Raw genomic sequence first — 69,850 nt, 5'->3', positions numbered from 1 at the left:
AGAAGCCAAAATTTGTGTTTCCGTAACATGAATCCTCCCCATCTCCATGTAGCTCTCCAAACTCCAGAGATACCCAGGACACTGATGACTACCAGTAGGCAGGAAGTCTTGGGGGATCTCTGGGAAGAGGCTAACAAACATGGTGGCCAGAGGGGGTCCTGGAGGTGTTAGCTACCCCTCCCCTGGGAACTTGCTGAAAAGTTGGGAGGGCTTTGGTTTTCTCTGGTCCATGGAACAGGGCATCCCAGGGAGGGCTTTGCCCCCTTCCCCAGACCCTTGAGGTCCAGTGGAGCCCATCTCATCTAGACCTCATGGGATGGTGAAAGTCTAGTAGACTTCTAGATCTCACAACTAAAGCCAGGCTGTACCTGTTAATTGTATGTTCTTGAAGGCATGGGGATAACAGGAGGGCATTCCAATTGAAACACCAAAGGTGGTCAGCAGGTTTTCAGCTCCTGGCACTGAAGCTGCTCTCCCCCAGGTTTCCCCCTCTCTGTAGGCCTACTGCCCCATAGAGGACTCACCTTTGACCCTTTCGTCTCTATCTGAAGTCCAATAACCCCCTCTGTCCCCAAATTAATCTTCTCAGGGCCCAAAGAAAGGGGGAAACGTTCTTTCTAACTCTCACTTCTTAGTTTCCAAGCCATTCCAAGCTGCATATGCCACAAAGTGGAACCAATGGACATTTATGTTCCTTGGGGTCAAAGTGTAGGCTGTTTTTAAGGTTTCTGATACATGTTGCCAAGCCGCCTTCCAGAAAGCTGAGAAAGTCCTTCTCCCTCAACGTTTGCCAGCACCAAGAATTGCCATTTAATAAATTTCTGCCAATATAACATGAAAAAAACACCTCATTTTCAGTTCTTTGATTACATGTGAAAGATGCGTTTTTAAAATATACACATTACCTCTTCAAATGGAAGGAGTAATAATGAAAAGCCCATTTTAAATGTCGTTAAATCTCTATTTAGATATGAGAAAATTTCAATTCATATGAAGAAGGGAAGGTATTGTTATCTGTGCCACTTTTGTTATGAGAGTTTTGGCTAGAGAAGGGGAAAGGAGAAAAACCAGAGAAAAGTAAGGAAGAGGAATGGAAAGAGCAGAAGAAATAAAAGAGGGAAAGAAGAGATAAAAAGGACAAAACTCAGAATTGGGGGGAAAAGGGAGGTTTTCTCTCTTAAATGGAGTACAAGAAAGGGAGAACAGAAAAAAACAGTATGAATTGATCCTTCCATGAGACTCTTCAAATAAACTGTAAATAGTACCATGAACTAAAAAAAACCCAAACAAAAAAACCCTAAAGACATCAAATCCAGCAACAGACTCCATGTGAGTGGGAAAAGGGGAGGGAATGTGGAATGGTCCCAGTTCTCTGTGAACTGAAAGTACAAGGAAATCCCTAATGACACCTTGCAACTTAGATGCACTCTTCCAGGATTGTGCTCGAGCGTTGGGATTGGGTTCTTGTCCTTCACACCGGGGCACGCTTGGCTCACGTCCCCAGCACGGCTGGCTGAGGTCCAAGGTTGGCTGCTTCTGCACATCTCATGACTCCCCTCTCCCTGCATTATGGTTTCCTACCCTGGTGTCAATGCTTTCCCTTTTCCATTCACAGTCATAAACCAATAAAGGCAAACCTCAGTGTGATAGTCCCAAAATATGGCAGCGCAGACCAAGGGGGCAGATGCACCATTGGCTACTGGCCACTAGGCAGGGGTTCCAGGTGACAGTTCAAAATACCCATTGGACAGCAAATGGCTTTCTCTGGTTGGAGGGTGTGAGAGGACCAGAGGGTGTTGGTTTGTCTGGTAGCCAAGGGTGATGAGGCTATTGGAAAGTTGAATATACCAAAATCAGCCATGGAAAAGTTGACAGTAGATGAGGTCAACCCTACTTAAGTATGAACCTACCTCGGTTCTGATCTACTTTGTGAGAGTCACTAACATAGGTGACTAAGGTGTTCAGCCTGGGAGCATGTCTCAAGGAGCTCAAGTAGAGTCCTAAAGAACCACACTGAATACCCACCTGCCATGCCCCTGACTGGTCCAGGAGGTCCCCAAGGGACTAGGGGGCCAGTCCTGTTTGCTTGCATTGCCGCCAGAGCAGAAAGTGCCCCCCACCCCACCGGCTGCAGCCTGGTCCAGGTGTGGACAGCAGCCGGCCCTTACCCCACCTCCCTGGGGACAGTGTGTCCAGCTACCACCACAGTCAACCCCCACCAAACTTTTCCATGGATTTCTTCCCTTCATCCACTCCCAGTGACCTCATGACATCTCAGCTCAGTACTTTAGGGTGCGTCTTTTAAGGACATTTTTTTTTAAGATTTTATTTTTCAGAGAGAGAGCAGAAGCAGGGGGAGGGGCAGAGGGAGAAGCAGGCTCCCTGCTGAACAAGGAGCCTGATGTGGAGCTTGATCGTAGGACCCTGGGGTCATGACCTGAGCTGAAGGCAGATGCCCAACAGACTGAGCCACCCAGGTGCCCCAGTTAAGGACACTTTTTAATGCAACCACCATGTTCCATCATCATGGGAAATAAAATTAAAAGTCAGTTCATACTCGGATTTCCCCCCAGTTGTCTAAAAGGTGTCTTTATACATCTGGCTTATTGGAACCAGGTCAGGACTCAAATGAGGGCATCTTTGGAGGGAAGTGCGTTGCGTTTTCTTAACAGTCTTCTGTCCTTTCCTTTCTTTCCATGTCCTTGGTTTATTAAGGATACTGAGTCACTGGTCTGGGAGGACCTGCTCCTTGCACAGCAAATAACTGGGATCCTCTCCCCACTTGGCCCCCTGGAAATGCTCCACACTCAGGCGCCTGCCTCCCCGACCCTCCTCCCCCTCTGGGTCTCCCTCTCAAATCCCAGCCTCCCAACCACAGTCCCCCCACCATGGTTCGGCCAGGCCCTTTTCTCCTCTGCTGTGTTTTGCACGGATCACCCGAGCCTCCCTCTTCTTTAGGGTTCTCTCCACTTGCCATGACCAGGATCAGTGACCACAAAGGAGAGCTGGAGCGCTGAGTCAGCAGGCACCCTCCCGCTGGAGGAAGCCGGGGCAGGCTCCAGCAGTGCAGTGAGAACGCAGGGGAGGATATGGGGGCATCTTATCTGTGCGGGTATCTGCCTTCTGCACCAGGTAGCGCCTGTGGGGGGGCTGCGTCTGAAGGCCGAGCACAGAGCATCTAGAAGGAGCCCCCGTGTGACCGCAGGCAGTGGGTCTTCTGTATTGCCTTTGGGCCAGTGGCCTGTGCCTGAGGAGTCGTGATGGGCAAGCCCGACGTAAATGTGTGACAGAGCCTTCAGGTACATTCTTCCCACTCCTGAGAGAGAGTCAACCTCTTGGCTGATGTCATGCGGCGCTGAGTCATTCTCGGGGGGGATCCCCACTCATGCTCGGCATGCTCACTCTCGCTCTGAGGAGTAACTCTCGTGCCGAGGCCCAGTCATCTCGGCTGTGGGCTGTGGATGTTTCCCCCCCTGAGCTAACCGCAGTGGTTATGGGAACCGTGTCCCCTCTAGTCCCCTCTGCAAACTTTCTTCCCTTCGCCTCCAAACTTGTAGGGTACCCCTCCAACCCCAGGGATCCAAGTCTTCACGCTCATGAGGCCGGGACACATCCCTGCTCACAAACTCAGGCATGAGGGGACCACAACGTCTTCATTGTTTTCCAGGACTTAACTTCTGTTTTGAGGACCCCCAACCTCCGTTAACTCGGGATTCTCCTCTGTCCCCAGGATTGCATGAGTGCAGGGGTGAGGCTGTGTAGGGAGTGTGGGGTTTGTCAGCCTCGGGTCCTTGGGACATCTCCCATCCATGCTGAGTGACATCCGCCGCGATGCTCTGGCCCCACGTGGCCCGGGCCATCAGCTCCCACGGGCGGCTGTTAACCTGTCCCCATTTCTTCTAACTTGGATGATCAGTGACTTCCTCCCCCCTCACGAGATCAAGGTTCTGCTGTGGTCCCTGAAATAGAAACCCCTGGGGTGATAGGATGAGGCACTTCTTAGTTTCCCACTGCCTCCCCCCTTTGGTGTGCGGGGCTCAGACAAGTGCTCCCATGCCCGGCTGGGCCGCTGGGGGCTCAGACAAGTGCTCCCATGCCTGGCTGGGCCGCTGGGATCTCTGTGACGCTCAGCAGGCTGCCCCTGTCTCTACCTGGGTAGGGGGAGCAATCCCTCCATCTTCACTCTGAGATCTCCACAGCTTACTGGGGGCTCTGTCATACCCTCCCCTTGGGGCACTGCTTCCTCTGAGGGCTCCCTCTCAATGACCTGCCAGCATCTTGGGGTGTTTGCAAGGAGCCCCTTTAATGAGGTCAGTGGAGTCATAGGGGCAGGGAGGTCGGTGAAGAGCCGGCAGAGGAAAGATAGTGGCCCTGGGACCTTGAGATTGTTGGACCGCAGGAGCTCAGAGCCATGGGGGGGAGCGCGGTGGAGGAGTGCATGACCCCGGGGGAGCCTGGAGGGGTTCAGGATTCCTCGGGCATTTGCTAAGAGACAAAAAGATCTAGAGGAGAGACTTGAGGGTCAGCGGCTCCTGCAAGGGGAGTCCACTAGCTTCCCCAAAACAAGGTTCTCTAGTCCTGATTGTTAAGCTTGCAGAAGTTGAGGAAAACCCATTCGGTCACAGGTGGGAGAGAAGTTGATTCCCCCTTTGCCCATCAGGTTCGTCGCGGGCCGGTGTCCAGTCTCCGGTAATTTCCATCACTGTCCTGGGAAGGTTTCTTGAGGTCTGTCTTGGAACCCCAAGTGAGTGAGTGACAAATGACAGAAGGGGTCCTCTCGGAGAAGTTTCTTCTCATTTGTTCTCACTACTGCGCCGGAGGAGGAAGGCGGGGAGATGGGGGGCAGTCTGGGGCACCCCCTGCCTGGCCACCACGTCCCAGCACAAAACCCGGGGGGTGCTCACCTCTCCAGGCTCTTGCTTCTTGATTCCACTGTTGTCTCTGTTGCCAGGACCCCTGCCTCCCCGGGCCGGGGATGCCCAGAGACAGACATGGGTCCCCTGTCCTTGCAGGGAATTGCTGAGTCCAGAAATCTTACAGGCACCCAAGCTCGGGGACTGGCTGAGCTTCTTAATTCCCCCATGGCGGGGGGTTCCCGGGGGCACGGAAGGGGGTGTACAGGAAGGTGGGGCCGTGATCTCAGGGAGCATCCCTGGAGGGAAGCAGCCAGGATGCTGTCTCCGGTGTCCTGTACGGAGCCTCACATGGGCTGGCTCAGGTTGTAGAGTGGATTTGCCCTGGGATGAGCATACCTGGTTTCAGCCCAAGCACTGCCGGCGGGACCCCACAGAGCCTCACTTTCCTCATCTCTGCAATGGGCACAGCTGTGTTGCAGGCAAGGCTTCTAGGTCTCTCTCTCCAGAATTCTCTGCCTCCGAGGTCCGAAGGACCTCAGCAATCCTAAAGGCAGACTCCAGAACCCTGGGTCATGCTCTCCCCTGTTCCCTGGCAGTAAGGGAGAAGAATAGCATTACTATTATCCCGCTGTGCCTAGCCCACACCCTTCCCTTTCCCTTGTCCTTCCCTTGTCCCTTTCCCCCTTTCCGCTGCCCTCCAGCCCTGTCCTCTGCAGGGCCCCACTTTGGGCCCTGGGCCTGGCCCTCCCCCTGCTGGCCCAGCTCACACAGTCAAGCTCCTACCTCTCACCCGCTGGCCCTCTCCTCCCTGGGAAGCCCACAGGGCCCGCTGTCCTCACGGGTTCCCTGGAGCCCCCTGCAGCCCCCACTCTGCCGACTTCCCTTCCCCACCCTGCCTCCCCACTTTCTGCCTGGCCTCCCTCTCTGCTCTTCACTCTGCCTTTAGCCTGGACCTCCCTTCTGGTCCTACTCTGGCCTCCATCCACCTGGCCAGACTGGTCAGCTGCCCCTACTACCCCCCCCCCCCACACCGAGTCACCACCTCACACCATCTCCCCACCTTTGAGCCATCCTGCAAACAGGCCCAGAGGCTTGGCATCCCCGCCAGGGGCCCCCTTCCTCTCTGGGAGCCCCGGGGGTCCCTCACCTGCTGGGCACAGGGAGCAGCACCTGCCTGGCCACTGTGGGGCAGCTCTGTGGCACTCCCCATGTCCCCAGTGAGTTCTCAGCCACATGAGGGTCTTGCCTGGATCACCCAGTGAGGTGCCCCTCCTCGGGATCGGTCCACAGGCCAAGAAAACATGACGAACTGCTCTGTGTCCACACTCGTCCCCCGCTCCAGGCTCTCAGAGATCTCACTGGGAGGGGGTGACTGGGCTCAGTGGACTTAGGGTACCTTTTCCTGCAGGGCTGTTCCCCTCCCTGAGGCCAAGCACAGCTCCCCTCGTTCAGAAGGAGCAATGGTGCCTGGTACGTACCCCATTCCCTGAAGCCAGCCTCTCCAGGAGACAGGGACATGGGCTCCTTTGGCAGAGGAAGTCTGTGGCAGCGGGAGGTGGGGTGAAGCTCTGGTGCAAGGGGCTGGGCCCACAGAGCCCCGGAAGGTGGGGCTGGGACCCTTCACTGAACATGGCACCCTGCTCCCTGTGGGTCCTGGGCCCTCAGAGGGCAGCCGCTCGGCTCTGCGGCTGTAGCTGGCCCTCATCTTCCTGCTGGGTGAGGACTGAGTTCCCACAGTCCTCCCGGAGGCTGCAAGAGAGAGTTCTAGCAAGAGGGAAAGTCTGTCTGGAGGGACTTTTCTGAGCCTCCTGGGCCTCATGGCCTCATAGCCTCCACACTCTCCATGACTCTCTTCCCTGCAGGGCCCCGTGCAGCCAGAGCTGCTCCTGTTTCCCACCCAGGACAGAAGCAAGAAAAGGCTGGACCAGACAGATATGGGGGGCACCCATGTTTATACTCTCCTGTCTGACCAAATGGGCCAGACACCCTGGACTAGGGTGGCTCCAAAGCAGCAGCACACCCCCCTAGGAGGGTGAGTATTGGCTAAGTATGGGGAGCACTGACCCCCAAGAACTTGCAGAACACAAGCTCCCTGCCCTCCCCAAGGTGGGGCATGACCTGGCGTGGCCAGCCTCCAGAATTACACTTCCTTTTGGTCCCTAGACTTCTTAGTCTTGATAATGGCCTTCCTGTGGGGTGAAAGTTCATGGTCTAAAGATAGACCCTCTGACTGGTGCCTCTTTTCTAGGATTTACAGATTCCTCTAGCTGATGGCCTTGAGTTTGCAGATGATTGTAAAGTGAATGCGGTCTGCCAGGAAACCCCAACCTTGAGCTCTACGTTCTAACGCCAGGGGCCAGTGCAGAGACGGGCAGAGTGGGAGGACTCCCTCCATAAGACCCTTCCTGAGCCCAGCAACTTCTCTGGGGGTTGGTCCTACCCTGAGTGGAACCTCTGCTGGGCCCTGGTCCAGGCACAGGTCAAGGAACATGGTCCTGGGAGGCCCCATCTTCCCCAAGGCATCTGCATCCTCTAGGCCCAGTGTGGCAGGAATCCGAGGTGCCGGCTAGATCAAGGGTAGGGAGACTGGCTCTTTCTGGAGCCCAGAAGGACCCTTTGACCCTGGTTCTGCTGGACATAGCTCTGAGCGCTGCTGGGTGGGGTTGGCAATCCAGGGAGTTGTCTGGGAGTGGGGTGGTATCCTCTTTATTTATTTGGGGTGGGAGTGGTAACCTCTCCCCAGATGTACCTCCCCCCACCAAAGTCCGGATTTCTGGGGCTCTGGAGAGCTGGGTTGCCTGGAGGTGAAGTCTTCATAGGACAACAGAAGTGGGCCACTTCTGTGCAGATCACCCTGGAGCACTCGTGCTCTTTTCGGTTTGGGAACTTCTCTGGGATATATCTAGTGCTTGGCATTCCCAGGCTCCAAATCACCTCCCACCTGTGGACCCTCCCCTCTCGCTATGACCTTTGTGATAACTTCTCCTCCCCTGGGCACCAGCATCTCAGACAGGGCTGACTGAGGACAGAGCTGTGCAATGTCCTCCCAAGTAAGGAAACCAATGACCCAACTAGTTGGATCCATGGGAGAGGAACTTTCTCACCCAGGGCACCCCAGGCTCCTGCCCGGGGCAGTGTAAGCACTGGGTTCTCAGAGGCTCAGCCAAGACCCACAACTAAGAAGGGCTCATTGGTAGCTGGTCCATCGCTATCCATCTTACACCTTGTCCCCTTAAGACAAGCTTCCAAGATGCGTGATGCTTCCAACCTCAGGTGGTGAGATGGAAGTCATGTCGTAGCTGATTTTCCTTCCCAAGTGCTATTTGGGGGCAACGTTTAATGAGCTCTAAAGGAAGGTCAGGCCCTCCTGCTTTAACTGGGATCTATTTACTGAGACCCGGAAGAGATACACCTGCAATCAAGGTTCTCATGAGCAAATGATTAGACTTGGAGGTCTATTTCCTTCCACCCAAAATGGTGTCTTTTAATGGCTCAAGGGGAATGAAAAGAAACAAGGTCCTGAGAGTCTATGGAGAGCTTATGGCTGCCCCAGTGCCATGGGCCTCCTCCAAGGCCTGCCCTTGGCCTGCTGCTTGGGATTCTGTAGAGTTTCATAGTTTCCAGAGCTGGTAGAATTAAGCCATAGGAGTACCTGAAATCTTCACCTACTCTCCTCCTGATTCCAGTATCCCCAGCACCAGCTAAGCTGCCCTGCCTTTCCTTCCTTCAGATGAGATGCTCTCAGGAAATAGCAAGGATTTTCCAAAGCAATATAAAATACTTGTTCAAACCATTTCATAAAAGAACAGGGCAAAATGTTAAGGTATGGAGGGCTGGCTTAACCGTCTTTTGGTCATCTGGTTATAGAAAGAGAACTTCGTACTTCTTACGTATTTTAGAAGGAGTAAACAGCATTACATGGTCTATGGTAAAGAAAACTGATCCCATGTGAAGCCCATCTGGACAGCCTCACTCCCTCAGGTGGCTGTTTAGAAGGTCCTTGCCTGGCCAGCTTTGTACGTGATGTCTTACATGACCTCCGGCCCCCAATTTTTTTTTTTTAAGGATTTTATTTATTTATTTGACAGACAGAGATCACACGTAGGCACAGAGGCAGGCAGAGAGAGAGAGGGGGAAAGCAGGCTCCCTGCTCAGCAGAGAGCCTGATGCGGGGCTGGATCCCAGGACCCTGGGATCATGACCTGAGCCAAAACAGAGGCTTAACCCATTGAGCACCCCAGGCGCCCCCCGCCCCCAATTATTTATTTTTGTTGTTGTTGAAATCAAGTATTTAATGCTGTCAGGATCAATAATTTGGAATATGGTAAGCTTTCTGGGGCACATTTCCCATTCATACATCCACAGATGTTAGAGCTGGAAGGAACCTCATAGATCAGCCGGTTCCACAATTCTCAAACTTGAGCACGCATCGACATCCCCTGAAGGCCTCTTTACAACAGAGATTGCTGGTCCGTCTCCAGGAATTTCTGATTCAGTAGGTCTGAAGGGACACTGATAATCTGCATTTCTAATTTCTGAAGTGATGCTGATGCTTCCTCACTTTTGAGAACTACTGATTTAGTCTAACTAACCAGAAAGTTTAAGTGACTTGTTCCTACGATCCTGTGTAATTACCATTCATTTTTTTAAAAGATTTTACTTTTTATTTGAGAGATAGCACAAGCTGGGGGAGCAGCAGAGGGAGAGGAAAAAGCAGACTCCCCGTTGAGGAGGGAGCTCCATGCGGGGCTGGATCCCAAGACCCTGACATCATGACCTGAGCCAAATGCAGAGGCTTAACTGACTGAGCCACCCAGGTGCCCACTGCCGTTCATTTTTATACTGTGGTTCTTAAGGTAGGTTTAAATTAAATAAATTCCGAGGTCTTTTACAATTTCTTTAAGTACCTAAGATATAAACTTAAGATTTCAGTACCTTGTGATTATAGGTCAAACTTAAAGCCGCTTAGACAAAATACCACATAAAGGGCTAATTATTTACTGTGAGAAATTGTTGTAGTGAGGTCAGTTCTCTATTTAAATTCCTTTTACAGTCTGCATTGTTTAAATTTAGTTTTATTATCCGTGAACAGATCCTTTCTTATAATAGCAGCTAATATTTTTGGAGTAATGTGTGCCAGGCATTGTGTTATACTCTTTATGTCTGCCCCCAATTATTAAGACGAGAATGACTCACCAAATTCTAAAGGATTCAAGCATCTTGCTCTCCTTGGTCAATTCTCTATTTTATTTGGTCATTTCTTTCTTTTTTTTTTTTTTTAAAGATTTTATTTATTTATTTATTTGGCAGAGAGAGATCACAAGTTGGCAGAGAGGCAGGCAGAGAGAGAGAGAGAGAGGGAAGCAGGCTCCCTGCTGAGCAGAGAGCCCGATGCGGGACTCGATCCCAGGACCTGAGATCATGACCTGAGCCGAAGGCAGCGGCTTAACCCACTGAGCCACCCAGGCGCCCTACTTGGTCATTTCAACAGCATCCACACTGCATCATTTACAGGTTTTGAGACATTAGCATTAATGTTCTAGATGAGGACTTTTGCCACATAATGTTCTTTTTTTTTTTTTTGACAACCCAGAGCAAGACTTTTCAATGGCTCACATTTTTACCCAGAACCCACACACAAAAATTTACAAATTATTATATACTATCTTTTTATTTAATGTTTCTGGTCTGTGTCGTAAGGCCCAACCTAGAATCAGGGCCATCTTTTTCAATGAAGCCAATTTGAAATTTTTTAAATTTGTGTTTAATTTGTTAAAATGTGTTTTAAAATTTATTAATAAACTTGAGAGCCTAGAGAGGCAAAAGGAAAACCAGGGAAACCTTTTCTTTTTTTGGCATAGGAGATCTGGCTCAGTTTAGAACAAAGAGTTAACTACCTATATGAGGGAATCATCATAAATATTGATTGCTTACCACTTGGTCTCCAGCCAAACCACCTAATAAGTCCAGGGTAGCTTGGCTGATAAGGAAGATTCTAGCAATTCATTTTTATATTATGATAAGCTTTGGCCAACTTATCTTTCGGGATCATGCTGGACTCAAAGTGTTTATAGACAGTTGATTTCCATAAGCTGAAACCTATTTCTTGATGCTCTCCTTGGTGCTCTGGATGGGTAGGACCTCTAAAGGCATCACTGTCAATAAATGTTCTTGATGTCCCCTCCCAAGACTTTGCACCGATCCCATCTCACCTTTAAGACTCTTTTGCATGTTGGCTAGCCCTTTGCGTTGACCCTTCCTTTGCATTTTGTGACAGGTAGTTCTACCTCTGACCAGCTCCTTTCTGTCTTCATGGGTTCCAATCTTTCCACCAACCCCTTTACTAGCTCTCTTCCCTGGAGTTAGCTCCTTGATTTTCTTACGCTGTGAATTATTTTCTACAAACCTGCAAGCTTCCTCCACTATCTTTACCCTGATCACTCTCCCTTCTATAGCTCCATGGAGAGTGGATGGCATTTTGGGGTACTCCAAACCCTTGGGTCCAAAGTGGAACCGCTTTCCCCCAGCCCCATCCTGAAGCCCCATGCTGCCTCTCCTTATGAATCCTCCCATGACCCATCTAGTCCTGGTGTAAGAAGCCTCAGAGCCACTGTTGGCTTCACAAGCCCCCTCCTTGCTTCATTTTGTCCCCCGGTCTCCTACCCACTGCTGGAATCCACACATCCTTCTACGTCTCTTCCAACCTCAGTTCTGGCACCATCTCCTCCAAGAAGCTTTAGAGTTTAAAGAAAGTTTTATTCATCTGTGTGTCCCCAATGACATGCACATGGCAGGTCCTCATTAATGCTTTATCCGTGAACTGCCACATCCCACATAAAGCTGGGTCTTTCCAAATTGGCAAATTAGCAAGAGGGTGTGTTCTCAGCATCAGACTCGCTAAACCAGACTCCCTCTGCTTCTACAAAGAAGGTGTCTCTAAACGCTGGAGATGGTGACCTTATTCTCTGTGGCTAGCTAGATTTAATTTTTATTTGCCCATTTTGCAGAAGTCTAGGAAAAGGGAATTTCCTCCCATCACTTGCATTTTCTTTCCTATTTCCCGTTGTCAACTGCTGTTTACTGGCATCCTTGTAATCCTCGTAAAAAATTCCATCCAAGTTTATTTCCTTAAAGCTATGATATAACTTACATATTGTTCCGTGTCGCTAAAAATCAAATACAATTTTTTTTTTTGTGCAAGATACATCCTAATTAGCCAAATGTTTCACTTTCATAAGCACTGTGTTGTTCATTTCTCATATGTAATTCTCCACAGGGTTCATTCTTTAGTTGTTTTGATTGGGTTGGGGGCTCTTTGAGAACCAAAAGACTTTTGAAATGCAGCCTGCAGACATTTTCAAATTCTCCAGCTGCATCCTGAGGCAGTGGGAGGTGTGCAGGCTTTCCCCTGGCCCGTGGGCCGCCATGAGTAAGTTGGATTCAGCCATATGGCAGGAAGGTGACTCTTTATGTCACTGTCACCGGCTCAGGCCAAATTTGCCCCCTGGCTCTGAACTCTCTGGGAGCCTCTTGAATGATCTGCCACCTTTTCTTCTGCTGAGGGCTCTGGCACTGGGGTGCTTGGGACACCGGGACCGTGGTCATGGGCAGGGACAGGAGGCCGTGGGTCAGCTGTACGGTTGGACAGAGCTGCGTAGAATCTGTGTGTGATTCGGGTCTGGTCATCTGAGAGTGTTAGGTCTGTGTGTGTGTGTGTGTGTGCATGTGGTTTTCTGACTTTAGGTCTCTTTACACACTTGCATGATTGGTCTGCGGATTTTGTGTGATTAGCCAAATAGGTGTATTTGAATGTGAGTGTGTGTATGGAGAGTTAATGTGTGTGTGTGTCCTTGGGGGCATGTGGAGGGGATTGGTCTTTATGTCTCTACACATGTATCTTTGGATGAGTTTGTGGTGTGTGTGTGTGTGTTTCTAGGTTAGGGTGTGTCTCTGCGTCTGCACGCAGTTTCCCCGTCTGTAAATGAGGCTAATGATAGTCTATACCTCATAGGCGGTTTGGAGAATGAACTGATTTTATTTGTCAAGTGTGTTGCCCTCTGACTGATCCTTAGGACTCTTGATATAAATGGTGGAAGGTGCTGTCGCTGTCATTAATGAAGTCTCCTTGTGGGGGTTGGGGTGATGGCGTTGGATTCTGAACCTGGCTGGGCAGGAAGGGCCGGTATTCAATGGCAATGAGTCAGCAGAGGTGGGGGACTCCCAGTCTGGGGGCAGGATCCACCCCCCCCCACAAAGGGCTTTTTAGAATGGCTTTTAGAATGACTCCCATTAGAATGGGAATGTTGCCTTCACCCTTAGAGAGGAGTTGAGGGGTACCTGGGACCCCACCCCCAGCTCTGACCTGCCTGGTATTGGAGAGGATTTTTTTTTTAATCCTCCAACCTAGGATTAAAAAAAAATCAATTCAAAGATTTCCAGGAACAAAATGAATACCGTACTTTAACTGTGGCAGAAGGAAAATACACACCTTATTAGAGTGCCCAAGACAGTTCGTGGGGAAAAAAAAGACGTACTCTTACACCCAAATGGACAATTTCCATGCAGCAAAACAAGTATAAATATGTGTGCACAAGGGGTAGGGGTGGGAAGGTGGCGTGGGGAGAAAACGCTCACAAATCATCCGGTAACATTTAATAACGGAAGTGGGAAGGCGATTATTAACCCCACGATAGACACGTGGGCTAGAGCTTTGTACTTTATGCAAAAGCAAACATGAAGAACAAAATATTTCAAAAGCATCCACCCTTCCCAACCCCCAACAGTCCCTAGGAAACATACTAGTGGCCTCTGACAGGTGCCATGGAGCCCAGGGCCCAGGCAGGGGGCCTGAGTTGCCAGGTGAGCAGAAGAACATCCTGGGAGATCCTCCGATGCCCCTCGCAAGGGATCAGTGAGCCCAGACCAGGGAAGCCATTGTGTTAACCTGGGCGGGGAGGGGTCTCTGCTTAGAGTTCTGAGATGTTGGGCTGCTCCCTGGTAGTGGGACTTCTTTCTGATATAAATAACAAAACCTCTCCTCTCTAGTTCAGCAGAGAGGAAGCTTTGCATATCTGTCTTTTCCAGAGCCCCGGGATCTTTATAACCCCATCAGGACCCTACCTGGCTACAGGCAGGATGATGTGGGGAGCGGGAAGCTCAGAAAACCATTTTCTGAAGTGGTGGTGGCAGGAACGGAAGGAAAGCCCACACCCAGCTCTGAGAGTCCAGAACTTTATGCCGTAACCTCACAGCTACATTTCCAGTGAGAGCCGGAGGGGGCGTGTGGGAGGGGAAGGGGCCAGTTCTAAAGGGTTTCAGTCCCCCTCCCCGCATGCCACCTCCCACCATGTGTTTTACCCCACCTTGCCTTGACATTGATGCTGTCAACTGCCCTGCGCCCACTTTCAAAGAGGCTGAACTTTTTGGATCTCTATGGGCGGCTGTTAGGGTCTATCTGTGTTCTGGAGCAACTAGGGGGAAACACGGGGATGGGGGGTAGTGGGGAGGAGCGTCGGGGACTTGGTTCAGACCCCAGGAAGTGCCTCATTTCTGCTCCAGTGGGGTCGTGCAGGCTGAATGCATAGGGCGGGCTTGGGGACAGAACATGGCAGAGTCTGGAGGTTTGGATCAGAGGGTGGGAGGGGCTGGACCCATCTTGCTCTCCCTGCCTTTCCGTCCTCAGTCTCTCTGTTGAGACCTCCTCTTATATCTGGGACCTCACCCTCGGCGATGAGGAAGATCTTGTTGTTTATGTTGCTCTTCTTCCCAAGACTCTTGAGGCTGACATAATGTCACTGGGAGCTGGGGGACTCGGGGTCATCAAGTACTGGACACTTGGCCAGTGCCTTCACCCACCCTTGTCATGCCAGCTCCTGAAAAGAGTTTTTGAGAGAAGTGCTACCATCTTGATCACCACTGTCTGGTACAGACTGGTGACCAGCAGACACTTGTGGACTGAAGGAATGTATGGCTGCCATATGGATTGCCTGTTAGGCAGGCAATGAGCCAAGTTTACAAAGCAGCTACATGAGGGCATGGTTCTCACAGGAATCAGGCTGCCTCAGATGATGGCTACCCTTCTCTCACACACCCCCTTTCCATCCTGATTCCTTCCTGTTTCTGCTGTTGTCCACCCCCCAACCTGCTCTGGCCCTGCCACCCGAGGGAGTCTGTCTTGTGTCCAGTCCCTGAACTGCCCATCCCACTATAACTGGTCCTGATTTGGATGGGTGTGAGAAGAAAGGCATCATACCATTCCAGAACTTTCTCTGTGATGGGATGGCTTCCGGTCCATTGCACTTGTCCCCTAGGTCCTCTGAGCACCCCTGCCCTTCTCTGGTCTAGCCAGCCCTCCAGCCTCAGCTCCTGCCAGTCTCCCCCATCCCCAGGCTTCAGCTGCACAGAACCTCCTGGCCCTCACCCAGAACACCACAGTTCTCCTTCCTCCTGTCTGCACATAGGCTACTCTCTGTGCTTCTAGCATCTTCTGTCTGCACTTCGTTTCTGGTCTCTGGTCCCTGAGCAGCTCCCCTGTGGGGGATTGGGGGACATCCCAGCTCTGATGCCCTGTGATGCACCCAGTGGGCAAGCCCGGAGGTGATGGCCCATGTGTGGAGGGAGAGCTTTAATCACTAAGGGAATAAATTCAAGCAGCACATCAGGAGAGGGTGTGGCGAGTCCCCAGGTGCCAGGGAGCCGCTCTTTGGCAAACCCAGTCGAAGTGGCTTGTTCCTCGCCCTACACGAAGTGGCTCGTGGAGCTCAGATGCTGCCCAGGACACTGGTCAGGTTGGAGGTATGAGCCCCCTACTCTGGGCTTCCCAACTGGTGGGCAGGTGGAACTCCCTCCCCTGCTTCCCCCAGGCTCCCAGAGCCTTGGGTTTGTTCTGGAAAATGAGAGGGTGGGCAAGACCAGGGATGCTGGTTCTGGGAAGCTTAAGGAACCTCTGAGAAAAAGAGTTTTCCTATTTGTGACTTCCCAGGGGCAGGGTGAGGGCAGGGCATGGAGAGGAGCTGGCTGGACAGGCCAGAGCCGTGGGCGAGGCCTTGGGCGAGTCCCTGCCTTGCCTATGGCTTAGGAGAGTTTCTCAGGCTCACACTCTCCTGCCAGGGGTCCACCGTTACACCCTTGATGAAAGTCGTTAACAAAGCTCTTCAAGAGGGGAGGGTGAGAGATGACTTGGACCCACGCAGGACTCAATCTTTTGTGTTAAAAGAGGGAGAAAATTAGAACACGCATGTGCGATGCTGGTATGACCGTTGGGAAGAAGCTGTCATCAGAGGTGCCTCGAGGGGGGTGGACACTGGAATGGGGGGTGGGCAGTGGGGGGGGGGGGCAGAGACATCTTACTGTCCGTGTTTACCAGTGTCTTTGAACCAGGCGCATGTACTCAAAATTTTAGATACAAAGCAACAGCAATACAACAGAAATATTCGTGAAAAGAGAAGATGGCTAGACCGGGAGGTGGCCGAGGCTCCCTTTGGGGAGGGGCAGAGTGGGGAATCCATCTCTGGGGGCCCCTCAGTGGGGGACCCCTCCCAGGCCGGTTGGGGGTCCAGGGCAGGGAGCGAATTTGGTTCTGCCCGTAGCACGAGCATGGGCACGACCAGAGCCATAGCGACAACTTAAAGGGGGGTCACAGTCAGTTCTGTCAACCCCTTTGCCCCAGGGAACCCATGCTCTGGGGGGCCAGGCGACCTCCCCACAGTCACACAGGGCTGCTATTTCTGCAGAGATGACTATATGCTGGGACCGACTTCGGGGAGTTTCAATTCCTGTAGACACCCGAAAGTCACTGCATGCCTGGCCTGTAGAAATAGCCCATGCTTTGGTCTCTAATGGGATCTCCTGGTCCCTGTGCTTCTCTGTGTGTGGGCAGCAGTCCCGCATCCTAATCCCTGAGAAGGGCTGAGAGTCAGGACAGTGTTTTCTCGACACTGGCTGTCCCTTCGTAACGCCCGGCTTTTCCACAAGCTTCTAACAGCCTTGCAAGCACCCTGCGCTCCTTGTACCCCCACGAAACCCACCTGCTTTTTGGAAGCTGAGTGAGCAAGAGAGGTCCCAGGAGGGAGATTTTCTTCCTTGAAAGAGGCTCCTCCTGCCCCATTCTGGTTCTACTCAGTGGGGAGGGACCCCCTCCGCAAGGCTCCTCTCCAGACCGGAGAGCCACTTGAAAAGCATCTTGGTCCCACCCCCCTCATTTTACTGATGAGGAAGCTGAGCCCCAGAGAGGGAAGTGGCTCTCTCCGGAGCAGGCTGGTCACCAAGCTGGGAGGAAAAATGACGTCTCGCAGCTCACTCAGCTGCACTGGACCCCCAGCAGGTAACTGCGCCACCCACCCCTCCCTCGGGGCCACTTACTAAAACCCAGGCACAGAGCCACGGACTGACCTGGCTTTCCCGGACAGCAGGTAACTTTCCTGAGGCCAGCGGTGCCTCCGTGGTCTGGGTTCTGTCCAGACCTTTGCAGACCTAGCATCCCCGATGACCGAAGGGCCAGCAGCCCAGCAGCCCCCAAAGAGTCTCTGTGAAAATAGCAACGGCAGGCAGAGGACTCCTGATATTAGTGACATTTCCTACCAACCCTCAATTTCCTCCTGATTTGACTCAAGGTTGCAGCTTCTTGCTGGGGTGGGGAGATCTCACGGTAGGTAGCCCGGGAGCTTTCCCCAGGGGAGCTCGGCTTGCGTGCCACCAGCCACCATCTCCTGCTGGTCTGGCTGCCTGCTCTCCCGGAACCCGGCCTGGAAAGCACCCACAGCCCAAGATGACACACTAGAAGGAATCACCTGACAGCCCCCGAGCAACGGGCTCCAGCCAGGCCACAGCTGGGCTTGGGATCCCTGGCCAGCCCCTTACCAGTTGTGTAAACTTTCCTGGCCTCGATGTATCTCTCTGGAGAATGGGAGTAATGATGGTTCTTTTCCCCCTCGTGGGGCTCTTGAGAGCAGTGAGTGATGGAAGTGCTCAGTGGTGCAGGAAGCAAGCTTCGACGGCTCTCATGTATTATGACTGGATTATTTCCTATGGGTACCGCTATGGTACCCTGACGGATGGCCCCATTGGGCCATGGTGACACAGGTAGATCAGAGAAGTGGGCATTTGAAGAAAAGAATGAGGTTCTTAGGAGGGGAGGGGAGAGTCTGTGGGGAAAGAAGAGATGTTAAGTGGAACTGGGCATGCCAGAAAGTGAGGAAGGGAGCACTGGGGGGCTCCTGGATATATTGGATGTTCGGGCTGGTGATGCTGATGGGGAGCTGGGGTGGGGGTGGGGAAGATAAAGGAGAGACTCAGTGTGAGTGCCAGTGAGACCCCTCACCACCTGTTTGCTCTTGGGTAGACTCTAGCTTCTCTGAGCCTCACTGTCCTCATCTGTAAAATGGGCATGATTATAACAACGTTCCAGGAAGGTGCCAAGTTCCCAACGCAGAGCACTTAGCACAGGGACAGCCACATCTCAAGTCTCTGAACTGAACCTCCCACTCCCCCAACCCCACTCCAACCCACGAGGCTCAGGGTACAGCTCCAGCAAAATCTTGGAGTCTGGGAGATTCTGTGTGGTCTGTCTCCTCTGTGTCCTGTTCCTTTTCGCATCATGTCCCCCAGAAGCCTAGCTCAGGTGTAGATAGACGGCTTTATTTACACTATGGCGTTAGTGGCAGATAACCACATCCAAGAAAATATTTATATTCTAACCGTGGACTTCAGTGCCGCACCACCAAAGGAGATCGGAACTGCTGGCAAGGAACCTGGATGACACTGGTCCAGGGGAGTGCTCCTCCTCAAACTACAACCCTCGGGTTGTATACCTGCTCTGCTCAGTCATGGCTGGACCTCCCTTCTCTTAGGTGGCTCATACCACAGTGCTCCGTGCGGATGAGGAGTCTGGCAGCAAAAGAGAGGGGGATGGGGATCCTTCTCAGTGTGCAAACCTCATAAAGTTCCATTCTTACTGTTGCTGGTGTTTCTGGAAAGTCTGTCTGCTGCTGGAAGATGGGTTGGCTTGGTCTGAGCCGCGCAGCTGGGTTCAGGGGCTGAGTCTGTGCGTAACAGCTCTGGGGCTGCCCTGGGTGGGAGCCGGGCCCAGGCAGCTGCAGGAATCAAAGCCCAGAGCCTGACCTGACAGCAGGAAGAGAGCCAGCTCGAGGAGGCCACGGGCTCCCAGATAGCTATTCGGAGGAGAGAACCCAGAACACAGATGGAGGCCCCACAGCCAGAAAGAGCCAGGAACCGAAGCCTCTGGACTCCCAGGCCCGTCCCTTTTCACACACAGGCTATTTTCTCTACTCTTCACCAAATATAAGAAAGTGTTAATATATTGAGAGAAGATTCCATTTCAGGGTTGGGAAAAAAAAATCCTTCCATATGTGTGAATCCCCCTGACAACATTCTGGATAAACAGATCTCCCACCTTTGCTTACATACCTCTGGTGATAGAGAGCTCACTACATAGCAAGGCTGCTCTCTCTGCTGTCAGATACTCCATTAGCAAGGCAGGTCCGTCTCTGTGGCATCTGGAGCCCGTTCTGTGAAGTCATACAGGGGAGCATGTCTTGAGCACTGGGGATGCTAAAATGTTTATTCTTTTATAGATCACGAGCGACTCTAGTCCTTTCCCCATATTCTCCTGGGCTGTGGCTCCCTAGCCCTTCCACAGGCAGCCCCAGCAGAGAGACAGTCCCCAGCACGCAGGTGATCGGAATGATGCAAAGTCCTCTGTCACCCCAAGTTCCTCTTCTAGATCCTCTAAGTAGAACCTGGTTCCTCTCATTTGTCACCATCTTTCCCGTTTGCAAGAATACTTAAGAACTCCCATTTCCCTGTAAGCCGTGACTGCCTCTGTGTTTTGTGTGTACATAAATAAAAAAAGAACAAATTCTTTTCCAATATTTCAGTAATGTAGTTCCGATTTTATCTGTGACTCACACATTATTTAAGAGACCATTTAAGAGATTGCATAAAAGTACCAATTTTCTATTATTATGTCACGGTGTTCAGCAAATAGTTGTGATTTCTTTATGGTCTGAGGCAGAGAGGATAGCTTGCCATTGTCTTAGAGACCTGGGCTGGGCCCAGGAATGGCATCTGTTTGGTGAAAAGATCCTTGTCGTCTCCCAAAGAAAGCATATTTCCTTGATTTATGATTTGGTCCTCACTGATCTGCCTTTTTAATTGGGCTAGGAGGAGCTCGAAATTTCTGTCTACTTGATGGATGATACTCGGGGAAGGGAGGATGAAGGTCTATACCTACAATTATATTTCTGTTTCTACTTCTTTTTGCATTTCTGGCATGTTCTGTATGGAAATACATTATGTATTTCCTTGCTATGGGCCTTGGAACAGAAATTAAGTGTTTTATGTTTTAATTATTCATTGTAACTTTTACCTCTGTAAAGTCTCTGTGTTACTCTCTCAATTCTTTTTATGAAACAAAAATTACTTTGTCATATTCTCTTTTTTTTCCTAGAGTTCTGTGTGCCTGGTAAGCCAAAATTGCCCTATCATTTTACTCTGTCCATGCCTTTTTTTTTTCCCTCTGTGTTTCTTATGTGGGGGTGAGGGGGAAGGTCTGGGCTTTTTTAATGAATGCCCCTTTTCAGAGGGAGTGTTAACACGGTCAGGGAGTGCTGTAATTCTATTATGTAATTGTTACATTTATGTAAACCTCCTCAGGGTTACCCCTGCTGTCTACACAGAAACATGGTAGTTTTTCACATTTAGTTTCTATTGTGAATTTCCTCTTCCTTGTGTCTCTTTACGATAGACAAGATAATTTAATCTGAAAAACCCGATTTAGAAAATATGTAAGTTTTCACTCCAGCATTTGTTTCTCTTTACAGCTGTCCAAGCTTTGGGAGGATTTATGTAAATATCTTCCCTTCCCTTGACCCTCTCTCCATGGTTAATCTGCATTTTGAATGTCTTTTTGTGTTGGTCTTCATTCACTCCTCATGTTATGCACAATTTTTAGGATATGATGGCTGACCTGTGGACAGATGAAGACTTTTTTTTTTAAATCACCAATCAGGTTCTTGTGGTCATTGCTCATCTCTGAGGTGGCATCTGCTCTCACATCTGTCACTTCCAATTCTGTCATGCCTTGTCCCCACGTCCCTCAGATGCTATCTGTTGAAATGTTCATCCTCGGCCCCGCAACACTGATGTCTCGCCAGCTGAGCACGGGTTAGACCAATGCCATCTTTTAAATTTTATGTGAACCTCACTCCTGCCTCTGCCATGCCTCAAACACTCACCCAGACTTTTCTTCTTTTAAGAGAAAGTCAAAAGCTGTTATTTTTCTCCTTTTCTCCCAGCATTTATTACAACTTAAAAAAATTAAATTGTTTTCATATCATCATTAATTAGAAAAATGTGTACACAGAGGGGGCGAGAGGAGAGAGAGAAGGCGATCTTTTAGACTGAATATGTTGAGGCATCTGGGTGGCTCCGTGGGTTAAGCCTCTGCCTTTGGTGTGGGTCATGATCCCAGGGTCCTGGGACTGAACCCTGCATTGGGCTCTCTGCTCAGCAGGGAGCCTGCTTCCCTCTCTCTCTGCTCAGCAGGGAGCCTGCTTCCCTCTCTCTCTGCCTGCCTCTCTGCCTACTTGCGATCTCTCTGTCAAATGAATAAATAAAATCTTAAAAAAAAAAGAAAAAAAGACGAATAAGTACCCACCATCTAACTGTTAGAATGTACCAATGTTGGACATATGGAAATTTTTTTCTAGGTTTTTTTTTCTCTATGTGTGGGGTTTTTTTCTTAAATCATAGTTGAAGTCATTCTGAATGTATCGTTCTGTAGTTTGTGGGTTTTTTACTTAACACAGTCAGCATAAACATAACATAATCAGACAGAAAAATTTTCCATTGAGTAGATTTACCATCGTGAAATTAAGCTCTGGGTGGCATTTAAATGCGTGTGTATTTTTTTGCTAGCAGAAAAAATGTTCAGGTAAACACATTTTCTGTACACGACTTTTTTTTTTGCTTTTCCTGATTTACTTAAAGTAAATTTTTAATGACTGGGTGAAAGATTAATAAGGTTTCTCTGACTTGTCCTCTAAGTAATCAAATCTAGAAGCTGTGTACACTCACCAGCATATCGATGACTGTTTCATAGAACCCTTACTAGCTTCTTTGTTGAAATGATGAGCAAAAATTTTATCTCTTTGTAAATCCTCTTCTGGGAACTCTCCATCCTTTGCCTGTTTGTCTCCTGAGGATCTTTGTATCATATAGTTTTTATACTCTTTATAAAGAAGGAACACCATTCATCTGATGTTTTCCCCCCGGTATATTACTTGATGTGAAAATGTTTTAACAAAATGTTAAAAAGAAGATTTCTACATATTGTGGTCAGAATATACCCAACATCATTTCTGCCTTTTTTTTTTTTTAATGGAAGACTTTGTTCTTGATAGGGAGATAATTCATTATGGTAACTGTTTCTTGGATATTGGAGAAAAAATTATCTGCCCCCAGAAGCTTCTTTCCTTCTCTCCGTCCACAGATGTCAGATCTGCTCTCCCCTGTATCCTACACAGGTGTTTGTCTCTCCAACATGGAATCCTGTCTAAGCATCGCTTCCCAGCCTCCCACCCCCAAGCCAGTGGACCCCTGGGTTGGCTGGCTCAGGACCTAGCTGTGGCAACAGGTCAAGTGTGCGGAGCTTGCTGGTTCCCGCCACAAGGGGACTGGCTTTTACTGGCAGCCCATCTTTGAGAAAAATGACTTTTGTATCTCTCGCTGCAGCCTGGAGACTTTTTATCTTATTCCAGAGAAGTTCCTGGTCTTTTTTTTTAAAAAAGAAGGCTTTCAAAAAGATGGTTTCCTTGAACTTTCAGAGGGAATTCAGAGGATTAATTTTTCAGATTTTCTGCTTACTCTGCCATGAGGTGGAAGTATTTTTTTTTTCCCAAACTACTTTCTTTTTGCCAGTCCATAGAGTTCTTTCTCTAACTTCAAAGATTACTGTTTGAAAAGTTCCCATTTGAAGTCTGTCAGTAATTCAAATGTGACATTTGGGATGGTCTAGGTGGAGAACTCTGAGGGCTAAGTAGTGCCCTTTTCCACACATCCATCTGGTACCATCGAGTCAGAGAAGCCCCAGCATCCGTCAGACCATTTTCTCCCTTCCTTTTTTTTTTTTTTTAAGATTTTTTTATATTCATTTGTGAAACAGAGAGAGAGAGAGAGAGCACGAGCAGTGGGGGAGGCAGAAGGAGAAGCAGGTTCTCTCCTGAGCAAGCAGCCCGATGCAGAACTCCATCCCAGCACCCTGAGATCATAACCTGAGCCGAAGGCAGACAGTTAATTGATTGAGCCACCCAGGTGCTCCAGGTCGGGGAGGCCTTCTTTAAATAAAGGAATACAAAGCTAGCTATAAAAGGGAACACCTACTTTAGAATGAGAATGAGAAAATAAATTGCAGTGAATTCAAATTTTTAGAATTGACAGATACCACAGACAGAAAAATAGTGTTTTTATTAATTGGCTGCTTTGCACACCTCATAGGAGATTTAAAAAAAAAGAGATTTTATTTATTTATTTGACAGAGATCACAAGTAGGCAGAGAGGCAGGCAGAGAGACAGGGGGAAGCAGGCTCCCTGCTGACCACAAAGCCCAATGCGGGCTCCATCTCAGGACTCAGGGATCATGACCTGAGCCAAAGGCAGAAGCTTTAACCCACTGAGCCACCCAGGCACCCCTCATAGGGGCCTTTTTAAATTTTTGTTTTATGCCTTTGATTGCCTCTACATATATGACCATGAGTTCGTAGTGTTTTCTACAGAGAGAAAAGGAAATTAGTCCTTCTTGTAACGTATTTGATCAAATTTAATCAAATTTAAAAATGCCCAAAGCCTTCCTTCCCCAAGGCTTTCAAGGGAGCTATGCTGATGAGAAACAGCAGCAGAATAGGGTTTCTCTTGCTGATTGAAATCCATGTAGCAAAGAAATAAGTCATGGGGATGCTCGCTGTGGAAGTTTTTGTTTCCCAGTAAAACCCTATGAAACCTGAATGTTCGTCAACAGGCTATTGGCTAAATGGGTTGAGGTATCCCCACACAACAGGATGTAAGTGTGCTATTAAGAAGAAAAAGCCTATTCGTACACGCTGATGTGGAAACATTTTCCAAGAATCGTTACAAAGTGAAAAAGCAAGGGGCAGAGCTATGGGTGTAATATTTTCCAAATGTAAAGAAATATCGTGTGTGTGTGTGTGTGTGTGTGTGTGTGTGTGTGTGTCCTTGGAAAATTTCTGGAAAAATATGTACAGAACTGTTAACCACAGTTGTCTCTGGAAAGGACAACTGAGGCCCTGGGGTACAATGGAGGCTTGCCTCTTTCTTTCTTTCTTCCTTCCTTCCTTTCTTTTTCTCTTTTGGTATTGTCTGAAGATCTTATTGAATGCATAGGATATTTTCTCAATAATAATAATAATAATAAAAACTAGCTGGATAACAGATACTCAGCAAATGACTGCATTGGTCGCTAGCGTAGGATTCTTGGTAAAGGGCGATGTTGGCCCCTTCTCTCTGCTGTGCCCACATTTTGGGTCCCCGCCCCTGCTGCCAGGAAGTCCCTGAGGGCAGGAGAGGCACAGTGAGCCTCCCTGGGCTAGCGTGACTGGCCTCTCCCATGCAGGGGCCCTGTGTGCTCCTGGGCCTGGCACAAACCAGCCGCATCAGCAGAGCTGTGCCGTGAAAGGAGAGGTGTGTGCATGGAGCCTGGGTCATCTGAATTCTCTGTCCAGCCTCATTGATTCTGGAGGTCTGGATCAAGTGAACATCTCCTGGGTTGGATCTACTCCAGGGCCACTGTTACGGACTGAATGTTTGTGTCCCATCCTCCTTCCCAAATTCATATGTAGAAATGTAAACACCACCCCTCCCCCCAAGGTGGTGGTATTAGGAGGTGGGGCAGTTTGGGAGGTGATTAAGACTCATGAATGGGATTAGTGCTCTTAGAAAAGAGACCCCAGAGATCCCTCTTATTCTTTTTCTGCCCTTGGCAGAGGGCCCTCTCCCAACCGTGTTGGTTCCCTGAGCTCCAACCCCGACTGATGCGGCAGCCTTCCAGGATGTGGGTGGCAGAGAGCAGAGGGACAGTGTGCAAAGAGGGTCTGGATCCTGGAAACAGCATTTGAATTCCTGATCAAGCCATAGCTCAGGTCGGCCCTGCCCTGGTTAGTTTTTCAATTACGTGAAATGGTCCTTTGCTGAAGCCATTCTGGGCCAGGGTTTGGACTTTCAACAGGAGTTCTGATTGAAAACAAGGGACAAATGTTCACACACACTAAAGGCTCGCGTACACCTGCGCATGCGTGAGCGCCTGTGAGACAGAGAGTTTGGAATGAAATACACAAAAAGGTAACAGCCCTTATAACTGGGCAGCAGGATTAGAGGCAATTTTAGTGGGCACGAATGGCTGTGTGATACAGTCCTTTGGATCCGTCGCCTGTAGAGAGCGAGAGGGGCTTCATCTCCTGTGTCATTGGTGTTGTAGGAAAGAACATGAGCCCGCAGCTCAGCAAGAACCAGAACTGCTCCTTCAGTGAGGTGGACGAGCTGATGAAAACTGTGCAGCTGGCCGTCCACATCCCCACGTTCCTCCTGGGCCTCATCCTCAATGCACTGGCCATCCGAGGCTTCAGATCCTTCCTGAAGAAGAGGTGGCCGGATTACGCCGCCACCTCCATCTACATGATCAACCTGGCCGTCTTCGACCTGCTGCTGGTGCTGTCCCTCCCGTTCAAGATGGCGCTGTCCAATGTGCGCGCCCCGCCTCCTTTCTTCTGTACCTTAGTGGAGTGCTTCTACTTCGTCAGCATGTACGGGAGCGTCTTCACCATCTGCTTCATTAGTCTGGATCGATTCTTGGCCATCCAGTACCCGTTCCTGGTCAGCCATCTCCGGTCCCCGAGGAAGATCCTGGGGATCTGTGGCACCATCTGGGTCCTGGTGTGGGCCGGGAGCATCCCGATCTACAGCTTCCACGGGAAGGTGGAGAAGTACACGTGCTTCCACAACATGTCCGACGGCACCTGGAGCGCCAAGGTCTTCTTCCCCCTTGAGGTCTTCGGCTTCCTTCTTCCCATGGGCGTCATAGGTTTCTGTTCCTCCAGGAGCATCTACATCCTGGTCGGCCGTCGGGGCCTCACCCAGGATTGGGTCCAGCAGAAGGCCTGCATCTGGACGATTGCAGCCAGTCTGGCCGTCTTCGTGGTCTCCTTTCTTCCCGTCCACCTGGGCTTCTTCTTGCAGTTCCTGGTGCGGAACGGCTTCATCGTGGAGTGCAGCTCCAAGCAGAACATCAGCTTGTTCTTGCAGTTGTCCATGTGTTTCTCCAACGTCAACTGCTGCCTTGATGTCTTCTGCTACTACTTTGTCATCAAAGAGTTCCGCATGGACATCATGGCCCCCCGGCCTTCCAGGGCCCATCTGGTCCTCCAGGATACTATGACCACCAGGGGCTAAGGAGAGAAAGACTGATGCAGAGGAAGGAAACCCCAGCCCCAGATTCTGGTAGCAAATACCCTATTGCAAGGTTTCTGATGTGGTGGACGAATGTGGCACATTACTGGTGCGCTTTCCCTTTCGATGCTCACTGAACACGGTCTTTGCTCATTGTGCCCCAAAGACCTTTCCCCCGCACCCAGATGGCTCAACATAAATCACCCAGTATTTGGGAATCTCTGAAGGACCTGAGAACCGTGTGAATTCTTTACTTCTGCGTGAGGCAGAAGAATTGAAAAGACGGAGACCAGCTGAGCGAGGCTGTGTCCCAGCTCCCCCCATCCTTCTGTTAGACTGGGAGATTCTGGAAAGAAAGAGAGAGGCGTTAGGAGAGAGAACCAAGAGGGTTGGTCGAGGAGACTTGTAGTTCCCAGTCCCTTCTCAGGCTCTGGCGGCCAGTAACTTCACAGCTAGTGGGGGTGATGAGGGCAGAACATGAACATACAGAGAGCCCCACGTTTCCTATGGGGAAGAAAGGCCCAGAAAGCCAGCCAAGCCTTCCTGTGCCCACGAGAAGGCGGCATAAGGATGAAGGAAGCTGAGGTGAACCGGGCCGTGGTGAAGCTATAGCTTGTGATTGACAAGCCTAGGAGAGGGGACTTTCCTGAGCGTGACCGGCTTGCTACCTTGAACGGACTGGGAGGCTGTTCGTGAGGCTGTTTAACTGAGAATGCGGAGAAACAGGCTTGACTGGGGTCCACCAGAGGAGAATAAGGACCCTGTGCCTGTCTTGCCCACCCGAGTCCTGTCTGGGTGGCTGGCCGGGTGGCACTGTCCACAGGACTGTCCCTCTCCAGAGGCTGGGAGGGAGAAAACGAGCCAACCGGGGATCGGAGAAACCATTTGATGGCACGCAGCTCCTGGTGGTTCCTGGCTGGAGACTGTCAACCGTGGAAACCACGATCTGGCCCTGGCTTCTCGGGTGATCTCAAAGAGGGCCTGCCAAGACCACTGCGAGCCTTCCGATGACTCGGCCTGCTCCAGAGAGTCGACCAATTACAAGGGTGAACTGTGGGGTGGTTTGGCAAGACGGGGTGAGCGGGATGAGATGGAAGAGGTGAGCTTCGTGTGAAAAAGGGAGAGGTCTTGAGGAAGCAAAGAACCACTTTCTACCTGTAGGTAAAGAGGCTTCCACCGCTAAGTGGTGGACGGAAGGTAGGGTGGCAGGGTGGTGGGGAAGAGGGTGGTTTGGGTAAAAGCCTGACAGGAGGCGGAGGCGGAGGCGGAGATCTGGCGATAACCCCAGGCTTGAAGCTCCGGAGCTCTGTGAAGGGGGAGGGGGTGGAGGGACGGGGAGGAAGGATGGAGGGCAGAGCTGCTTCCTGCTTGAGAATCCCCAGCTCGACCGAGGGCCATCCAAGGCTGGAGCCTCTCTACCTCCTGCTTGGGCCACAGCTGACTCCGTGGTCAGGGGCAGGAAAGGGCGAGGAAGCCAGTGTCAATGCTGGGGTGGAAATGCGTGCGGAGGTGTGATCCCACCCAGGATCAGAGGCTCCCGCTCTGCAGGCTGGGCCTCCAGGGGGCAGCACCCAGGGAAGGGGTCCTGCAGACCCAGCCGCCCCAAGGTGCCTGCAGCGCCAAGGCCATCCCGCCCAGAGGCTCTAAGGAAGCCAGGCTGTTGCGTACAGCAGATGCTGGTGCCAGACGGGGCTCAAAGCCCATGCATGTGTGCGGTCAGTCCTCTCCTCCAATTTCTGTCTCTGCGCTGGGAGCCCATCACGAGGCGCTTACATCTCCTCGTGTACTTCGGGCCAGACAGGCTTCCTAAGAAGAGGAGACAGCAGTGCCCTGACCACCTGTCACGCCCGTGATGTTCATAAACATAAAATCTGTCTCCTGGGTAGCCTGCCCCTGCCAGAGCTGGGTGACAGAGGAGGCGGGGGCGGGGGGGGGAGGTCCATGAGTGGTGTAAGTCCTTGGAGGGGGACGGCAGTGTCAGGCCGGTGTGGTGACTGTGGGCTTGTGGGGGAGCCTTGGAGACCCCCTGACTGATGCCAACACACTGGGGGAGAACACAGGCCTCTACTCTCTCTCCTTGCAGACCCCTCCTGGGTCTACAAGTCGCAGAGGACTCATCGGGGCCTGTGGGAGTGGGCTTGGGCCCAGGACCTCCGGCCAGGTGTTCTGCCGGGGGCTTCACACTCAGTCCAGCAGGCACGGAAGGGACAGAGGTCAGGGCCAGGGTTAAGGCTGGGTGCTGAGGCATCCAGGGGCCCTCTCCTGCCAGCAAGGGGCAGTCAGTGAGTTGGGGAACTCTAAGCTCAGCTGTGGAAATGGCTGAAATGCCTGTCGGTAAAGGAGACTTGGGGACATTATTCGGCCATCAGTGTGACCATAGTTTTCCTCCCAGTGCGGAAAAACCCAAGAGATACTTGTAATAGGTATATGCGTGAAAGTAGCATAATTTATTGGGAAAATGATCTGATCAATCGGATTTGCCAAATAAATGGATTCCTGTGGTGCTGTGTGACGTGGTTGTGGGGAGCAGTTGGGCAGCCCTGGCTCCGGGGAGAGCCGGCCGCTTAAGGCCCTTGCCTGGTGACATGGCCATCTTGGCCAAAGGAGCCAAGAAGGGCTCAAGCTGGAGCGGCCGCACAGATGCCGAGTACGGGAGTAGCCCGAGACTGCTCCCAGCGCAGCTCCCTACACCCCTACACCCACTTGTGTACTTGGCTCCCTGTGGCAGCAGCTGGGCCGCAGAGAACCCCCCCACCCAGGCCCAGCTGCTGTCCCTCCAGGACTGAGCCCACCACACCCTTTCCCTCCATCATGTCCCACTGCCATAGTGACTCTGGAGCTGCTTCCAAGGGCCTGGGCTCCTTTTACAGACATTGTGTGGCCCAGCATAGGTGGCCTGCTGACCCCCAATGGGCGAAAGACACAGGGCCAGCCCCACAGAGGTCCTTCACTGTGTCCCCTCCCTTCACCAACCACCTGTGGTGTGAGTCTGACTCTCCCAGGTTAAATCTGAGTTTTCTGTCATGGCTCCTGACATGAGAATCCTGCTCGCCTATCCAGAGCTTCTGGAGAATGGGAGCTCTTAGGTGCTGGCCTGGACCACCTCTTTCTCCTAAATTCCCCACAACCTCAGGCATAGCTAAGTTGTGGCCTGGGTGCTGCGGGCTGGCTGGGGACATCCCCACTCTGGACAGTAGCTATGTGTCTCCCCTCAACCCCCAAATCCATATTTTGGAGTCCTAATCCCCAGTATGACAGTATTCGGAAATGGGGCCTTTGGGAGATACTTTGTTTTAGAAGAGGTCCTGAGCTTGGGGCCCTCACAATGGGACTGGCGTCCTTATGGAAGAGCCACCAGAGTCTTTTTGCTTTTTTCTCCCCTGCTGCATGCACGGAGGAAGGCCGTGTGAGGACGCGGGGAGAAGGTGGCCATTTGCAACCCAAGGAGGGAGTCCTCGGCAGACGTCAAACCCGGTGGTACCTCAATCCTAGGCGTCCAGCCTCCAGAACAGTGAGACATATTCCTGTTGTCAAGGTCTGTGGTATTTTGTTATGACAGGCCAAGAAGATCAATGCCACAGCCATCTCCTCTGACCCAGGAGCCACCTCCCATCTGGGCTGTGTCCCCTCCAGGGCAGGACTGACCTTCCTTTGGGGATATCAGCCCCCAGCGGACATTTGACAGGCAGAATGCTGGTCCGGGAGCTCCATGTTCCTCTTGCATCCTTCTCTGGGGAGCCTGTGAAACTGAAAGACCACCGCCTTGTAGCAAGTTGCCACAAATAAAGCCTAACTGCAAAGATGCTTGAAAAGGCCGAGGGTTGGCAGGTGACCATGGAGACCAACAGAGGCTAAAACAGCTTCAGTTAATAGGTCGGAGAGGAGAGCCTGGTATGCAGAGCCGTCCTGGGGTAGGGACACGGGCATCTGCACTCAGGTACCACGTGGAGATGGGGGAGATTCCCACACGGAACTGTCTTCCACTGTGAGGCCCCCATGGGAGCCCCACTGCTTAGGGGGCAGGGGCTCAAGACCCAGAAGAGTGGCACTTTGGGGGGAGTTGGAAACGCCCCCTACAACCACCATCACAACCCCTTCTCTCCTTTTTCCACCTGCAGCCGGCTTCCCCCTGAGCCCAGAACGCACCACCTTGAACGGGTCTCTGAGGGAGTGTGGGTGGAAGGGCGCGGAGGACGGAGTGTGGGTCTTGAAGCAGGACACAGGACGCCCCTCCCCCTGGCCAGTTTGAGCCTGAGCATCCCATCCCCTGCCAAGAGCCTGCAGGACGTGTCCTCTCCACAAAGCTGTCGCCCGCCCCTTGCTCGGGAGCTGCAACCTGAGTGTGGCCCTCTGTGCTTTGAAGTCTTGGAAGGAAGATTTGAAGCCTTGTCACTTCAAAGCCTGATGTCGGCTCTGCTTGGTGGAGGGGCCCCGACTTCACCTGGAGGCCTCAGACAGCCTTTGTTCTTCGGGGACCATCACCGGGGCAAGCGTCACCAAGATGCTCCCTTTGAGGGGAAGCTTTTGAGACAGAGGTTCCGGGGGACACCTGCAGTCACGCAAACCCAACAAAGCCCATCCCCCAGTGAAAGACCTATTCTCCAAGGACAGCTCAGGCGGTACCTCCGTGTCAGTGATGGTGACAGGTCTGTGGGTCCAGGGGAGGCCATAGAGGATGGAGGAGAGATACGCAGGAATCGGATGGCCCCAGGCTCCAAGATCCTAGGATCCCAGCAGCTTCTCATGGACGGTGTCTTCCCCATGGCATGATGCTGACTTGGGGACCATACCGTGTCCAGGAACCCAGGGATCGTGTGGGAGGTTCGGGGCCAAACCACAGCTCTGTCAGTGGGTGGTGGGGTTTCCCCGCAGGGCAGACAGGCCTTCTGAACTAGAGGCCTGGCCCCACATCGATGGGGATACCTCGCCCTCCACAGGGAGTGCTGGGCTCCAGGCTCTGGGTGTGGCCACCTCTGGGGGCAGATATGGGCCCTTTTACTTGGTTTTTCCTCCGCTTTCTGTAAATCTTGGGTATGGACTTCAAGGGGGCAGCTGGAGCTGAATTCTCATGGATGGGAATCCAGCGTGTGCCGCCACGTGGGGCATGGCCGAAAGGCAGCATCGGGAGACATGTGGGGAACTCGGCAGGAGGAGAACTCAGAAATACCTGGGGAGGAGAGCCCAGCAGAAGAATTGACTCCCTGCCTTGAGGGCCTCAGAGCAGCGAGACAGTGGGTACTCCTTCAAGGGGCCTGGATGCACCCCATAAGTTGCACCCAGAGGAGAGTAGGCAGAATGCTGGCTGAGCAGCCCACACCACTTGTCTGGATCTACTCCGGAGGAGAGATTGGGGCTGCGCATGTGGCTAGGCCTGAGACATAGAGAGGCCGAGTCTCAGTCAGGGTGGGAAGCCACAGCGGGCGGAGTGAGTGGCCTCCTTCTGGGAAGGAATGCGGAATGCGGAATGGGAAGGTAGATAGAGTCCCTGGGAGCAAAGAGAGCCGGGGACCTTGGTGCCCAAGTGTGGGGCCTTTAGACAAGTCAGACCCAGTGTCTTTGCCTCGAAGTGCCTTGGAGACTTTCCGAGGGCATGGAGTTGGTTCAGGGCAGAGCCCCACCTTGAGGGGGCAGGCTGAGAGGGGTGGGATCGGGTGGTGGGCTTTCTCAGCACTCAGCTGGTGGTCTTCAGCTTCTGGGACCTGGCAGGCACTGGCGGTTAGCAGAGAGAGCCTCAGGGCCAGTGACAGGAATGATTTGATTCCAAGGATAAGGCCGCACATCACCTCCCCACACCTCCCACCTCCCTCAGGAAGCGGACTAAATGTTTTTGCCCCCCCCCCAAATTCATATGTTGCAATCCTCACCTCCACTAGGATGAAACTAGGAGGTGGGGCCTATGGGAGGTGATTAGGTCATGAGGGCCCTGAGGAGAGACTACAAGAGCGCCTTGCTCCGCCTGTCACGAGACAAAACAGCGAGGAATCGTAGTCTGTGAAGAGAGAGAGGGCTGTCCACAGATTCCGACCCTGCTGGCACCTGGATCTTGGACTTCCGGCCTCCAGAACTGTGGAAAAATAAACGGCTGTTGTTGAAGGCCCCAGCCCATGCTGTTATGCTACAGCAGCCCGAAATAAGACGGGACCTAGTGTAGCAAGGACTTGTTCATGAGATTGAGAAAATGTTATTTACCAAAATCCCCCTGCAGGAAAACAAATAAACAAACAAAACTTATTTGGGAAAGCCCCTGGGGGTGAAAGTGGAAGAAGCTATTCCAAGAGAGGATTTATTGCTTCAGAAAGGGAGGAAGGAAGAAAGGAGACCAGACGTGGCCAGGGAGCCAGAAAGAACCAGAAGGATGGCAGAGGACATGTGTCACCTGGAAAATCTCTAGTAAATGATGGAAAGTTGTGCAGATGTGCAAACAGGGATGGGAAGCTTGGCAGCCGGCAGCTGACTATCAGCCCAGGAGTGTGACTGTCACAGGGCTGGCTCTCTTCCCCCTCAAGGCTGTGACACTGGGGTCCCAGTCAGGCTTATCCAAGCCTGCAAGGGGCAGGGAGCTGGGGTGACCCCGGGAGACGGAAGGTTGCTTGGTGCCTGTGGGATCAGAGCTGCTCACGGGCTAAACATTGGACTCCCCAAGACTACCTTCCCCCTTTGGCCAGAGCTGGCCATGACCCTGAGCTACACTCAGCCTGGGCTCCCAAGGTCTTGGAAACAGCCAGACTGAGAATGAGGAAAGCTCAGGAGCTGGGTCAAAAGGAAAGCTCAAGAGCTGCTCCAGCCCTGACCTTGCTTTCCTATGGCGGGAGACACACTTCAGCTCTGCCTAGGAGGCAGCCCCCCATGCAAAATATCTGGCACTGGTGAGGGCTCAATAAATAGAATTTATTTCAAATTCGAATTGAAATTATTTTGAATTCGAATTGAATTAGAATTAGAATTGTGGCGAGTTCCTCTTTTTAAAAAAGAAGTGGCAGCTAGTTGCTGTCAGTGTAGGCCGCAGGTCAGTTTTGTACCATGGATTCCTCCTGCAGTCTGGAGAGGCTTGTGGGCTTTCCCCAGGATAGCAGTTTTATTATTTTTAAAATTTTTAATATTTATATTTATATAAATTAATGTTAATATTTATATTATTAATATTATTTTTATATTTATTTTATTATTTTTAAGGATTTCTTTCTTTATTTGAGAGAGAAAGAGAGCACGGGAGCAGGGGGAGGAGCAGAGGGAGAGGGAGAGAGAGACTCTCAAGCAGACTCCCCACCCAGTGCAGAGCCCCGTGCAGGGCTTGGTCCCACAACCCTGAAATGGAGCTGAAATCAAGAGTCCAACTAGGCCACCGAGGGGCCCCCAGACTAGAACTTTTAAAGGCATAAAGTAAGATGTATAAGATCACTAAGGAAACCCAATATACTGAAGTACAGTCACCAAAATTTAAAAATTGTCATACGGCCACAGGTGTACTTCTGTATTCAGGCCTTGGATAAGAAGGTCTGGTACCAGGCTTAATAGCTATCATAATTTGGGGTCAGTGATGAGCGGAGCTGAAACAATGTTTTGAAATTTCAGCAGCAGCTGTAGTGTGATGTGACATTTGCTTTGACTTCGGATGGTGGCAAAGTCCCAGGGACCATCTCCATGACTGCAGTGTGACGACTGCTCGCACAGTGGGAGAAAATGATACTTTCAATTAGCAATTAGTGAAAATAAGTGTGTAATGGATTTCCCCAGCCAGTTCCTGACTCCTCTGAGGTTGATGCCTGACCTCCAGGTTAAGAACTCCTGCTTTAGGCAGAGTACCTGAAAACAGATGTTCTTCCTTGGGAGAAGGATCACCTGTGTGCCCTCTTGGGTATGCAAATGTGGGCCACCAGAGTGCCATCCTTTTCCTCTTGGGGTTGTGAGCACTGGGGTTCAGCAGAAGCTGGTCTGCCCAGGCTGGTGTGCAGCCCCTTAAAGTGGGGGGCGTTCTGACAGGAGAGACACCCGTATCCCCACCCCTGATCTCCAATGGGCAGAGCTGGGCGTACTCTGTCAGGTGACCCAAGGAGCAGTGGCAGGGAAGAACAGTGAGGCCGTCAAATTAAGTCACCTTGAGTAAAGGGGGGAGGCTGACATGCTGTTCGCACTTCAAAGGGGGGGGGTGCTGAGGGGCGTATGGAATGTGGATGACGCGGGAGGTCCCTTCCCATCCAGCCACCCTGCCCTGAGGATGGTGTTTTAGGAAATGACGGCTGGGGTGATGGAAGGGGACTGTAAAGGACACCGTTGGGGCCGCGGAGATCCCTGTTCGAGCAAGCTTCCACAGTGACACCTAGTGGCAGCAGGAGGCAACGGCAGCCGTGAGTTCTTGGGACCCTGCTTCTCCTCGTGGTGTGAGGAAGCCAAGCCGATCCACCCCCTCTTTGGGGTGGGGAGAAGCCTTGGGTTTGGGGAAAATTGGGGCCATCCCCCTACCCAGTGAATTTGGGCAAGAAAAATAAAAGGTATACAGATTTGTAATCTAAGTTGGCGAAGCGAGGCATACCAGTTGCTTCACTATCATTATGTATTTTATTATTATTACTGTTCTTCCAATGTGTTGATATATTGAGTTCCACTCGCAGAGGATGACCTTGCCCAAACTTATGCCAAAGTTCTTGGGGGCACATTATTGTCACACCATAAAGCATCTCCAAGGTCTTATCCTGCCAGCAGCTCCAGTTTTTGGCAGGATCGTAAATTGTTTCCGTACTCCTCCCTCCCACCTCCCGTGCCCCCTTCCCATGCCCACTGCTCCCCACTCCACCCAGGCCATCTGTCCTCTTCCTGCTCTTCATCGTCTGTTCCTAGGAGTCGTTACTCCTCATATAAGTGCTTGGCCATATGGTTTTTCTGTCTTGGGATATTTACCATGAAACCGGGAGAAAGCTGTAATTCAGACAGACAGCAAAGGGGAGGCTCTTTTAGAGGTACTCACCCACAGACCCCCCCCACCCCGCATTTAAAGTTCCAACAAAGATATGCACAGGTGAGGTGATATGCTGATTGCTAAGGCTGTAGGGCATCTGGAACCAGCAAACCTGAGAGGGGTCTGCACAGGGCAAGTGAGAGATCCCTTGTCAGAGGATGGGGCTCAGGTAGATTTTAAATTTCTGTGTATAATCTGTCTCCATTACCCGTGGCTTCCCATAAAGTCCTCCACACTCAGTAGCCTTGTGACTGTTGTCATTTACAGGAGAAAGGAAACTGGAGATTTCCCCCATGGGCTCAGACCCACAGACTTGTAGGACCAGGGCTAAGGTGGAGAATCAAGCGGTTTCCCCCCAAGACTTCTAGAACTGTGGCGGGGAGTGCCAGGGTCCCACTGACATGGGATGAAATCACAAACCCTTCCACAAGCTGAGGACTTGGGGTCAGCCCTAGGCGTGTCCAGGACTTGCCTTCAAAGGGAACTGCTTTACAGATGTGGAAACACAGAAAACAGAGGCATGAGTGGCCTCTGCTTTCTGATCCCCAGCTAAGTGCCCTTTCCAGGGCAGCAGCGGTCTCTGTGCCCTTGCCCACCCTCCCAAAGCCCACTCAGGCTCTTCAGAGACCCAGCACAGGTTAGCACCAGCCCACCAGCCAGCCTCCGCCCACCGATCTGCAACTGGTGGGGAACAGACTTAACCCTCTCTTGGTCTGTTCTGCCTCATTTGACCCTCCAAGGCATTCTGCAGCAGGCAAGAAATTCTAATTAAAGATGTCTTTCCTAATTGTTGCTCATAGCAGAGCCCATAAACCCATGGGGATTGAAGGTGGCAGACACCACAATTGCCCCCAACCCTTTTCAAACTAGGGGCAACTGGAGGCTTGGCTCCCCCTGGATCTGGAGTGCTGGTAGCACCTACTAGAGATAACAGAAAGCCAGAGTCCTGGCCCAAGATCTTCATCCCAGCTGGGTGAGGGAGCCTTGGCCGCCCTTGGTAAAGGTCATAGTAATGCTAGGGTAACTGAGAAGTCTTGTATTGCCACTTATAAATAAAGTCCCATTTATCTTCAAGTTCAAATAGCAACTCTAAGCCCCCAATATTAAGGGAAAGTGCACTTGTGGCTTGGGTCAAAATTTTTTTGTGATAGGGGCACCTGGGTGGCGCAGTCATTAAGTATCTGTCTTCGGCCCAGGTCATGATCCCAGAGTACTGGGATCAAGCCCTGCATCGGGCTCCCTGCTCGGCGGGGAGCCTGCTTCTCTCTCTCCTGCTCCCCCTGCTTGTGTTCCCTCTCTCACTAACTCTTTCTGTCGTAAATAAATAAAATCTTTAAACAAAAAATTTATGATGATAGCATCACACAGCCATTCAAAATTGCTGAATTTGAGTGAGATTCAAGGGGAGGTCTCGGGCTTTGGAAGTCCCGTGTGGCCCAAAGGATGGTGAAGACATGGACTCCAGAAACTCTGGTGAAAAGTGGAGATGAAAGTGTCCCATAAAATGTGAAAGTAGAAACGAGCAGCATTTCCAAATTAATATATTTATTATTTACCTTCTATGGAATTCAAATAGGTATTTAAAAACGACCACACGTGAACTACTACAAGAGACATTTAAACAGTTGCATGCTTACCCTCATAGTCGCTATATGCAAGTTGAATCTTCATATTTGGAAAAATGATTTCTCTTGTGTGTGCATCTTCCTCTTCTTTTTTTTTTTTTTAAGATTTTATTTATCTATGTGGGAGAGAGAGAGCACACGAGCAGAGAGAAGGGAAGAGGGAGAGACAAGCAGACTCCCTGCAGAGCATGGAGCGGGGGCTCCATCCCAGGACCCTGAGATCATGACCTGAACCGAAGGCAGAGGCTTAACCCACTGAGCCACCCAGGTGCCCTGTGTGTCTCTTCTTAATGGCCAAGTGAGAGACGCCTCATTCTCAGGGTTGCCTTAGTTTGGGGCACAGTTGGCCTGTGCCCGTGGTTCCTGGGGAAACCCAGGTCTGGGCAGGTGCAGCCAATCCAGATTCTTCCGATGGAATAAGGAAGCAGACTGGGTGGTATTCCCCCAGAGGCAGTGTCTGGGCTCATGCCTGCTTCCCTGCCACAGCTGAGTGACCTAAGGGCCCGGGGCTAGAGGTCACCCCCAGCATCACATTGCCATCCGTTCTCTCTCCTGGAGGGAAGCTGAGGGAGGTCCCCAGGTGGCTGCAGTCACCGGCAGGCATATCCTTGGCAAGTCCCCTGAACTTGGAGCTGCTCCTATTTACATGGGTTAGCTCAGGCTGGTTTCTCTTGCAGGCAACAAAGAGCCCTCCTGTGAAGGGAAGGGAGGTTTCCTGCTCCAGAAGGAGGAAGCTGGTTGTGGGGGGAGGGAAGGGAGGGCTCCTGGATGTAGGTGGGGCTAGGAGATTCCCTCTCTGTTGGGGGATGAGGAGCAGTATCCTATGGACAGACAAGCCTCAGAGCCACAAGGGTAAGCCCTTTCTGATAATCTCACCTCCGTTCCTTGGGAAACACTGGATTAGGGTCTTTTTTTGGATGTGTGGAGGGAAACCAGTGGCCATAAATTACCCCCAGAGAAGGGGGAGGCACAAAGTCTTCCCTTCCCTGGGGTCCAGGAGGCAGAGCCCTGACATGGGGGCCCTGTCCACAGAGACCAGGGTGGTCTCCGGAAGCTGCTCTGAGTTCCGTGGGTGCTCGGGAACCGCCTCTGGTGAGTGTTGTGTCTCCGCTATGAACACCGAGGTGGGTACCTGGTCCAGATCTGGCCCCTGGCAGCTGCCACCTGAAGGTCAAGGAGGTGGGAAGATGGGAGCCTCCCCCTTCCCCACATCTTCAGGGGTTTCTCACTGTCCTCAGGTCTCAACTTGAACACACATCTGTCTGGAAAGCCTTCCCTGACTCCCAAGCTCCGGCGAGGCCCTTCCTACATGTCCCCGTGGTATTCTGGCTTCCCACATGGAATTGAGGTGTGTGAGGGTCTTTGGCTACAGGGAGAACTCAGTCAGGCTCCTTCGAGAAAAACAGGGGAGGATGCTAACTATACAATTTTATAAACTTACTAAAAACTACTGCTTGAATAAGGAAGGAAGGAGGGAGGGAAGGAGGAAAGGAAAGCAAGGATGAATATGGAAATAAAGCCAACAGGACTCTCCGCTCCACAGACCCACAACAAGACCTCCCTGGAAAGGCCTCATGGGGCCTGGAACAGGGCTCAGTGCTTGGAAGGGCTGGAAGTTTCCAGAAAGTTTACTGACTCTGCTCTCCCCTTCCAGCCTCTCGTCTCTGTCTCCCACCACCAGCATCCCTCCAAATGGCCCCTCTCTATGCTGGCTGGTCCCCCCATGTTGAGCTCTGCCATCCTGAGGACTGGCTGCCTGTGGGTCAGGCGCTCCCCGCAGATCCAGTCAGCCATGGCAGGGGCATCATGGGGGCCACACAGTGGGTGACATGGTCACCTATGGAGCTGCTCCTTCCAGCGGGGGCCTGACAGGTGTCCTGAGGTTCCCCACATCTGTCCCTGCCCCTAAGCCTGGGGCCACTACCTGTGGTCTTCCTGGAACAGTCACTCCCGTCTGTAGTCTCTGTGGCCACTTTCAGGTGACAACCACTGACAGAGACTGTAGGGTCTGCAAAGCCTCCGACATTTCCAGTGCGGCTCTTTCCTGACCTCTACGCAGAGAGGTAAGCCATTGAGAACTGGAGGTTGTAAGCTTACCGCACATTATACAACCTGGACATTTTCTAAGAAGCGCAGCCTGCTGCATTTTGGCCAATGAATCCAGTCTGGGCTGCTGTGGGGAACTGCATGGCCCACAGAAATGGTCACACACAGAAGCACCTACGTACCAGCAGCAGATTCAAACATCCGGGTAAGAGAGCCAGACACTGCCTGGTGCCCATAGCCTGGGGCTGGAGAGGCCAGGGCTTGTGGATTCTGGACGTTGCTGAATGGAGCATGGAGATCTCTTCGGGCACCGGTGATGAAGAAAGGCTTCCTGGGAGCTGGAGTCCTGCTGGTCTGGACTGAAAGAGGAGGAAGCCATCGCTGGTAGAGAAGAAGAAAGGCAGTGACTTCATGGGTGTATGAGGTCCCTGGTGCCCCAATGTCAACACCAGGAACAACGTGGAAGGGGTCACATAGCGATTCCTGGGCCAGTTTCTGTGGCTGGGGGGAAAAGGGGTGATCAGCCAGCTTAGGTCCTGTGCCTATCTCAGAGGGGGCAAGTGGGAAACCCATCGTGGCACCAAGAATGTCCTGTGGAATTCTGGGAAGGAAATCAAGAGGACTTGGTTTTGGGTCCTTGGAAAGCAAAGCAGGAAGAAAAGGCTCAAGGGACACTCCCTTGGTAGGGAGGGTGACCTCAGGGAGCAGGGGAGAGGGAGAGGGGAGTGCTGCAGGAAGAAGGACAGGCCAGTTCCAGAGTGCCACATGGAGCTGTCCCTGCCTTGGTGACAAACCTAGCTGGTTGCTCAGTCTTGTGGGACCATCCTCTGAGAAGCCATATAAATCACTGGTTCTCAGCATCATCCTCCAGAGGAGAAAAGGAGAAGAATTTGTCCCCAGGCTCCATCTCACGTTGGTTCCCCTGCCGTTGTTAATTGTCTGGACTTCTGGCTGAGCTAGAGGGAATGCTGTGTCTCATTCCCTAATATCCAGGGAAACCCCGGAGGCAAGAAATGCACAGCATGGGCCAGAGGCCACTGGATTGTGTGTGGAGGAAGCCGGTCTGAGCGCACACAAAAGTGGGGGTCTCCGCAGTGGCCGAGCCCAGTGGCCCAAAGATAAGTGAGAGAGGTCCAAAGTAGCCCATGGACATGTCTGATGCAGAGGGAACTTGAGGGTGCGGGGGGGGGGAAGGATAAAGCTAGAGTGACCACTGTCATTCTACAGACCAGCGAGGCTCCAGCCTCCAACAGAAGTGGGGACCAGGGTTAACGGCCATTTGCACAAAGAGATAACCAGGGCTGGGGCCATCACCAGGTTGAGGGAGGGTTCACTGTCTCTAGTGAGAACCACGTCCTTAGCTTCCACAAAAAGAAGAAGCAGAAGAAGCTCCTCTTTGTGGAGTCCAGAGTGGACTTCAGAGGTTGCTCAACAAATATGGCATTAAGCTAAAAGAAGGCATGAACTCCCGGATGCTTGTTTTCTGGCCTGTAGTAGAGAAATTCTAAAACAGAGCACTTGGGTATGGTGGTGGGGATCCCAAGATAAACACCGAGGGTTGAAATGGTGCCAAAAGATCTGGAAGGCTGGGAAGTAGATGGACGGCAGAACACCTGGGAAGAACCAGGATCTGCCAGTCCCTGGCCCACAGCTGGAGGGAGGAGGGAGGGTTTGTCCTCACCATGTGCTCTGCTCATCTCACCATATCCTGCTCAAACCCCAGCCTTCTCCTCCATCCAGAGCCACAAGTCATGGAGCCCAATGAGCTGGGTTGCATCTTTTGGCCTCAAGGTCGGGTGAGGAGAGGGTGGCCCATGGTGGCTGTGTGTGGGGCTTGGCCACTCTCTCCCTGTGCAGGAAGGTCAAACCTTTTGCAGTCCAATAGGAAGTTGGCCAAGGTCAAAAAGAGAGGTGAAAAGAGAGACACAGGGGAGTCACCACCCAAGAATACAAGCTGTAGGCGCCCCCGCTGTGCTCGAGAGCCTATGTTTGTGTCTCGGGCTAAGTGCAGGTGTATCGGGGCCCGAGGCTGGCTGGCAGGTCTGTGTGCTCCCAGGGAGGACAGCCAGCGGCCAGCGCGTCTGTCGCTATTCCCCAGACAGCACTCGGCACACAGCAGGGCTCCAAACCATTTGTTGAATGAATGAATGATACCACCTCCTCACATTTCCTTTTTGGTTCCATCCCAGCCTGTAGCCAGGGTAGGCTGCATGATGCACGGAGAAGCTTGTCTTAACATAACAGCTAGGAAACCTGTGCCGACTCTCTCTGTGAGGAGACGGGAGTGGAGGTCGTGCTGGGGTTTCCTTAAGGCTCCAGACTTCCGAGGACAAGCAGTGTGCAGTGTTTTCGCCTGTGGTCTTCACGCTAACCCCCCGCCCCCACCTCACTCCCCGCTCCCTGACACGGCCACCCAACGAAACTGCTGGAGGACAGCTCTCCTAAGCCAGGCCATCGGATTCCCCCGGCTCCGAGCAGCCCGAGGGGGGCCACCCAAGCCCTGGGACTCGGTACAAGTCACCAAAATACTGTCCTTTCCACTTAGTGCTTGCCCCAGTTCTGGTAAATGCAAGTTTTATTAAGCAGCAATGACAAGAGGCAAGAGCACAAAGGCAGAGTCGGAGCAGATCCAACTGGAAATTTTCCTGGTCTCCGAGGCACAATCTCTGCTCAGCGAAGCCTGGCCCGGGGATCCTCGGTGACAGCAGTCTCCTGGGTAACCGTGGGCTGGAACAGAATGGGGAGCTCAGGCCCTCCTGGGGGAGGCCCTCTCTGGAGCTGGCTGGGCAGGCTGTGCGGGGCAGTTCAGCCCTAAGGGGTTCGCATGGGGCAGGAGCGACCTGGGTGGGCACTGGGGCTCCATCCACACAGCAGGCCTGGAGGGCAGGTGAACCTGGATGGTCAGGGGCTAAGGCGTCCTGTGACACCTGGGAGAAGAGAGCACTGCTCCAATCAGTTGCATCTCACCCCGTCCCCCGCAGACGACAATTCCCCTGGTCTCCACAGCCCAGGCAGGCCCTGTCACCCTGAACTGGGCATTTCTGAACAAGGGGCTTCACGTCCGGCGGCAGAAGTGGAGGCAATGTCCTTCAGGATGGGGGCTGGGGGGTGTGTGTGTGCCTCAGACTATGGAAACGGATGGCCTAAATGCCCCATCTGGTGGTGGCTGAGAGAGACACTCCAGGAGCAAAGCCCAGACCTGCGGGCACTTTGTTGCTGTGTCTCCAGGGAGAAGGGAACGAAGGGGTTGGGTGGGGGGTCTCTAGAGGCAGGTGGGAGACAGGGAGAGGAGACGTCGGAGGCAGAGGCCCAAAGGACCAATGGGGATGCCACCATCTCCTGGACATTAGGTGTGTTCAGGATTGTCTAATACTAACGTTGAATTCTTTTGAGCTCTCGGCGGTACCTAGACATTCTTCCAACTGCTCTGAGCTCAACCGAGAGCTTAATTAGTCCTATGGACAGCCAAGTGGGGATCGATATTGTTAGCCCCAGTTTACAGAAGGGGAAACTGAGACAAGGAGAGCTTAAGTAACTTGCTCAAGTGCCCGGTCGCCATAGCCGCTGGTATCTGAGGACGGCCCCACAGCTGTGCCCCTCCCTTGTCCATGTGTACCTCCCCTCCCCTCAGGAGGTGGCGCTCGTGTCCCCTCTTTCTGAATCTGGATCAGGCCCAGAGCTGTTTTGCCCAGTAGAATGAAAAGATGGTGGGCTGGGGGCTCCAAGCCCAGGGTGTTAAGAAGGCCTGGAAGCTTCTGCTTCCTCCCGGTTGGAACCCAGCCCCTGGGGTGTGGGGAAGCCCAGGCAGTCTGGCGCAGAGGCCCATTGGGAGGAAATCGATGGCCCAGCCAAGCTCAGAATGTGACTCTCCTAGCAGCAGATCTTCTTGCCTCCATCAAGACCACTCTGCTGATGACGCAGAAGGCAAAAACCAGCTGTCCCCCGAGCTCTGCTCAGACTGTTAAACCTCGAGCAAATGCTTCCTCTCTTCAGTCACGGGTTTTGCAGAGTTTATTTTATGCAGGAACAGAGGAGCAAAGCGATCACACAGCCAGTTTAAGTGGCACAGTAGGATTCAAACACAGGTCTGGTAGCCCAGGGTCCAATCTCCTACGGCCACTGTCCGGGGTTCTACGGCCAACACTGATATGTGTGTAGGGTGTCCTTTGGAGCTCCGAGCGTCCTCCCAGAGGTGAGGCTGCGCGGACTTCCTTTCGGGTCTGGGATGCAGCTTGGTTCTCAGTACCCAGGAGCCCGAGGCTTCAGAACATTCCTTCTCAGGGGTTCCCTGAACTCCCAGCCCAGCCAGAAGCACAAAGAGCTGGCCTCAGGTCAGATCCATGGTTCCAGCCCTCCTCAGCCCCAGAAACTGCTACCTGGGATGCCCACCGGGGACCCTGCAAGGTCTGAGCCCCGAGTAAACCTAATGGAGTTTTTTCACTCTCCCCCTCCCCACACCTGCCATCCAAATGTCCATGAAGGCCCCATAAGCTGAGACAAAAAGAAGTCAGAGAGGTTAAGTGAAGTCCTGGCGGGAGCTATGGCGGGGGAGGGAGGTCTGGGTCCTCCTGGTCTGTGCCCACTCCCACTCCTGCTTGTTAACTGGGCAGAACATTTCTAGGGAGAGAAGGATCAGAGTCCCACAACCCACACCCTTGTCTTTTGCTTGGGGAGAAGGGTTTCCATAAGGCTGCTGGAGAGCTTGATAGGTGTGTCCTGATGTTTGGGGGGGGGGCACTGAGTGTGTGATAAGGAAGCTTTGGTGGCAGGTTGTGGCGGGAGCTGTCTGCTTGGAGCACAGAGCCAGGAAAGGCCCACATTCTGGGAGCCGGTGGCAATGAAGGATGTGGGAATGTTCCGGTAGCTGGTCTTGGTTGCCTAGCTGCCGCCTGAGGAGACCTGAGTTGGCAGAGCTGTTCACCTGCACTGAGTTGCAGTGAGAGCCAGGGTGGGGGTGGGGTGAAAGGCTCCTGCAGGCGCCCTGCTACACAGGGGCTCCGGCACCAAGCCCTCCCCCTGAGCAGCCTGTGAGGGAGGGGGAGCGTGGGAGCAGCAGGCAGGGAAGGCAGAGGAGAAGCTGGCCAAGCTCTCCTTCGCCAGCTGCAGGCTGCCCACGGGGCACAGTTTTCAGCTGGTGGAGGGAGCAGCTTCAGCTTCAAATGAACTTTGGAATCTGGGTTATTTTTCCTAACTAGACACTATAATTACCGAAATAGGATTTTTGTTGTAAAAGTGACCCAAGGAATTTTTCTTCTCTTGGGTTGAGCCAAAAAAAAAAAAAAACAAAAACAAAAAACAAACCCAAACCCCCCAAAAAACCAAAAACCAAGAAATCTTACTTAGATTTCACCCATGGTGGAGGGAGAACCGACCCCCAGAGCAGGTTTGAAAAGGAAGTGGGGAAGAAAGCACGAAGCTGTGTTCTGGTAATCTCCCTCAAGGCTCTCTTACTCAGTGACACCGGGCCCCAAGCAACAGAAGAATTCTAGCTAATTGAGCAGAAAGAGATTTATGGACAGGGCACTGCGTGGCTCAGAGAATCCCTGGAAGGCGGGGGAAGCTGCTGCTGTCATCAGTAATTGGGAGGTGACACACAGAATCCACAGTCGAAAGCAGGCGACAGGACCACAGAGAGGACGGCACACCTCCCTGTCCATGGATGCTGGGTGATGGGATCTTGGCTGTCCCCTCCCTCACGTTTCTAGCAATTATATAAGGAGAAAGCCACTGTATCCCTCAGACTGTGTTGGTGGGAAGACCCCAAATTCAAGAACATGGTTCTAATGGTGGGCCCTGGGGGGGGTGTGTGCAAATTAATATTTACTTAAAGGGTGAACCCTTACTTGAAAGTGAAGTAATGGCCGAATTTACCCCCCAGATGACCAAGATTCCATCCTCTGCCACTGGGATGAATGGGGATTTGAAAGCTAGATTGTTGTACAAAATAGATGAGTATGGGGGCACCTGGGTGACTCAGTTGGTTAAGTGGATGCCTTGGGCTCAGGTCATGATCCTGAGGTCCCTGGATCGAGTCCCCATTGGGCTCCCTGCTTCCTGGGGAGTCTTCTTCTCCCTCTGCCTCTGCCCCCTGCTTGTGCTCTTGCTGTCTATCTCAAATAAATACACAAAATCTTTTTTAAAAAAACCCACAACCAAAAAACCAAAAATAGATTATTATAGGAAAATAAAAATACCTTTTTGGAGGCCTGAGTTTTTGGCTGTGGAATTCATACTCACCCAGAGATCATGCAAGAAATGAGCAAAATAAATCAGTAAAAGGCCTGGGCACTTGAGGGCCTTGCTCAGTAAGTGCTGGACGAAGGGGCTGGCCAAAGTCACAACTCCCTCCCCACCCCCCATTTCCTCACTGCCATCCCTCTTCTCAGCAGTCCTCCTGCAGGGCTGGCCAAGATAGGACTTGCTGGCTTCCAGCCACAGGACTCTATCTCTGGGGTGGGAGGCTGGCACCGGGACCTTCATCTGCTCCCGTGTTCCCAGCTCTGTGGCTCTGGCTGCAGGAGCGTGGGTGGCACATGGCGAGGATGAGACGCCAGTGGTGGGCAGCCCCATGAGGGTGTCCCCCACGGTCCTGGGAGAGCACTGCCCATCCCTGGCACCCCAGGCCCTGGGCTTTGAGCCTCCTTCCAGGCCCTAGGACCCCTTAAGGGACTCAGTGCCAGGAGGGCCAATGGCTGTATCGCACTACTGTATGGGGCCTCTGGCCCTTGGGGTATACTTCCCTTCCCCTGCTGCCCTTTGCCCTTGCCCTGCCATGCCTCCTCATGGTTCTGCAAAGCTCAGATGAATCCCCGGGAAGGCTGACCAGTCACTGTTTGGTCTCCCTCCTCTGAGCCCCATGCTGCCCGGTCGCACGCAGACCACGTTTGAAGTGACTCAGTTCCAACTCTGCAGTTCTGTAGAGGGGCAGGTTGGAGCCCCAAGGTGGCATCAGTTCACCCCGCCAGTGGCCAGTAGAGGAGTCCGGATGCCCTGGACCCTCCAGACACGGGCCCCATGTCCACTCTGGGGACACTGCGCACACTGCCTAGGGTGTCACATGTGCTAGGCTCCCCTCGGCCACGGACCCGTTCTCCTTCCTGAGCAGGCAGCGAGTGGTGCCCAGAGCCCCCCAGATGTCCCTAGGGCGGGCAGGGACCTGGCCGCCATTTTCTCCCTGAGCATTTATCGAAACTCCTGCGAAGTAAGACTTCAACACCAGTGGGTGGTAACTCCTTCAGGCAGAAGGCTGAGAAGGGTTTCCATGGAGACCGCCCAGGCTCTTGTTTCCATAGTAACACTCGTGAGAGGTTACAGAGCTCCCTATATGTGTCGACTTAACATTTCCAACCACTCTATTCTCCAGGCCACACCGGGGCCTAATATGGGGATTGCATTCTAGGAAGGTGACAGACCTCGAGAGCCAGAGGGGGGACGGGTGAGACTGTGGGTTAGTTGGCTGACGGCGAGGGCATCCCCTCAACCAGCAGGGCCTCCCCCATCCCAGCTGCAGGGTGTGTGGGTAGAAATATACGCTCACACATGCTTAAATTATAAAAAGGATACATCTTCATGACATGGAAGGATAGAGAGTCCCACAGCTCCCTGCCGTTGCTGTTCTCCAGAGGTGACTGGTGTGACTTGGCTTTGAGTATCCTTCTAGAAATAGTAGACGCACATCCATAGAGTTATCTTTCAGAAAATTCACTAATGGGGGGCACCTGGGTGGCTCAGTGGGTTAAGCCGCTGCTTTCGGCTCAGGTCATGATCTCAGGGTCCTGGGATCGAGTCCCGCATCGGGCTCTCTGCTCAGCAGGGAGCCTGCTTCCCTCTCTCTCTCTCTGCCTGCCTCTCTGTCTACTTGTGATCTCTCTCTGTCAAATAAATAAACAAAATCTTTAAAAAAAAAAAAAAATTCACTAATGGGATATATATTCTCGCTCTGCCATCTGCTTTACCTTAATTACAGATCTTGGAGAACTTTACACATTGGCACAAATAGCCCTACCTCATTCTTTATAATGGCAAAAAAATGAATAAATAACTGCACTTTTTAAAAAAGTAAGTCCCAGTGGAGGGACTTTTGTTTTCAGTTTCTGGCTATTACCACAATAAATATCTGGTGCGTGTATTTCTTTGTATACTTGTTTGAGTATATCCATATGGTAAATTCCTAGCAGTGAAATTTCTGAAATTTTAAAATCTGATTCTTGTCAAACCAAAAATTATCACCATTATCGATACAAGAGGGCTCGTCCACACTTGAGAAGACTGCGTGTTATTAAACTGAAACCAAACCAAACCAAACCATAAAACCAATGTCTCCAGCTCACTCTATGAGACCAGTGAACCATTAATACTGGAGCCTGACAAGGAGAGCATGAGAAAGGAAAATTACAGGTCAGCCTTCCTAATAAACATATATCAGTAACTCCTAAATGACATATTAGCAAACAGAATCCAATAGTGTAGAAAGAGGATAATCCATTATGACTAAATCAGTTATTAATGTTATACACCACATTAACATATTAAAAGAGGAAAAAATCATATTGGTTAAGTGTGGGGGAAAAATGTGATAAAAGAATTCAACGTATATCCTGATTAAAAATGCAAACTAGGAATTGAGGACAACTTCTTCAATTAACTTCAAAAAGAATGTTCTCCCAATATCTATAGCTAAAATGATGCTCAAGATGAACTCTCTTTAAGAATCAAGAACAAGTGGCGCCTGGGTGGCTCAGTGGGTTAAGCTTCCGCCTTCAGCTTAAGTCATGATCTCAGGGTCCTGGAATCGAGCCCCGAATTGGGCTCTCTGCTCCGCGGGGAGCCTGCTTCCCCCTCCCTCTCTGCCTGCCTCTCTGCCTACTTGTGATCTCTCTCTGTCAAATAAATAAATAAAATCTTTAAAAAAAAAAAGAATCAAGAACAAATAAGGTTTGGACTATTATCATGATACCAGAACTCCTACTCAGTAAGGCAGGAGAAGAAAAAAGGCATGTTTTAGTTATTTGAATGGAAGAGGGGTGCCTGGGTGGGTCAGTGAGTCATGACTCTGCCTTCAGCTCAGGTCATTATCTCAGGGTTCTGGGATCAAGTCCCACATCCGGCTCTCTGCTCGGCGGGGAGCCTACTTCCCTTCTCTCTCTGCCTATTTTTGATCTCTCTCTCTCTCTGTCAAATAAATGAATAAAAATCTTTAATTATTTGAATGGAAGAAACAAAACCTATTCATAATCAATACAGGGTCTATGTAGAAAATAGAAAAGAATCCTCAGATAATGTCTGAGAATAAAGAAGACAGCTCAGCAAAGTTCACTGGATCAATACTCAAAAATAAATTACATTTCTGTAAATCAGTGACAAAGAGGCATAATTACTATAACAACAAATATAGGAGACTCAGGAATCAATCTAATGAACGATCTGCATGACTACTGAGAAAAGTATCAAGTTGTAACAGAAGAGACTGAAGATCCAAATGTTTCAAGTGCCATTTTCATAGATCAGGACACTCAGTATCCTAACAATCTCAGTTCTCAGCAAGTGGATATATAGGTTCAACACAAGTCCATTAAAATTTCAACAGAACATTTCATGGAACTTGATATATTGTTTCTAAAATACATATGAAAACAGGCATATGTATTGAGAATAGGCATGGCACTGCTGAAACCTGAACTACCAGATATATGGACTGATTATGGTCCAAAGATAGACCTAATAGGACCGAACAGAAAGCCCAGAGATAGACCTTCCACATATGGAAATTCGAGCATTGTAGACACACACTGTAGCTCAGCGGGGAAAGGAAAACAATAAAAACAAAACAAATGGTTAACCCTACCTCGCACCATACCAGGGAATAACTTACTGGGGAAGGTTTAAATGTAATATACAACACATTAGAAGGATTATAACATAATCCTTGAGGATTAGAAGAAAATATAAGATCAAATCTCCTCAATGTTGGGATAGGAAGGATTTCTGAAATGATGCAATGAGACACAATCATAAAGAAAAAGAGGGATGAATTTGACTACATTAAGACCAATAGTTTATAGTTTCTGCTCATCAAAGAAACAACAGAGAAAATGAGAAAGACAAGTCACAAATTTGGGCAAGATATTTGCCACACACCAGTGACAAAATACATAAAGATTATGTAGCTACATAAACATATAAAGAACTCCAACAAGCCAATAAGAAGAAAACAAAGCATCCAATAGAAAAATAGGCCAAAGAACACAAAAAAGGCATTTTTTTTATTTTTAAAGATTTATTTATTTGTGTGTGATAGAGACTGCATGCGTGAGTGGGGGGAGGGGCAGAGGGAGAGAATCCTCTAACAGACTCTCAGATCCTGGGACCCTAAGATCATGACCTGAACCAAAATCAAGAGTCGGATGCTTAACCGACTGAGCCACTTAGGTGCCCCAAGAACACAGGCATTTTATAGAAAAGGAAACTTGAGGGTCCAATACATATGAAACTTGTCCCCCTTTTCTAGTAATCGGGAAAGTGAAAATGAAAACCATCATGAAATACCATTTTACCCTCAGTCCATCGGCAAAACAAAACCAAAAAAACCCACCCAAAACCCCAAAGGTTGTTAACACTAGGTATTAGCAAGGGTGTGGAACAAGGAGAACACTTATGCAGCACAGGTAGGAATGTAAATTGGTTCAATTCCTTATAAAAAACAATGTGGCAGAATTTTGTGGCTTGAACGTTTGCTTACTTGGGATCCAATATTCCACTTTTCTTACACAGGTGTACCAGATGCCTTATAAAAGAGATGTTCTCTAAAGCGTTGTTGTGATGATAAAAAATTGGAAAGAACCTGTGCACGTTGTTAGGAAGACGGGTAGGTCGTTAAATTACATATTCACATATAGACTGATGGACTGCCATATAAGTGAATTAAATAATGTAGGCATTACCATGGATGAATCTTAGAAATAAAAGGGTGGGAAGAGACGAGTCAGAGAATAAGACATGTATTTTATGACTTTTTGTAACGTTCAAATCGAAGCAAAACTACACTAGGAGTTCATAAATATGTGGTAGAATTATAAAGAAAAGCAGAGAAACTCAGAGTAGGCATTACTAATTACCCTGGATTGGCCAATCAATATAAAGAGATTAGCTAATATATGGAAAATTGACACATTTTCATGGTTGTCTTTAGAACAAAAATTAGATGTGTCCCTAGTGTCCCGCACAGGATATGGAGGGGAGGGGCTGAGGTGTGTGTTGGGGGTGGGGGGGTCTCCAAACATGGGAGCCAACGTTCCCTGCATCCCTGAGCATGAATGCTTCTCCCCCCATCTAGAGTTGGTCTACTTCCCTTCCGCTTAAGTCAGGGCTGGTTTTGTGACTTGCTTTGACCGACAATGCAATGAAAGAACGTTCTGGAACTTTGGATTCCAGGCCTTAAGAGGCCTAGCGCCTCTGGCTTCCTCCCGCTTGGGGGTTGGTTGGCAAACTCTAAGGAAGGCCAGGGTATTGACTGGAGGCCATGGGCTGAGTGAGGTGTGGGAGGGGAGGGGCACCTTGGGTGCAGAGCACAGCCAAGCCCCTACTGAATGCAAAGCACGAGTGAGCAGCTCCTCCGAGCTGGCCAAACTCAGCCATGCCTGGCAACCAGGAAAAACAGTAAACTGCTGTGTTGGCCCATTAAGTCTGGGTGGTGGTTTGTTAGCAGCAAAGGGAGGGGTGCACCAAGGAAATCAGTGCTACTGGCAGTCTTCTGTCTCATTAGTTGGCTGGTGGGTCTCCAGATGCACGCTGGTCATGATGCTTCATCATTTATGTCCCTGTGACTTATATGCGGCGTTTTATATGGAGTAAATGCTTCACAGTGTAAAATATTTAATAAAAACCATTGCAATTAAACATCTTTTCATGTTTAAGCAATGACCCACTTGTAGTTCCCTTACTCTGCAAAGACTGTTCATAGTCTTTGCCTATTTAGCTCTTGGGTTGTTCATGTTTGTAAGAACATTGCATATTGAGGAAAACAGCCCTTTCTGTGGTTTCAAAAGCATCTCCCCCCAGCTTGCCACCCTTGTAAATCTTTTTTTTTTTTTTTTAAGATTTATTTATTTGACAGAGATCACGAGTAGGCAGAGAGGCAGGCAGAGAGAGAGGAGGAAGCAGGCTCCCTGCTGAGCAGAGAGCCTGATGTGGGGCTCGATCCCAGGACCCTGGGATCATGACCCAAGCCGAAGGCAGAGGCTTTAACCCTCTGAGCCACCCAGGTGCCCCCCTTGTAAATCTTTTTTTTTTTTTTTTTTTTTTTTCCTTGTAAATCTTTTGACTTTGTGTTTGGCTGTACGTAAATTTGCTCTCCCTCGTCTAAGATGGCTTTAAATCAGTTAGGTACTTTCATGGCTTCATTTCATACTTAAAAACTTTGGTCTCTCCAGAATTAATGTTATAGGAAAGTTAAGATCCAGGTGAATTTTTGTCAAAATGGTTAGCCAGCTGTTCCACTAAAAAGAACCCACACATGCCCCCCATTAAATTTCCTTATATTTAACACAATCTCCAGGCCCTCCACTGTTCCATTGACCACCTCCTTCGCTACATGTAACTCCTTAATTATGGTAGGTTATAATGCTTAGTACACGGAGGCTGTTCTTTTCCCCTTCTGAGGTTTTAACCAGATCATTCCCCATGTTGACTTTCCCAAAAGAACTGTGTGAAGTCATACATAAAATCCTATCAGCATCATGTGATTGCACCGCATGTAGATTGACGTCTGGGAGAGATTGCCTTTGAGAACATGGGTGTGTCTGCACTAACCTGAGTCATTCATGTCCCTCACAGGATTATTCAGCCAGACCAGCCCCAAGGGCGTCCGCACCCACACTTGCCCCAGGTCCCCGCCAGGGCTCTGGGCTGCCTCTCCCACCGCTTCCTTCCCCGCAGAATACGACCCCGTGACTCATGCCAACCTCAGCTCAGATCCCGAAACCGTGCATAACGCTACATCGTCCTTGTGCTTAAGGACAAGCAATAATGATGTCATCTTGCGTGCGGAACTAAATGGGGTGGTTTATGGGCACTTGAAAGCAGCATGACCTTGGGCGAGTTACTTCCGGTATCCAAACCGCGTCCTCCTCCTCCCTGTGCAACGTGAATCCACCTGTGAGCTGTGAGGACTGAGGGGGCACGGACCCTCTTCGGCTGAACCCGGGAACGGCCCCACCTCAGCCCCCTGGGCGCCCACCCCTCCCTGCCAATCCCAAGTCAAGGTCAGAAGGCAAAGATTTTTATTGGTCTACAGACACTTCTGAAAAGGGATCTAGTTGAGAAAATATACAAAGCATTTCAGAGTTTCATCTCCAGAGAGCACCTGAGTCTGACTGGAGGTGTGGAAACCTCCTCTTCCAGGCTCAGGGCTGAGAACGGTTAGCATATTGAATGATCAGTAAAAACATGCAAAAGTGAGAAGGAAAAGGAAGAAAAGGCTGCATTCCCCCAAAGCCGAGGGGACGGAGTTTCAGAACGAGGAGGCGGCAGGGTGTGTAGGTACCAGGTGGCTCTCCCTTTCCCCCACATCGTCTTCTAGAACAGCTCCAAGCTTGGAGAAAGCAACGAGCCCACCCCCTCAGCGCTGCTCAGTGCTCAGCCCCGCAGGGCTGCCCGCACACAGGGGAGCATGGCCCCCCTTCTGTCCCATCCCCACGGCCATGGCCTCAGGACCCCATGCTTGTGCTCCTGGGGGGCCCTGGCTCCTTTCTTCTTTGGTTCCACTCGGAGAACGATTGTGCTTAACAGACTCATCCCCACCCCTCACTCCAGGCTCCCGCTGGTGGGCTGAAGGCACTGACAGGAGTCCTGCGGGGAGCCCCAGGACCCTACCTTCCCTTGTGCTCTGGGTGGGTCCGTCCCTGGGCACCTGCCCCCATCCTCATCCCAGATCTGGGAATCTGGACATGGGACTGTCCAAGGAACAAGCCTCTGGGGACTTCCTCAACTGTGCAGACATTTCTGAACCCCGCACCACATCCCTCCCCTGTCCCCTCGCCCAGGTCCCCCATGAGCCCAGCCTCTCCATCCAGTCCATCTCCTGGGCTGCCAGCGCAGCTCTGGGCTGGCCCTGGCAGACCCGCCTGCAGAACGGTGGTCACAGAAACCACCCCGTGCCACCCTCCTGTCCCCCAAACCTGGGAGCTCAGAAGAGGTGGGGCCTCGAGAGGTCACGGCTCTGGTACAGGGAGGCGGGCGGGGCTGGAAAGGAACCAGGAGACACGTCACGTCTATGGAAAGGTGTCCAAAGTACAAGCTAAGCGAGGGGAAGGAGGAGGGCCAGAGTGGCCAGAAGAGAAACAAGGACGAGGGCAGGGGTGGGGCCAGGAAGGGGAGGCCCTCACACCACCCCGCAGATGAGGGTCTCCACCACGAAGGTGTTCTCGAAGTGGCGGATGGCGTTGCAGTTCTGGGCCCCTCGCTTGTTGATCCCTGGGAGGGAAGAGAGAAGCTCAGTGAGGACTGTACCTCTGCCCAGAGCTGGCTGGGCCACAGACGTCACCAGCCTTGGAACCCGAGGGGGACCTCGGGAGCCTGGGGGCGGGGAGGAATAGGTGGCCTGTGTGAGGACACCCAGACTCACCCAGGGGCCGTGCACCGAAGGGGCGAGAGAGCTCGACAGCTGGAGTCAGGCGGCCCAGCTCTGCCCCCTTCCCTGCTGTGTGACCTCAGGGGTGTTCCTTAACCTCTCTGTCCCTCCGCTGCCTCATCTTTCAAGGGGCACCAAAAATAACGATGAGGATGACAGCAACTGACACGCTCCTAGTAGGACGTAAGGAGCGTGAACCGGGGCCTGGCCCGGGGGAAGTGCTGAGTTACCATCAGCCGCTAGTACCACTCTGCTCTGAGCTCCCCAACAGCTGGGCTCCAGCCCCCTGGCCAGGCACAGCGGGCCCACGGCTGTGGCCTAAAGCTCAGGGCAGGGGCCCGGACGGGAAGAGCTGCCACTCACGCCTCCGGGTAGCCCGGCGCCGCAGCCGGTAGGTGTCCTTCCCATTGCACAGGTGATAGATGAAGGAGCCCAGGGCCTCCTTGTCGCTGACGTGCTCTGTCACCACCATCTCCTCCTGGATGATGTACGTCTGCGGGAGGTAGGTCCCCCTCTGCGGAGGGAGTGGGCTCAGCGCCGGGCCAGCATACAAGGGCTCTCCTGCCTCGAGCTCTCCAGCTCCCCGGCCCGCCGTCCTGCTCCCTCAGAGTCCCCCGCCACCTGAAATGCCCGTCCACACCGCCCACGCCCCCATCCACGGCCCTCATGGCTCGCCCTCTGGACACTCCCAGGTGGCTTCTGCACCCCAGTGCTGCACGTGGGGGTTCTCTGCACTGCCAAAGTGGGGCATGACTTAGGAGGCTGAGGAAGCTGGTCTCGGGGCCCTTCATGAGAGAGGGAGGGAGGCAGAGAGTGGTAGGGAGAAGGAAAGGAGAGGCATTGACTCGGGGTGTGGGAGAAGGAAGATGGAGGGGCACGGGCTGATCTGGGGTGCTGGGCCCAGCTGGCAGCAAGCCCCCACCGCAGGAACCTCCCTTGCCCCAGGCCTGGCATCCACAGGGGAGTGCGGCAAGATGCCACGAGGGCTCCCGCTCACCTTCACATTCATGAGGAGCTCCCAGAAGTTTCGGGGGGGCAGCACAATGGTGGTGTTGAGCTCAATAACGTAGCACTTGTCCAGGGAGATGTCATGGTAGGCGGTGAGCCCCTGGGTGGGAAGGGCAGCCAGGTCAGGCTCTGCAGGCAAGGGCCTGGCCCTGGTGGGCTGGGAGGCCCCTGGCCAGCCGAGGTAGCAGCCCACCGTGCCAGTGGGAGAGGCCCCCAATGCCCGCTCCCCGCCTCGCCTGTGTCTGCGGGAGCTCCCCCACGCTACATGAGAAACACCAAATGCCTGGCGCCTCAGCTGTCAGAAGGGCTCATCTCCTGGGGTCCCAGAGCTGGGGTCTGGGGAAGACAGTAATGGTCCACGTGTGCCTTTCATCACCCCGTGAGGTCCTATCACCCCTGCGGATAACCTGGACCCTCAGCCAGAGGCGCTCCGTCCCTGGCTCCCCATGGGCTCCAGCAACAAGAATGTCCAGAACACAGAGCAAAGGGATTGTTCTGGAGAAATCCTAGGAAGCTCTGGGAGGCAAGTATGGCGGCGGGGGAGAAACAGCTGGAGAGCCCGTGTCTCACCGGCCTCAAGACTGTCACTGGCGACAGGAGTGAGAAGGGTGGGTGAAGCATCTGCGGGCTCCCTGCTCTGTGGGGAGTGTGCTTCTCCCTCTCCCACTGCCGCTCCCCCTGATCCCTGCTGGTGTTCTCACCCAAATAAAATCTTAAAAAAAAAAAAAAAGGGCCGCACAAAAGATGGTTACGTCTGGGGAGGGGGTATGGGCTGGGGGGAGGGGCACACGGGAACCTTCTGGGGAGCTGGCACAAATCCAAATCTTGCTCTGGGGGGCATTCCATGTAGCCACTAAGCTGTACGCTTAATGCCCTTGATAGGAGGCACACTACGCCTCTGGAAAACGTCAACACTAACACCCTGTTAAAGGGAACACTGGCTTAGCCCGTGACGGCAGTGTCTGCAGCAGTCAGGTGGCCGAGGACAAAACCCACCATGGCTAGTTCGTATCCAGGAGTAAACACACCTCTCGAACAAAAGCGGGGTCTTTAAAATCCTACACAACCTAACCCACAGCGCCTGCCATCACACAGGACCTACTCAAAGGAGGTACTAGGGACACTGGCCTTCTCCTCTTGCTCCCGTTCTCCTTTCTCATGACCCTTGGCGGAAGGGGGGCTCTGGGTCGTCAGGACACCCTTCCACCACTGCTGCCCCAGCCCCGGCCGGCCTCACCCGCTGGAAGTCATGAATGATGTCGGCGGGGTCCCCGCCGCCAAACTGGGGCACAGGCACATTGATGCGCTCATAGTTCTCTTCGAGGTAGATCTTCACGTCCTCCTCCAGCTCCATCCGTGTGCGGGCCTGGGAGGACAGGGAGTCCTCGTAGAGAACCCCGCAGTGGAAGAAGTTGTCTCGGGCCAGCTGAGTAGCGGAGAGACAGACAGACCGGTCACATAGCACCACCCTTCCTGCCCCGCCGACCCCACCACGCCAGCAAGCCCAGGGCCTCAGCAAGTGGCAAGGGTGGGACAATGAGATCCATTTCACAGACGGAGACACTGAGAAACATGGGGAAACAGGGAGAGGGAGGGTGAGCCGGCTCTGCCATGTCCTAGGTAGACTGGCTCCTTGGCTCTCAGGAGCAAACACAGGAGCCCCGGATTGAACTGTGGGGCACCCAGAAGCTAGGAGAGTCACCGAGAGGCAGCCAGCCTCACACCAGTCCCGCCACCTTCCCTGGACCCTATGCCCCTTGAGCAGTCCTGGCAAACACTGTGCCCCTATGTGAACAGCCAGCCGAATCACCCCCCACAGCGCCCCATCAAGGGTGGGGCAGTGTGTGCCATGACTGCGGCCAAGCGGCTGAGCCCACCTGTCCCTCTCCAGCCATCCCCTCTGCCCATCTGTGCAGGGACTACTGGCCTGCCATCAGCAGAAATGCCCTTTCTCCGTTTTCGTGTGAGCTCTCTCTGGGGGTGTGTGTGTGTGTGTGTGTGTGTGTGTGTGTGTGTGTGTGTGTGAATCATCACACATGAATCATACTGTCCAGGCACAGACTCGGTGGCTGCTCCGAGGTGCCCCCATTCCCCAGCCAATGCGGTGGGGTGAGGAGCCCCAGGAGAGCACAGGTTGGAGCTGGGAACAGAGGGGACCAGGAGCCCTCAGGAAGGGCCCATGGGCGGGGGAGCGAGAACCAGGAACATACAGGGAGCTGGCCATGGAGGGGGACGATGGGGAAGAGGGGGACGAAGGGGAAGGGAAGTCGGCAGGTGTGCGGGAGCTAATGTTTCCAGGGCAAAGTCACATGGAATACAAAAATTCTTCAGTAATTTTTATCATGGAAAAAAGGAAATAACTAAGTTAAAATCCACTGCTTGAGGGTGGGAAGGGGTCACTTGGGTCGTAAATGACTGGAATTCCCTGTGTGTTGCCCTTACCATTATTCTTTTGAGCTGTAATTGATCTACCTTGGTGGTCCTGTCTCCCTCCCAGGTCTGACTGATCGCAAGGTCACTGTGACCGCGACTGTGACTTCTCCCACCCAGCTGCAGGCCCTCACTGGCTGTGGGAGCACGTAACTGGGGACCCAGGATGCTCTCACGGGCGGTGGAGGCCACCCTTGCAGGATGAGGTGGTGGGCGATCTGTCTATTAACCCACGGTCTACCTTTCTTGTTTTGTAACCCAAATAAATGTCCAAGGAACAGAAGTCCTTAAAGCATGACCCTTGGGCACAGAGTTTGGCTCTGAAGGGATCCGAGTTCCAGTTTCTGCTGGATCTGAGTGTCTGGTGAAAACCTTCTAGGGAGCCAGTGCGGGAAGGGGCCACAGATTCCATTCCCGGCGCCCCCACTGCTAACTGTACTCCTGGGAGAGCTCCCTGTTGGGCCTCAGCTGTGTCTGAAGACAGGTAAGGATAGTCCACCAGGGGCCATGGGAGTCAAGAGGACAGGGCTCCGTTCCCATCTCCTGGACCAGGCAAGAGGCCAGGTGGGCTGGAGTGTGCCCAGGGCGGCCCCATACAGAAAGGATGCGGGGCTTCTGGGCTTGGCTGGGCACCCACTCCCACCCATGGGGTAGGTCACTTGCTGCCCCTCCCCTATATGCCCCAAACCCCTGGTACTCAACTGCCCATGCTGCCCTCCTGCCACACCTCCCTGCAGTCCCCTGCAAACACCGCCTTTCCGGGAGCCCAATGCCTCCCTTCCGCCTGGCCTCACCTGTGCGAGGAAGAAGTATCTGTAGATGTAGACGGAGGCGAACACGAGGCCCATGAGCAGCACGACCAAGCCCATCGACAGGTAGCAGACGCCGCCCACAGAGCCCCCCTTCTTGTAGCGCTGCGGGGGGGCCCGCTCCTCCTGTGGGTGGCAGGGCCGGCTCAGACAGATGGTGGTCCTGTAGCTCCCGGAATCCTCCCGCCCCCTTCCCAAAGTGAGACTCCACTGTGCTGGCCGGGACTGAGCCTTGGGAAAGTTGGGGGGAGGTGGTGGGGGAGGGGGAAGGGCAGTGCTGGGGACTCACACAGCATCATCTCGAAGGAATGCCTTGCCAGGGCCTCCCCAGTCTCCTTCCAGGAAAAGACAAACTGAGACCCACATGGAGGCCGCACAGAATGACCCCCTGGGACCAAGCAGGCCCAGCTGGATTGCCTGGGCCATTATCTTCATTATCCCAGCTGTGATCACAGTATACGCTCTTAAACATAGAATGGGGGAAGCCCAGACATGGCCTTATCATTGCACCAGACCCAGGAAGCTGCAGGAATCGGGGTGCACTTGGCAGGCTTGGGGCCGCTGCTCTGGGCCATAGGGAGCCAGGGAAGGCTTCGGAGCCACCCAAAGGTGGCAGTGCACAGGGCAGACCGGGGCCATGGGAGGTGGCTTCTGGGCTCCACCGAGAAGGCCGTGGCAGGGAGCGGTCACTGGCATTCCAGGAGGCCCATGGGGTCTGGGCATGGTGCTGGGCTCCCTCCAACTGGGTAGCCCTGAGCACACCATCCCCGTGGGCACAGCTCAGCCTGCAGGGGGCCAGCGACGGCCCCACACTGGCAACTGGCCGGCAGCCTCAAGCAGGTTGTCAGGAGTGGAGCCTGAAGAGTGGAGTCCGGAGGCTTTCGGAAGCCGGAACACTTCTGCCAGGAGGGAAACGTGGCCAGGGACGCCAGGGCAGGAGGCTCCTGGAAAAAACCTGCTGTGGGGAGCCAGATGGGCTCAGGACAGTAGCCTCAGGGTTGCCAAGAAGCAGCAAGTTAAAAGGACCTTACTCCGGGCCACACACGTCTGGGCTGGTGGAGCACAGTGTACATGTAGACTTAGGAACACTGCTTGACCAGGACGACAGGCCTGAGAGTGTCATGATTCAGGCCCTTCAGGAGCTGCGTGACCTCGGCCACCTCTCATGTCTGTGACTGTTGTCCACCCAGCCCTGCCCTCCCCCATCCTGAGAGCTGTTGTAGAAGACCCTGCCTGCCTCCGCCTCTACTGGCTCCATTCAGTCCCTCCTCCATGGGGTCCAGATAGTCAGGGTGAGGGCAGAGTCCAGTCCCAACCAGGAGCTGAGGCAGTATGAGGTAAGGGAAGGAGCTCCAGCCTGGAACCAGAAGCTTCTCCACGTATGTATGCCACCAACTGCCTGCTTAGCCCCCTTTGTGCCATTAGTCCTCTCTCCCTTTACCGTGGGGGTTGGGGACACAGCTCAGGTCCAAGTGACTTGGAACAGATAGGCCCCTATCTCTCAGCACGGCACAGAGGGCCTAGCCTGGGGGTGGGGTGGGGCATAGGGCCTGTTGTGTGCTTAGGTCCCAATCCCTTAAGGCCCCCTTGCTTAGAGAATACTCCGGGAGCAATGGGGCGTACCAACAGAAGGGCAGATGTCTCCCTGCTTGGGGCTCTCCCACTCACCCACGCCCAGGAAAAGGACAAAACCCCCTGGAGCCCCCCCCCCCCCCGCCGCCCCACACATCCATCACCAGACCAGCTACCTAGCCCCCAGCCTCTGCACCACGGGACAGAGACATGGGGCAGAAAGGTGCCCCAGCCCACCCTGGGCCCCAACACCTCCATCTGCCCTCCAGGGAGCTCGCCTGGCAGGGGTGGGAAGCCAAACCCATGGCCCTGAACTCACTAGCTGAGTGCTGGGGCTCCCACGACCCCAGCCCTGCCTGTGTTCAAGACCAGAGAGGCACCCACCTGGCTGGCATCTGCTCAGCACCCTGGGGTTCCCTGGGGTTCCCTAACCAAGGTCCCATGGGGACAGCTGCTGCCACAGGGGGGCCCATGAGGAGCAAGCCCACTAGGGGCTCCTGCAGATGAGATGGTGGCCTTTCCACTCCTCCAGAGTCCCGAGTGGGTCCCAAAGAACCATGGCTGACCTGGGAGACAGGCCAGGCTGCCTGCATCAGCAGGGGGGATCCTGCCCTGGGGGCGGGACATTCACGGGTAGTGGGGTGAGGAGGGACCGGAAGTTGAGAGAGGCCCCAGCAAGGACTGGGATCCCTGTGAGGGGAGCATTTGCAGCCCCCCACCCCAGCTTCTCTCTGGAAATGTGAGATTAAAGGAGACAAAGAACATGAAAGCCCTTTGTCAAGGATGAAGTGCTGGATAAAACAGCAGATCTTTCTCCGTTGAGCCTCTCCTTTGCAGGGCCGTGGCCCCGGACAGCTGTTGAGGCTGCACACTGGCCATGCTTTTGCTCCTGCATTCAGGAAAACTGGAGACGCAAGCTTTTAAGAGCTGCTTTTAAAAGAACAAAACGAAACAAAGTCAAGGGCCACCAGCAAGAGAGCCACAGAGTCGGCCCCAATGAAATTCACAAACAAGGCCTCTGGTTTGAAGGTGGCCTTTCTGCTTCTGGTGGGGGGTAGGGAGGGGGTGTGTCTGAGGGCCTGGAAGGGGTGGGCATGGTGGTGGCTAGGCAGCCGGCCGAGGAGAAAATGGCCTCCAGGGGGTCCCTGGATACTATCCTGCGTCCTTACTCTGGGGGATGTCACTGGGAAGGCTGAGGACCACCCACCTTTCCTAGATGTGCAGTGGACAAACCCCTCATGTGTCTGGGGCTAACAACTCCCGAGCCCACCACTGCTGACCACTCCCACCTGCGTAGTGAGACCCAGCTGCCCTGCTCCCCTCCCCAGCCCACACCCCACCCGCCGACAGGGCCCAGACCCCAGAGGCCTCATGGCTGAGCAGCCAGCTGGAAGGGAAAGCAGGACTAGACCTTGCCAGAAGGCAGACGGGGAGCCAGGGATGTCCCAGCTTTGAGACAAAAGGAACTTCAGACACCAACCTCCACACGGGAGGGAGGGCCCCGAATCACGCCTGGGAGGGTCCATTGCTTATGGGGCCCCCCCACCACACAACAGAGAACCTAGGGATTCAGGCCTGGCTCGCCCAGGACCCTGGAGAGGCCTGCTTTCCTGAGACCATCCTCCCCACCCCAGCTGCTTCACCTGTCATGCTGGACACTCAGGGAAATGCCACCCCCCACAGGGAGCAGCCAGGCCTCTGTTGGGGGGCGGGGGCTTCCATTTAGAAAGTAGAAAAACACTGCCTCCTGTTTCCAAGGCAACAGGGCTTTCTGAGCAAAGTGCCTGGCTGTGCACTCGTGTGGGGCACGTGAGCCGGCCAACCGGGACCCAGAGGGGCCCGGCCTCCCCGGCCCCTGCACTGAGGCCCGCAATGGCGCTCATTAAATGGTTTCGCAAAGCCAGGGCCACCGCCGTTAAGGGGAGCCCAGCCAACTGGAGCATTAACTCAGCGGACTCCCAGGGCTCCCGAGGAGCCCCCCAGCTACAGTTCCTCGGTAACAATGTCCAAATTAACTGCAAGCAGATTAAACTACAATTGCGGCTGGGAGGAGGCTGGCGGGGAGCCAGGAACGCACTTGCTGCAGCCCAGGCCCACAGCTGGAGGGGGAGGGGCTCTTGCCTGGCCCTTCTCAGCTTTAGTTCCCCTCAGCAGCTCGCTTCCAGGGCTGCAGACCAGATTCAAGGTCACTGATGTGTTGTGTGTATGAGAGAGAGACAGACAGACAGACACACCGAGTGGAGGTGGCAGGGAGGGGGCATCGGAGCCACAGAGCTGGGTACATGCCGACAGGACATCATGGAACCCCGCTCCTGTTGTGTGCGGGCCCCCGAAAACTCCCACACCACCCACTGCTCTGAGTCCACTTGCTTCCTGGCACCGAAGATGAGACTCCAGGGAACAGAGGCTCCAAAGGACGAGCGGCAAAGCTGGAGGCTGGAAGAGCTCTCCTGGGGGACAGAGAACTTGGAGAGTGTGTGTGTTGGGGGGGCGGGAGCCGGGCTGCGCCTCCATGATTTTACCATAAACATTTTTTTCTAGGAGGGACTCAGCCTCCCCAGCAGTCTGCTGACAGCCTTGAAACATGCAGGGACCGGCCCAGAAGAGTGAAAAGAGAAGGAAATAGAGGAGGGAAGGGAAGAGCCACTGCGGTGTGTTTGAAAGCCCAAGGGCCCCCGGGAAGGCCCAGGGTAGGCCAGGGAGGGGATGCCTGAAGCCCCCACCCCACCCCAGGGCAGGACCGGGGGCAGGACCACCTTCCCACAAGGGTCCCTCAGCTCGCCCACAGAGCCAGCGGGTACTGGGGACCTGGGGCAGGAGCTCCAAGCCCCATCAGCTCCGCCCTCCCGGCGGGCAGGGGACCCTCCCCCGACCACTCCAGAGACCCGTTCCCTCGCTCCAAGGGCCTGAGGCCAGGACTCGGAGAGTGAAATCTGATCCCCAGGTATGCAGGCTGGGGGAGGGGGCGATGCAGAAGCCAGGAATGAAAGGCAAAGCCAAGGAGAAAACTAGCCCAGTGCTGGAGAGATGACGGTATTGAACCTATCTCTCTCCTCTTGCAGCCCCCCAGCCCAGTCCGGTCTGCACAAGCCTACACCAGGCTGCCTGAGTATGCACGCACCCGTGCGTGCGTGCGTGTGTGTGTGCACAAGCGTGCGGGCACGCGCCCGCAGGTACATCGAGGGGAGAGAGGAGCTGGGCAAAGAGGTGCAGCGCCGGCCGTAGGCCTCCAAAGGGGAGGAAGGATCAAGCCAGCGCGTGCTGAGAGAGGATGCTTCCTGGCCAGCCCACTTTCCAGGCTGGCTCCCCGCCAGTCGCCCATCAACGCAGGCTTCTCATTACCTCTGAGGCAAGCGCCAAGGGGAGGGTGGGCAGCTGGAGGCCCAGCTGGGTCCCCACCCCCATCCCCTCCCAGCCCACTGAGGCACTTCCTTCCAGCAGCAGGTCTGGGGTCAGAATCCTTCTTGTATTGGAGTTTTTTGCTCAGAAGCAGGGGGGAGCCCTGCCGTGAGCTGGCAGCCGTGGCCTCACCCCAGCCCCCGGGGCTGTACCCAGGTGGACATTTTCCTAGAACACCCAGAGGGCATTCACAAACTCATCCGCTCACCAAGTAGTCCTTCTGGTGCTTTAGATCTGATTTTTGAGTCCAGTTCAGTAACCAGGGAGGGCTCTCGGTTCCCCTTGGCCAGAAGAAACCTTCTAATAAGCTTTCCTCTGCATCCCCATCAGCATGGGGCAAACCTCAAATGCTTGGTTTTGACAAAGGAGAAGGCTGGTGGCAGGCCCACCTGTCCCGCCAAAACAAAACCTTCTGTTTCAGTGCCCTAAGGTCGGAAAGCCGGGCACCTGCTGTGCTCACCGCCACAGGCAGGAGAGGGAGGCTTGATCTGCTCCTGGGTCAAGGTGGGGTGGGTAGGGTGGGGGGGGATGGATGTGCCCCTTAGCCACGTGAGGGCACACCAGGCCCAGAGCAGTGAAATCTCTTCCCCCTTCCCCTGCTCCAATTCCAGCGGGCGATTGGCAGAACCAACATGTCACACCCAAAGCCCGCTCTGTATCACCTCGGGGCCTTGGGGTGCTATGATCATTTACTAATAAGTAGTTCTGTCCTAGAGGGGCCAGGATTTTAGTCCTCCTCCTGGGCCCCCAGCGCTCCTCCATGCCAAATTAAGACAGCCAGGAGACCCTGTGCAACTAGGAAGGTTTGGGAGGCAGGCTCCTGGCCATTACAAACAGCACGGGGAAGATGTTGATATTTCCATTTCACGCTGGGTGAGGGGGAAGAGAGGACGCTGGCTATCAGCGCCAGGAGCGGGCTGTCAGCACCCAGGGGATGCGGGCATCATCCAGGCCCACACAGTGGGCATGGACAATGTGCCACTCCTGTGAGATCGTTCTGCTCCCTCCCTGGGCTGAGACAGGGCAGGAAGCTGGTTCCTGGGTGAAGGGTGGAAGGAGGCTTCAAGAGACCCTTGCAAACTTTTAAAGCAGTAGACCATGGTTTTCAAATACAGAATACCCCCAGTGCACCTGAACGTGGGATGCAGATGGAGCTGCATGATCTGCCTAGGTGGTCCCCAATGATGCAGTGACCACACCAGGGCAGGGGAGCTGGCCTGTGGCTCCTCTGTGCATTCCTCACTGGGTCTTTGCTGGGGATGTGGGCCCACCTCCGAGGCCCCTCTTAAGTGTTCCCTCTTTCACTGGCCAGGGCCCAGGTCTTCCCCTGCAGCACCCCCCCCCCCAACCCAGGTTGAATCTGAGGCAAAGGCTGAATCTGAGCCACAAAACTTGGGGAGGGACGTCGGCGCTGAGGAAGCCTCATCAGAAGCTAGCAGCGGGCAGAGAGGGGGAGTGGGCAAAGACTTTAGAAGTCCAGTCTAGATGCGACCGCTTGGTGCACCCCAAGACCGCCGAAACGATGGCTACGTGGACACCTTTGCCGGAGCACAATACATCCGGGCTGGACCAGCTCTCCCTCCTTTCCCCTCGCCTCGCCTTCCTGCCCGCCACGCGTCCTGCCCTCTCCGGGTCAGACTCCACGCAGCTCAGACAGTTTTCCACTGGCGGAAATGCCTTCTCTTCCTCCGGCTGGAGGGAAGGGGGAGGAGGGGGAGGACGCCCGAGGAGGCGGGGTGCACAGAGGCCCGCCCCCACAAAGAGCCTCCGGGATGCGGGAGGGCACCAGGGCAGTGAAGGAGCCTCTAGGCGGGATGGAGGGAGCAGGCCAGAGCGAGAGCGTGGACAGGAAGGAAGAGGGGAGCAAGGAGGTCCAGACGGCAGGGGGTAGGGTGAGATCCGGGGGCCTGGGCTCATAACCTCGAACCTCGAACCTCAAACCTCGAATCCTAGACGTGCAGCCGGGCCGATTCTGGTTTATTTCCATTTCATCACTTTCTGGTCCACCAATTCAGGTGCAGACCAGCGGGCATACTCCCTGCCCTCGTTTGGGACGAAGTCAACGACCCCTCCCCCCTTCTTTGGCACCAGACTCCCCCCTCCCCCGCCGCCCCCAACCATTCCCCACCAATCCTGACCCACCTCCCTACTTTGGGGAAACAACGTCCAACCCTCCTCCCATCCCCCACCCGGTGCTCGACTCTCGGCCCCTCCCTCTTGATTAGAAACAGACGCATACCCCCCACCAGCATTCCCCCAACTTCTTCCTACCGGCCCCTTCCCCAGTCTTGGGGCCAGCCGCTTAGGGCCCCTCCACTTTTGGAAGAGACCTCGAGCGCTTTCCCACCCGGAGACTAGCAACTCAGACCCCTCCTACTTCTCGGACTTTTGCTTTCGGCTGCCGCTTTAGCAGAGGACCCAAGCCCCCTCCCCACTTTGGGATGGAGGCCCCATTCCGGACCCTCACTCCCTCTGGTCTCGGCTCCGGGACCCCGATGCGCCTTGAACAGTTCCCGGGGTCGGCGGGGCGTGCCTTGCCTCCGACTCCAGCCTGAGTCCCCCGGCCCCTCTTACCCGAGCGGGCGTCAGCAGGATCTCAGCAGCTGGGGCCGGCGCCGCGGCCGACGCCGACGCCTTATCGGCCTTGTCGCCCTTGATGCCGGCCACGGCAGGCTGAAAGCTGATCTTCACCATGGCTGCGCCCGACCGCCCGTCCGCCCTGCAGCCTCGGCCCGTGCAACCTGCGCCCGTGCAGCCTCTATCTGTACGACCGCGGCTCCGCGATCTGCAGGCACCGGAAGTTTGGCTGGTGTGCGCGTCCCTTTCCCTAACCCCGCCTCTAGTCCGCCCCGCCCCGCCCCGCCCCCCACCCGAGCGTCTGCGCCCCCTCCCCCCCGCCCCGCCCCGGGCGCGCAGTGACCCCTGCGGGGCGCGTCGCTCCGACGGAGGGACGGCTGAGGTTTGCTCGCACACTCACTCACTCACTTACTTACTCACTCGCTCCATTCATCCACCCACCATCCATCCATCCATCCATCCATCCAACCATCCATCCATCCATCCGTCCATCCATCCGTCCAATCAGGCATGGACTCAATCCCTTTCACAGCCTTATCCCTTCCAGCTGCCTCGCCAAGACCGGCGACCCCATGACACTCTGTTAAAAGAGTGTTTGTCTGGCAAATACAGCTTATAGACAAATTCCCCGTCTCTGCTCCCCCACTTCATACCCTCCTCTTCGGAAACGCTGTGTGCATCCGCTGCACCAGCTCTCGCTGCTCGCTCCTCCCACCTGTCTCAGACCCAGGAGGAGGTTTCAAGTCCAGGTGCCTACCTGCCTGCATCCCACATCCATCCACGTCTCTTTCATATTCCATCATCCTCTTCCCTTCATTTTTCATTCCTGTAGAACCTTCCTGAGGGTCTAGGGGGATGTGTGCTAAGGATGCTGGGAGTAGAGAAATTAGGGCAGCCTGCACGCTCAGTGAGTGACCAGCACTGTTGCTCATTTCTCCCCTATCCAGGAGGGCCTGGTGTGGCAAGAAAATCTACGTGGTGGGTGACTGGAGGCTTGGGTTCTAGTCAAGACTCTGCCCCTGCAAAGCATCTGTGGTATTATGTAGGACCAGGAGCTGGGTTACTGGGGTTTCTCTTGGCACCCAAACTCTAGATCTTTCCTTACTGTCCCGCCCAGACGGGACTGTGGACAACATCCAGCAGCCCACACATAGCCTTGGGCTTAACACCAGCTTTTGGTTCTGCAGTTGAGTTGACCCGGGAAGGCTGGAAAGTCTGAGAGCTTGTTAAAGACAGTCCGAAGGCCTCCACTCACACCTACTACCTGTCAGGTCTTGGGTGGCTGCCTTGAGCCCCAGGTGTCCACATCCCAGACTCCAACATCCCGGGTCAGATCTCAGATGAACCTATCAGCCTTGAGGACAGACAGCTTGAGAAGGAAGATTTAACTGATGCTAAGGCCACCACCCTGGGAAACTGGGACAGGGAAAGGGAAAGTGGAAGATAATGGTTTGGAGGCATATGAATTTGGATAAGACCCAGAGAGGAAGGGGTTATGGATTCTTGAGTCAACCAGCTCTAAGAACTCCTAGTTGAATCTTGGTGTTTGGAGAAGTTAAGTCCCAGCCCTTGGTTAGATTCCCACCCAGCATCCCCAACATACATTCCTCCACTCAGAAAGTTTCCCCAGAGCCCCTGCATGTCAGTCATTGTGTTAATAATCCCTGTGGCAAAAGATAGAAAGCCCTAAGATGCAACACGCAACTAAGGACCTAATCACATTCAACCTTCCACCTGCCAAAGTCTCATGTTTATGACATTTACCCATAATGCTTTGTTCTTTTTTATGGCTGAGTAACACTCTATTTTGTAAATATACTGCAATTGTCTGTCCCGTCTCTTGGTTCTGGACATCTGGGTTGCTTTCAGTCTTCAGATATAATGAATAAAGGCTATAAAGAAATAAAGCATATTTTATTGACATTTGTTCTCATTTTTCTTGAGTAATAACATCACAAAGATGAGGTAGGGACAGTCCACTCCAGGAGATAGGCATATTTTATCACATGGCACCAATAAAGTGAACCAATGTTTAGTCAGCTTGTTTTTATTATTATGTTTAAATTCTCTGCAGATATCCCACCCCCTTGTTGCCTGACCTGGGGCAAATCACTCACACCACCCTGCCCCCACCTCGGTATACTACTGCTTAGGAGTGGAATTTTATTGTTTTATACTCCCACCAGCAATGCATGAGAGTTCCAGTTGCTCTACAATTTCACCAACATTTGGTGCTGTCAGTCAGTCTGATTTTAGTAATCTTAACTGATCTAACAAGTTGTGTCTTGCTGTGGGCTTTTTGATTTTGTTTTGTTTTTTGTTTTTGTTTGCTTTTGATTTTAGTGAGGGAGGCGGGAGGGGCAGAGGAAGGGGGAGAGAGAAAATCTTAAGCAGGCTTCACGCCCAGCAGGAAGCCCACTTGGGCTCAATCTCATAACCCTGTGATCATGACCTGAGCCCAAATCAAGAGTTGTTCCCTTAACTGACTGAGCCACCCAGGCGCCCCCATCTTGTGGTTTTAATTTACATTTTCCCTGATGACTAAGGATGTTGAGCTCCTTTTCTTATGTTTTTGACCTTTTGTATATCTTCTTTTATGAAATGTCTGTTTGAGTCTTTTGTCATTTTAGAGGTTAGATTATCTTTTTAATTATTGATTTGTAGGAGTTCATTGTATATTCTGGATATAAGCCTTTTGTCATATATATTTATTATGAATATTTCCTCTCAGATTGTGGCTGGTCTTTTCATTTTCTTAATTTTGTCTTATGGTGAGCAGAAGTTTATAGGTTTGATATAGTTTAATGTACCAATTTTTAATTTTATGGTTAGCACTTTCAGTGTTTTCTCTAAAAAAAATCTTTGCCCACACTGAAATTTTAAAGTTGTTTTATTTAGTGTGTTTTCTAATAAAAGCTTTGAAATTTTAGGCTTTACATATAGATCTATGATCATGATCTATTTTTAGTTGTCTTTTTTATTCTAGTGTAGGCTAGGAGTTAAGGTTTTGTTTTGTTTTGTTTTCTATCTGGTTATCCAGATGTTCCAGGATCATTTCTTTAATGAAATGGAAACTCCATTTTCCATTGAATTGCCTTGGTACTTTTGTAAAAATTGGTCAATAATTTCTATGTTGGCTTATTTCTGCATTCTGTTTTGTTACATTCTTCTATTTTTTTTCTACCCTTGCCAATTCACACTATCTAGACTGCTGTAAACTTCTAGTAAGTCTTGAAATAAGGCAGTGTAAATCTTTTTCTTCTTTTCCAAGATTATTTTGGCCCTTCTAGGTCCATATAACCTTTAGAATTGGCTTGTCAATTTCTACAAAATAAAACCTGTTAAATAGAAATTGGGTTTGAGTTGAATCTAGAGGTCAATTTGGGGGAAAACTGATGTCTTGACAATATCATATTTAAAACCATGAACATGGGATATCTATTTTGTTTAGCTCCTCTTTAATTCTTCTCACCAATGTTTTGCCGGTTTCAATGCAGAGGTCTTAAGTGTCTCTTATTAGATTTATGCCTAAGTGTTTTATGTTTCTGATGCTATTGCATTTATTATTTATGTCATCTTCCAATTTCTTACTGGTAGTATATAGACATACAATTGATTTTGGAAAATTGATCTTTTTTTTGGTAAATTTAATATATTTATTTGTCACAGTGTTTCTTTATAGATTCCTTGGGCTTTCTAATATATATTCATGCCATCTGAGAACAAAGACAATTTTACTCCTTTTTCTCAATCTTTATGACTTTTAATACTTTCTTTCTAGCCTTATTGTTTCAGACTCTAGTAGTGTCGAATACAAGTGTTAAGGGTAGACATCTTCATTTTTGTTTCTCATCTTAGGAGGGAAAACGTTCTGTCTTTCAGTATGAATGTAATTTAGCTGTAGGTTTTTCATAGATGCCCTTTGTATTATTACCAGGGCTAATATACAGGCTGACACCACAACTTGGGTGGCTGAAAACAAGAAATGTATTGTTTCAAAGTTCTGGAAGCTCTAAGTCTCAAATCAAGGCTTCAGGGGCCCCTGGTTGGCTCAGTCGGTTAAGCATCTGACTCTTGCTTTCGGCTCAGGTCATGATCGCATGGATTGTGGGTTGTGGGATTGAGCCCCATGTTAGGCTCTGAGCTCAGCCTGCTTTAAGAATCTCTCCCTCTGGCCCTCCCCCCATACATGTTTGTGTGCATGTGTGCACACACACACACTCTCTCTCAAATAAATAAATGGATCTAAATAAATAAAATAAAATCAAGGTTTCAGTAGGATTATGCTTCTTCTTATCCCTATAGAGGAGAATCCTTCCTTCCCTCTTCTAGCTTCTGGTATTTGTTGACAACACTGGCATTACTTGACTTAGAGATACATCACTCTGATCTTTGCCTCCATTATCACATGGCTTTCTTCTGCCTCTGCCTCTGTTTTCACATGACACTTTCCCCTATTTCCATAAATAGTCACA

General features: G+C 52.4%; 2 protein-coding genes across 3 annotated transcripts; one reads left to right on the top strand and one right to left on the bottom strand.

Moving 5' to 3' along the window:
- Positions 1 to 17,094: 17,094 nt before the first annotated feature.
- On the top strand, positions 17,095 to 27,617 carry GPR55 (G protein-coupled receptor 55). Of its 2 annotated transcripts, none has more exons than XM_046019300.1 (2): positions 17,095 to 17,178; positions 25,363 to 27,617. In XM_046019300.1, the coding sequence occupies exons 1-2, from the start codon at positions 17,136 to 17,138 to the stop codon at positions 26,331 to 26,333; spliced, it is 1,014 nt and encodes a 337-aa protein (XP_045875256.1). In that variant the 5' UTR covers positions 17,095 to 17,135; the 3' UTR covers positions 26,334 to 27,617. The 2 variants fall into 2 exon arrangements, with proteins under 2 accessions (XP_045875256.1, XP_045875257.1); XM_046019301.1 differs by lacking the exon at positions 17,095 to 17,178 and adding an exon at positions 17,215 to 17,266.
- A 24,597-nt stretch (positions 27,618 to 52,214) lies between these two features.
- On the bottom strand, positions 52,215 to 65,597 carry ITM2C (integral membrane protein 2C). Its single transcript, XM_046019061.1, has 6 exons — positions 65,373 to 65,597; positions 57,813 to 57,953; positions 55,826 to 56,014; positions 54,578 to 54,688; positions 53,944 to 54,094; positions 52,215 to 53,423 (listed from the first exon to the last, which is right to left on the bottom strand). Exons 1-6 carry the CDS (start codon positions 65,490 to 65,492, stop codon positions 53,332 to 53,334), a joined length of 804 nt encoding a protein of 267 aa, XP_045875017.1. The 5' UTR covers positions 65,493 to 65,597; the 3' UTR covers positions 52,215 to 53,331.
- Positions 65,598 to 69,850: the final 4,253 nt, after the last annotated feature.

This window comes from Meles meles, chromosome 9 (genome assembly GCF_922984935.1).
Source record: "Meles meles chromosome 9, mMelMel3.1 paternal haplotype, whole genome shotgun sequence".
Classification (NCBI taxonomy): domain Eukaryota; kingdom Metazoa; phylum Chordata; class Mammalia; order Carnivora; family Mustelidae; genus Meles; species Meles meles.
This window is presented reverse-complemented; position numbering and strand designations above follow the sequence as displayed.

Coding starts and splice junctions, on each gene's coding strand:
- GPR55 (XM_046019300.1), top strand. CDS start 17,136: ATGACGTCTCGCAGCTCACTCAGCTGCACTGGACCCCCAGCAG. Junction 17,179..25,362: donor CTGCACTGGACCCCCAGCAG/GTAACTGCGCCA, acceptor TTGGTGTTGTAG/GAAAGAACATGAGCCCGCAG.
- ITM2C (XM_046019061.1), bottom strand. CDS start 65,492: ATGGTGAAGATCAGCTTTCAGCCTGCCGTGGCCGGCATCAAGGGCGAC. Junction 57,954..65,372: donor TCCTGCTGACGCCCGCTCGG/GTAAGAGGGGCC, acceptor TGCCACCCACAG/GAGGAGCGGGCCCCCCCGCA. Junction 56,015..57,812: donor GATACTTCTTCCTCGCACAG/GTGAGGCCAGGC, acceptor TCCGCTACTCAG/CTGGCCCGAGACAACTTCTT.